The sequence below is a fragment of the Somniosus microcephalus genome, chromosome 3 (genome assembly GCF_052327205.1).
Source record: "Somniosus microcephalus isolate GS21.2 chromosome 3, FLI_Smic_1.0, whole genome shotgun sequence".
NCBI classification, from domain to species: Eukaryota; Metazoa; Chordata; class Chondrichthyes; order Squaliformes; family Somniosidae; genus Somniosus; species Somniosus microcephalus.
In genome coordinates this window covers 374,991,325-375,063,413 of record NC_140989.1, presented here as the reverse complement: position 1 = coordinate 375,063,413, position 72,089 = coordinate 374,991,325, and positions in this window count along the sequence as shown.

Below are 72,089 nucleotides of genomic sequence, written 5' to 3'. Positions count from 1 at the left end.
TCATTGAGAGAAGATATATGGGTCAATGAGGGAAGATTGATGGGTCATTGAGAGAAGATTGATGGGTCATTGAGAGAAGATTGATGGGTCATTGAGAGAAGATTGATGGGTCATTGAGAGAAGATTGATGGGTCATTGAGAGAAGATTGATGGGTCATTGAGGGAAGATTGATGGGTCATTGAGAGAAGATTGATCGGTCATTGAGAGAAGATTGATTGGTCATTGAGAGAAGATTGATGGGTCATTGAGAGAAGATTGATGGGTCATTGAGAGAAGATTGATGGGTCATTGAGAGAAGATTGATGTGTCATTGAGAGAAGATTGATGGATCACTGAGAGAAGATTGATGGGTCATTGAGAGAAGATTGATGGGTCATTGAGAGAAGATTGATGGGTCATTGAGAGAAGATTGATGGGTATTTGAGAGAAGGTTGATGGGTCATTGAGAGAAGATCGATGGGTCATTGAGGGAAGATTGATGGGTCATTGGGAGAAGATTGATGGGTCACTGAGAGAAGATTGATGGGTCATTGAGAGAAGATTGATGGGTCATTGAGAGAAGATGGATGGGTCATTGAGAAAAGGTTGCTGGGTCATTGCGAGAAGATCGATGGGTCATTGAGAGAAGATTGATGGGACATTGAGAGTAGGTTGATGGGTCATTGAGAGAAGATTGATGGGTCATTGAGGGAAGATTGATGGGTCATTGAGAGAAGATTGATGGGTCATTGAGAGAAGATTGATGGGTCATTGAGAGAAGATTGATTGGTCATTGAGAGAAGATTGATGGGTCATTGAGAGAAGATTGATGGGTCATTGAGAGAAGACTGGTGGGTCATTGAGAAAAGATTGATGGGTCATTGAGAGAAGATTAATGGTCATTGAGAAAAGATTGATGGGTCATTGAGAGAAGATTGATGTGTCATTGAGAGAAGATTGATGGGTCATTGAGAGAAGATTGATGGGTCATTGAGAGAAGATTGATGGGTCACTGAGAGAAGATTGATGGGTCATTGAGAGAAGATTGATGGGTCATTGAGAGAAGATTGATGGGTCATTGAGAGAAGGTTGATGGGTGATTGAGAGAAGATCGATGGGTCATTGAGAGAAGATTGATGGGTCATTGAGAGAAGATTGATGGGTCATTGAGAGAAGATTGATGGGTCATTGAGGGAAGATTGATGGGTCATTGAGAGAAGATCGATGGGTCATTGAGAGAAGATTGATGGGTCATTGAGAGAAGATAGATGGGTCATTGAGAGAAGATTGATGTGTCACTGAGAGAAGATTGATGGGTCACTGAGAGAAGATTGATGGGTCATTGAGAGAAGATTGATGGGTCACTGAGAGAAGATTGATTGGTCATTGAGAGAAGATTGATGGGTCATTGAGGGAAGATTGATGGGTCATTGAGAGAAGATTGATGGGTCATTGAGAGAAGATTGATGGGTCATTGAGAGAAGATTGATGGGTCATTGAGAGAAGATTGATGGGTCATAGAGATGATTGATGGGTCATTGAGAGAAGATTGATGGGTCATTGAGAGAAGACTGGTGGGTCATTGAGAGAAGATTGATGGGTCATTGAGAGAAGATTGATGGGTCATTGAGAGAAGATTGATGGGTCATTGAGAGAAGATTGATGGGTCATTGAGAGAAGATTGATGGGTCATTGAGAGAAGATTGATGGGTCATTGAGAGAAGATTGATGGGTCATTGAAAGAAGATTGATGGGTCATTGAGAGAAGATTGATGGGTCATTGAGAGAAGATTGATGGGTCATTGAGAGAAGATTGATGGGTATTTGAGAGAAGGTTGATGGGTCATTGAGAGAAGATCGATGGGTCATTGAGGGAAGATTGATGGGTCATTGTGAGAAGATTGATGGGTCACTGAGAGAAGATTGATGGGTCATTGAGAGAAGATTGATGGGTCATTGAGAGAAGATGGATGGGTCATTGAGAAAAGGTTGATGGGTCATTGCGAGAAGATCGATGGGTCATTAAGAGAAGATTGATGGGACATTGAGAATAGGTTGAAGGGTCATTGAGAGAAGATTGATGGGTTATTGAGGGAAGATTGATGGGTCATTGAGAGAAGATTGATGGGTCATTGAGAGAAGATTGATGGGTCATTGAGAGAAGATTGAGGGGTCATTGAGAGAAGATTGATGGGTCATTGAGAGAAGATTGATGGGTCATTGAGGGAAGACTGGTGGGTCATTTAGAAACGATCGATGGGTCATTGAGAGAAGATTAATGGTCATTGAGAAAAGATTGATGGGTCATTGAGAGAAGATTGATGGGTCATTGAGAGAAGATTGATGGGTCATTGAGAGAAGATTGATGGGTCATTGAGAGAAGATTGATGGGTCACTGAGAGAAGATTGATGGGTCATTGAGAGAAGATTGATGGGTCATTGAGAGAAGTTTGATGGGTCATTGAGAGAAGGTTGATGGGTCATATAGAGAAGATCGATGGGTCATTGAGAGAAGATTGATGGGTCATTGAGAGAAGATTGATGGGTCATTGAGAGAAGATTGATGGGTCATTGAGGGAAGATTGATGGGTCATTGAGAGAAGATCGATGGGTCATTGAGAGAAGATTGATGGGTCATTGAGAGAAGATTGATGGGTCATTGAGAGAAGATTGATGGGTCACTGAGAGAAGATTGATGGGTCAATTAGAGAAGATTGATGGGTCATTGAGAGAAGATTGATAGGTCACTGAGAGAAGATTGATTGGTCATTGAGAGAAGATTGATGGGTCATTGAGAGAAGATTGATGGGGCATTGAGAGAAGATTGATGGGTCATTGAGAGAAGATTGATGGGTCATTGAGAGAAGATTGATGGGTCATTGAGGGAAGATTGATGGGTCATTGAGAGAAGATTGATGGGTCATTGAGAGAAGGTTGATGGGTCATTGAGAGAAGATTGATGGGTCATTGAGAGAAGATTGATGGGTCATTGAGAGAAGATTGATGGGTCATTGAGAGAAGATTGATGGGTCATTGAGAGAAGACTGGTGGGTCATTGAGAGAAGATTGATGGGCCATTGAGAGAAGATTGATGGGTCATTGAGAGAAGATTGATGGGTCATTGAGAGAAGATTTATGGGTCATTGAGAGAAGATTGAGGGGTCATTGAGAGAAGATTGATGGGTCATTGAGAAAAGATTGATGGGTCACTGAGAGAAGATTGATGGGTCATTGAGAGAAGATTGATGGGTCATTGAGAGAAGATTGATGGGTCATTGAGAGAAGGTTGATGGGTCATTGAGAGAAGATCGATGGGTCATTGAGAGAAGATTGATGGGTCATTGAGAGAAGATTGATAGGTCATTGAGAGAAGATTGATGGGTCATTGAGGGAAGATTGATGGGTCATTGAGAGAAGATCGATGGGTCATTGAGAGAAGATTGATGGGTCATTGAGAGAAGATTGATGGGTCATTGAGAGAAGATTGATGGGTCATTGAGAGAAGATTGATGGGTCATTGAGACAAGATTGATGGGTCACTGAGAGAAGATTGATGGGTCATTGAGAGAAGATTGATGGGTCACTGAGAGAAGATTGATTGGTCATTGAGAGAAGATTGATGGGTCATTGAGAGAAGATTGATGGTTCATTGAGAGAAGATTGATGGGTCATTGAGGGAAGATTGATGGGTCATTGAGAGAAGATTGATGGGTCATTGAGAGAAGATTGATGGTTCATTGAGAGAAGATTGATGGGTCATTGAGAGAAGATTGATGGGTCACTGAGAGTAGATTGATGGGTCATTGAGAGAAGATTGATGGGTCACTGAGAGGCGATTGATGGGTCATTGAGGGAAGATTGATGGGCCATTGAGAGAAGATTGATGGGTCACTGAGAGAAGATTGATGGGCCATTGAGGGAATATTGATGGGTCATTGAGAGAAGATTGATGGGTCATTGAGAGAAGATTGATGGGTCATTGAGAGAAGATTGATGGGTCATTGAGAGAAGATTGATGGGTCATTGAGAGAAGATTGATGGCTCATTGAGTGAGGATTGATGCGTCATTGAGAGAAGATTGATGGGTTATTGAGAGAAGATTGATGGGTCATTGAGAGAAGATTGATGGGTCATTGAGAGAAGATTGATGGGTCATTGGGAGAAGATTGATACATAGATACATAGAAGATAGGAGCAGGAGTAGGCCATTCGGCCCTTCGTGCCTGCTCCGCCATTTAATGAGATCATGGCTGATCCTTTAATTCAGTATCCCGTCCCCGCCTTCTCTCCGTAACCCTTAACCCCTTTTGCCCGTAGAAATATATCTAATTCCCTCTTAAATATATTTAATGAGCTGGCGTACACTGCCCTCTGTGGCAATGAGTTCCACAGGTTCACCACTCTCTGAGTGAAGAAATTCCCCCTCATCTCTGTCCTAAATGGTTTAGCCCTTATCCTTAAATTATGTCCTCTAGTTCTGTTCTCACCCGCCAAGGGAAACATTCCTTCTGCATCCAGTCTGTCTAGACCTGTCAGAATTTTATACACTTCTATGAGGTCCCCTCTCAATCTTCTAAACTCCAGTGTGTACATCCCTAAACTACATAGTCTCTCCTCATAGGTCATTCCCGCCATTCCTGGTATCAGCCTGGTGAATCGCCGCTGCACCCCCTCCATGGCAAGAACATCCTTCCTCAGATGAGGCGACCAAAACTGTACACAGTACTCGAGGTGTGGTCTCACCAGTGCCCTGTACAGCTGCAGCAAGGTATCCCTGTTCCTGTATTCTAACCCTTTTGCTATGAAGGCCAGCATACCGTTTGCCTTCTTGACCGCCTGTTGCACCTGCATGCTCGCCTTCAGTGACTGGTGTACAAGAACACCCAGGTCTCTCTGTACTTCCCCCTCTCCCAATCTATTGCCATTTAAATAATAATTTGCCCTCCCGTTCCTGCACCCAAGGTGGATAACTTCGCACTTGTCCACATTATAGTGCATCTGCCATTTATCCGCCCAATCGCCCAGTCTGTCCAAATCGCTCTGGAGCTTCCTGGTCTCTTCCTCTGAGCCCACCCCACCTCCTAGTTTAGTGTCGTCTGCAAATTTGGAAATGCTGCATCCGACTCCCTGATCCAGGTCATTAATGTAAATTGTGAACAGCTGGGGGCCCAGGACAGATCCCTGTGGTACCCCACTTGTTACTGCCTGCCATTCAGAAAATGAGCCGTTTATTCCAACTCTCTGTTTTCTATCTGACAGCCAGTTCCCTATCCACGCCAAAACTTTCCCCTTTATCTCATTGAGAGAAGATTGATGGGTCATTGAGAGAAGATTGATGGGTCATTGAAAGAAGATTGATGGGTCATTGAGAGAAGATTGATGGGTCATTGGGAGAAGATTGATGGGTCATTGAGAGAAGATTGATGGGTCATTGAGGGAAGATTGATGAATCATTGAGAGAAGATTGATGGGTCATTGAGAGAAGATTGATGGGTCATTGAGAGAAGATTGATGGGTCATTGAGAGAAGATTGATGGGTCACTGAGAGAAGATTGATGGGTCATTGAGAGAAGATTGATGGGTCACTGAGAGACGATTGATGGGTCATTGAGGGACGATTGATGGGCCATTGAGAGAAGATTGATGGGTCACTGAGAGAAGATTGATGGGCCATTGAGGGAATATTGATGGGTCATTGAGAGAAGATTGATGGGTCATTGAGAGAAGATTGATGGGTCATTGAGAGAAGATTGATGGGTCATTGAGAGAAGATTGATGGGTCATTGAGAGAAGATTGATGGCTCATTGAGCGAAGATTGATGGGTCATTGAGAGAAGATTGATGGGTCATTGAGAGAAGATTGATGGGTCATTGAGAGAAGATTGATGGGTCATTGAGAGAAGATTGCTGGGTCATTGGGAGAAGATTGATGGGTCATTGAGAGAAGATTGATGGGTCATTGAAAGAAGATTGATGGGTCATTGAGAGAAGATTGATGGGTCATTGGGAGAAGATTGAAGGGTCATTGAGAGAAGATTGATGGGTCATTAAGAGAAGATTGATGGGTCATTGAGAGAAGATTGATGGGTCATTGAGAGAAGATATATGGGTCATTGAGGGAAGATTGATGGGTCATTGAGAGAAGATTGATGGGTCATTGAGAGAAGATTGATGGGTCATTGAGAGAAGATTGATGGGTCATTGAGAGAAGATTGATGGGTCATTGAGAGAAGATTGATGGGTCATTGAGGGAAGATTGATGGGTCATTGAGAGAAGATTGATCGGTCATTGAGAGAAGATTGATTGGTCATTGAGAGAAGATTGATGGGTCATTGAGAGAAGATTGATGGGTCATTGAGAGAAGATTGATGGGTCATTGAGAGAAGATTGATGTGTCATTGAGAGAAGATTGATGGATCACTGAGAGAAGATTGATGGGTCATTGAGAGAAGATTGATGGGTCATTGAGAGAAGATTGATGGGTCATTGAGAGAAGATTGATGGGTATTTGAGAGAAGGTTGATGGGTCATTGAGAGAAGATCGATGGGTCATTGAGGGAAGATTGATGGGTCATTGGGAGAAGATTGATGGGTCACTGAGAGAAGATTGATGGGTCATTGAGAGAAGATTGATGGGTCATTGAGAGAAGATGGATGGGTCATTGAGAAAAGGTTGCTGGGTCATTGCGAGAAGATCGATGGGTCATTGAGAGAAGATTGATGGGACATTGAGAGTAGGTTGATGGGTCATTGAGAGAAGATTGATGGGTCATTGAGGGAAGATTGATGGGTCATTGAGAGAAGATTGATGGGTCATTGAGAGAAGATTGATGGGTCATTGAGAGAAGATTGATTGGTCATTGAGAGAAGATTGATGGGTCATTGAGAGAAGATTGATGGGTCATTGAGAGAAGACTGGTGGGTCATTGAGAAAAGATTGATGGGTCATTGAGAGAAGATTAATGGTCATTGAGAAAAGATTGATGGGTCATTGAGAGAAGATTGATGTGTCATTGAGAGAAGATTGATGGGTCATTGAGAGAAGATTGATGGGTCATTGAGAGAAGATTGATGGGTCACTGAGAGAAGATTGATGGGTCATTGAGAGAAGATTGATGGGTCATTGAGAGAAGATTGATGGGTCATTGAGAGAAGGTTGATGGGTGATTGAGAGAAGATCGATGGGTCATTGAGAGAAGATTGATGGGTCATTGAGAGAAGATTGATGGGTCATTGAGAGAAGATTGATGGGTCATTGAGGGAAGATTGATGGGTCATTGAGAGAAGATCGATGCGTCATTGAGAGAAGATTGATGGGTCATTGAGAGAAGATAGATGGGTCATTGAGAGAAGATTGATGTGTCACTGAGAGAAGATTGATGGGTCACTGAGAGAAGATTGATGGGTCATTGAGAGAAGATTGATGGGTCACTGAGAGAAGATTGATTGGTCATTGAGAGAAGATTGATGGGTCATTGAGGGAAGATTGATGGGTCATTGAGAGAAGATTGATGGGTCATTGAGAGAAGATTGATGGGTCATTGAGAGAAGATTGATGGGTCATTGAGAGAAGATTGATGGGTCATAGAGATGATTGATGGGTCATTGAGAGAAGATTGATGGGTCATTGAGAGAAGACTGGTGGGTCATTGAGAGAAGATTGATGGGTCATTGAGAGAAGATTGATGGGTCATTGATAGAAGATTGATGGGTCATTGAGAGAAGATTAATGGGTCATTGAGAGAAGATTGATGGGTCATTGAGAGAAGATTGATGGGTCATTAAGAGAAGATTGATGGGTCACTGAGAGAGAAGATCGATGGGTCATTGAGAGAAGATTGATGGGTCATTGAGAGAAGATTGATGGGTCATTGAGAGAAGATTGATGGGTCATTGAGGGAAGATTGATGGGTCATGGAGAGAAGATCGATGGGTCATTGAGAGAAGATTGATGGGTCATTGAGAGAAGATTGATGGGTCATTGAGAGAAGATTGATGGGCCATTGAGATAAGATTGATGGGTCACTGAGAGAAGATTGATGGGTCATTGAGAGAAGATTGATGGGTCACTGAGAGAAGATTGATTGGTCATTGAGAGAAGATTGATGGGTCATTGAGAGAAGATTGATGGTTCATTGAGAGAAGATTGATGGGTCATTGAGAGAAGATTGATGGGTCATTGAGAGAAGATTGATGGGTCATTGAGGGAAGATTGATGGGTCATTGAGAGAAGATTGATGGGTCATTGAGAGAAGATTGATGGGTCATTGAGAGAAGATTGATGGGTCATTGAGAGAAGATTGATGGGTCACTGAGAGAAGATTGATGGGTGATTGAGAGAAGATTGATGGGTCACTGAGAGACGATTGATGGGTCATTGAGGGAAGATTGATGGGCCATTGAGAGAAGATTGATGGGTCACTGAGAGAAGATTGATGGGCCATTGAGGGAATATTGATGGGTCATTGAGAGAAGATTGATGGGTCATTGAGAGAAGATTGATGGGTCATTGAGAGAAGATTGATGGGTCATTGAGAGAAGATTGATGGGTCATTGAGAGAAGATTGATGGCTCATTGAGTGAGGATTGACGCGTCATTGAGAGAAGATTGATGGGTCATTGAGAGAAGATTGATCGGTCATTGAGAGAAGATTGATGGGTCATTGAGAGAAGATTGATGGGTCATTGGGAGAAGATTGATGGGTCATTGAGAGAAGATTGATGGGTCATTGAACTAAGATTGATGGGTCATTGAGAGAAGATTGATGGGTCATTGGGAGAAGATTGATGGGTCATTGAGAGAAGATTGATGGGTCATTGAGAGAAGATTGATGGGTCATTGAGAGAAGATTGATGGGTCATTGAGAGAAGATATATGGGTCATTGAGGGAAGATTGATGGGTCATTGAGAGAAGATTGATGGGTCATTGAGAGAAGATTGATGGGGCATTGAGAGAAGATTGATGGGTCATTGAGAGAAGATTGATGGGTCATTGAGAGAAGATTGATGGGTCATTGAAAGAAGATTGATGGGTCATTGAGAGAAGATTGATCGGTCATGGAGAGAAGATTGATTGGTCATTGATAGAAGATTGATGGGTCATTGAGAGAAGATTGATGGGTCATTGAGAGAAGATTGATGGGTCATTGAGAGAAGTTTGAAGGGTCATTGAGAGAAGATTGATGGGTCATTGAGGGAAGATTGATGGGTCATTGAGAAAAGATTGATGGGTCATTAAGAGAAGATTGATGGGTCATTGAGTGAAGATTGATGGGGCATTGAGAGAAGATTGATGGGTCATTGAGAGAAGATTGATGGGTCATTGAGAGAAGATTGATGGGTCACTGAGAGAAGATTGATGGGTCATTGAGAGAAGATTAATGGGTCATTGAGAGAAGATTGATGGGTCTTTGAGAGAAGGTTGATGGGCCATTGAGAGAAGATCGATGGGTCATTGAGAGAAGATTGATGGGTCATTGAGAGAAGATCGATAGGTCATTGAGAGAAGATTGACAGGTCATTGAGAGAAGATTGATGGGTCACTGAGAGACGATTGATGGGTCATTGAGAGAAGATTGATGGGACATTGAGAGAAGATTGAGGGGTCACTGAGAGAAGATTGATGGGTCATTGAGAGAAGATTAATGGGTCATTGAGAGAAGATTCATGGGTCATTGAGAGAAGGTTGATGGGTCATTGAGAGAAGATTGATGGGTCATTGAGAGAAGATCGATAGGTCATTGAGAGAAGATTGATGGGTCATTGAGGGAAGATTGATGGGTCATTGAGAGAAGATTGATGGGTCATTGAGACAAGATTGATGGGTCATTGAGAGAAGATTGATGGGTCATTGAGAGAAGATTGATGGGTCACTGAGAGAAGATTGATTGGTCATTGAGAGAAGATTGATGGGTCATTGAGAGAAGATTGATGGTTCATTGAGAGAAGATTGATGGGTCATTGAGGGAAGATTGATGGGTCATTGAGAGAAGATTGATGGGTCATTGAGAGAAGATTGATGGGTCATTGAGAGAAGATTGATGGGTCATTGAGAGAAGATTGATGGGTCATTGAGAGAAGATTGATGGGTCATTGAGAGAAGATTGATGGGTCACTGAGAGGCGATTGATGGGTCATTGAGGGAAGATTGATGGGCCATTGAGAGAAGATTGATGGGTCACTGAGAGAAGATTGATGGGCCATTGAGGGAATATTGATGGGTCATTGAGAGAAGATTGATGGGTCATTGAGAGAAGATTGATGGGTCATTGAGAGAAGATTGATGGGTCATTGAGAGAAGATTGATGGGTCATTGAGAGAAGATTGATGGCTCATTGAGTGAGGATTGATGCGTCATTGAGAGAAGATTGATGGGTTATTGAGAGAAGATTGATGGGTCATTGAGAGAAGATTGATGGGTCATTGAGAGAAGATTGATGGGTCATTGGGAGAAGATTGATGGGTCATTGAGAGAAGATTGATGGGTCATTGAAAGAAGATTGATGGGTCATTGAGAGAAGATTGATGGGTCATTGGGAGAAGATTGATGGGTCATTGAGAGAAGATTGATGGGTCATTGAGGGAAGATTGATGAATCATTGAGAGAAGATTGATGGGTCATTGAGAGAAGATTGATGGGTCATTGAGAGAAGATTGATGGGTCATTGAGAGAAGATTGATGGGTCACTGAGAGAAGATTGATGGGTCATTGAGAGAAGATTGATGGGTCACTGAGAGACGATTGATGGGTCATTGAGGGAAGATTGATGGGCCATTGAGAGAAGATTGATGGGTCACTGAGAGAAGATTGATGGGCCATTGAGGGAATATTGATGGGTCATTGAGAGAAGATTGATGGTTCATTGAGAGAAGATTGATGGGACTTTGAGAGAAGATTGATGGGTCATTGAGAGAAGATTGATGGGTCATTGAGAGAAGATTGATGGCTCATTGAGCGAAGATTGATGGGTCATTGAGAGAAGATTGATGGGTCATTGAGAGAAGATTGATGGGTCATTGAGAGAAGATTGATGGGTCATTGAGAGAAGATTGCTGGGTCATTGGGAGAAGATTGATGGGTCATTGAGAGAAGATTGATGGGTCATTGAAAGAAGATTGATGGGTCATTGAGAGAAGATTGATGGGTCATTGGGAGAAGATTGAAGGGTCATTGAGAGAAGATTGATGGGTCATTAAGAGAAGATTGATGGGTCATTGAGAGAAGATTGATGGGTCATTGAGAGAAGATATATGGGTCATTGAGGGAAGATTGATGGGTCATTGAGAGAAGATTGATGGGTCATTGAGAGAAGATTGATGGGTCATTGAGAGAAGATTGATGGGTCATTGAGAGAAGATTGATGGGTCATTGAGAGAAGATTGATGGGTCATTGAGGGAAGATTGATGGGTCATTGAGAGAAGATTGATCGGTCATTGAGAGAAGATTGATTGGTCATTGAGAGAAGATTGATGGGTCATTGAGAGAAGATTGATGGGTCATTGAGAGAAGATTGATGGGTCATTGAGAGAAGATTGATGGTTCATTGAGAGAAGATTGATGGGTCATTGAGGGAAGATTGATGGGTCATTGAGAGAAGATTGATGGGTTATTGAGAGAAGATTGATGGGTCATTCAGAGAAGATTGATGGGTCATTGAGAGAAGATTGATGGGTCATTGAGAGAAGATTCATGGATCAATGAGAAAAAATCGATGGGTCATTGAGAGAAGATTGATGGGACATTGAGAGAAGATCGATGGGTCATTGAAAGAAGATTGATGGGTCATTGAGAGAAGATTGATGGGTCATTGAGAGACGATTGATGGGTCATTGAGAGAAGATTGATGGGTCACTGAGAGACGATTGATGGGTCATTGAGAGAAGATTGATATGTCATTGAGAGAAGATTGATGGATCACTGAGAGAAGATTGATGGGTCATTGAGAGAAGATTAATGGGTCATTGAGAGAAGATTGATGGGTCATTGAGAGAAGGTTGATGGGTCATTGAGAGAAGATCGATGGGTCATTGAGAGAAGATTGATGGGTCATTGAGAGAAGATCGATAGGTCATTGAGAGAAGATTGATAGGTCATTGAGGGAAGATTGATGGGTCATTCAGAGAAGATTGATGGGTCATTGAGAGAAGATTGATGGGTCATTGAGAGAACATTGATGGGTCATTGAGAGAAGGTTGATGGGTCATTGAGAGAAGATTGATGGGTCATTGAAAGAAGATTGATGGGTCATTGAGAGAAGATTGATGGGTCATTGAGAGAAGATTGATGGGTCATTGAGAGAAGATTGATGGGTATTTGAGAGAAGGTTGATGGGTCATTGAGAGAAGATCGATGGGACATTGAGGGAAGATTGATGGGTCATTGGGAGAAGATTGATGGGTCACTGAGAGAAGATTGATGGGTCATTGAGAGAAGATTGATGGGTCATTGAGAGAAGATGGATGGGTCATTGAGAAAAGGTTGCTGGGTCATTGCGAGAAGATCGATGGGTCATTGAGAGAAGATTGATGGGACATTGAGAGTAGGTTGATGGGTCATTGAGAGAAGATTGATGGGTCATTGAGGGAAGATTGATGGGTCATTGAGAGAAGATTGATGGGTCATTGAGAGAAGATTGATGGGTCATTGAGAGAAGATTGATGGGTCATTGAGAGAAGATTGATGGGTCATTGAGAGAAGATTGATGGGTCATTGAGAGAAGACTGGTGGGTCATTGAGAAAAGATTGATGGGTCATTGAGAGAAGATTAATGGTCATTGAGAAAAGATTGATGGGTCATTGAGAGAAGATTGATGTGTCATTGAGAGAAGATTGATGGGTCATTGAGAGAAGATTGATGGGTCATTGAGATAAGATTGATGGGTCACTGAGAGAAGATTGATGGGTCATTGAGAGAAGATTGATGGGTCATTGAGAGAAGATTGATGGGTCATTGAGAGAAGGTTGATGGGTCATTGAGAGAAGATCGATGGGTCATTGAGAGAAGATTGATGGGTCATTGAGAGAAGATTGATGGGTCATTGAGAGAAGATTGATGGGTCATTGAGGGAAGATTGATGGGTCATTGAGAGAAGTTCGATGGGTCATTGAGAGAAGATTGATGGGTCATTGAGAGAAGATAGATGGGTCATTGAGAGAAGATTGATGTGTCACTGAGAGAAGATTGATGGGTCACTGAGAGAAGATTGATGGGTCATTGAGAGAAGATTGATGGGTCACTGAGAGAAGATTGATTGGTCATTGAGAGAAGATTCATGGGTCATTGAGGGAAGATTGATGGGTCATTGAGAGAAGATTGATGGGTCATTGAGAGAAGATTGATGGGTCATTGAGAGAAGATTGATGGGTCATTGAGAGAAGATTGATGGGTCATTGAGAGAAGATTGATGGGTCATTGAGAGAAGATTGATGGGTCATTGAGAGAAGACTGCTGGGTCATTGAGAGAAGATTGATGGGTCATTGAGAGAAGATTGATGGGTCATTGAGAGAAGATTGATGGGTCATTGAGAGAAGATTAATGGGTCATTGAGAGAAGATTGATGGGTCATTGAGAGAAGATTGATGGGTCATTAAGAGAAGATTGATGGGTCACTGAGAGAGAAGATCGATGGGTCATTGAGAGAAGATTGATGGGTCATTGAGAGAAGATTGATGGGTCATTGAGAGAAGATTGATGGCTCATTGAGTGAGGATTGACGCGTCATTGAGAGAAGATTGATGTGTCATTGAGAGAAGATTGATGGGTCATTGAGAGAAGATTGATGGGTCATTGAGAGAAGATTGATGGGTCATTGAGAGAAGATATATAGGTCATTGAGGGAAGATTGATGGGTCATTGGGAGAAGATTGATGGGTCATTGAGAGAAGATTGATGGGTCATTGAAAGAAGATTGATGGGTCATTGAGAGAAGATTGATGGGTCATTGGGAGAAGATTGATGGGTCATTGAGAGAAGATTGATGGGTCATTGAAAGAAGATTGATGGGTCATTGAAAGAAGATTGATGGGTCATTGGGAGAAGATTGATGGGTCATTGAGAGAAGATTGATGGGTCATTGAAAGAAGATTGATGGGTCATTGAGAGAAGATTGATGGGTCATTGAGAGAAGATTGATGGGTCATTGAGAGAAGATTGATGGGTCATTGAGAGAAGATTGATGGGTCATTGAGAGAAGATTGATGGGTCATTGAGAGAAGACTGCTGGGTCATTGAGAGAAGATTGATGGGTCATTGAGAGAAGATTGATGGGTCATTGAGAGAAGATTGATGGGTCATTGAGAGAAGATTAATGGGTCATTGAGAGAAGATTGATGGGTCATTGAGAGAAGATTGATGGGTCATTAAGAGAAGATTGATGGGTCACTGAGAGAGAAGATCGATGGGTCATTGAGAGAAGATTGATGGGTCATTGAGAGAAGATTGATGGGTCATTGAGAGAAGATTGATGGCTCATTGAGTGAGGATTGACGCGTCATTGAGAGAAGATTGATGTGTCATTGAGAGAAGATTGATGGGTCATTGAGAGAAGATTGATGGGTCATTGAGAGAAGATTGATGGGTCATTGAGAGAAGATATATAGGTCATTGAGGGAAGATTGATGGGTCATTGGGAGAAGATTGATGGGTCATTGAGAGAAGATTGATGGGTCATTGAAAGAAGATTGATGGGTCATTGAGAGAAGATTGATGGGTCATTGGGAGAAGATTGATGGGTCATTGAGAGAAGATTGATGGGTCATTGAAAGAAGATTGATGGGTCATTGAGAGAAGATTGATGGGTCATTGGGAGAAGATTGATGGGTCATTGAGAGAAGATTGATGGGTCATTGAAAGAAGATTGATGGGTCATTGAGAGAAGATTGATGGGTCATTGGGAGAAGATTGATGGGTCATTGAGAGAAGATTGATGGGTCATTGAGAGAAGATTGATGGGTCATTGAGAGAAGATTGATGGGTCATTGAGAGAAGATATATGGGTCATTGAGGGAAGATTGATGGGTCATTGAGAGAAGATTGATGGGTCATTGAGAGAAGATTGATGGGGCATTGAGAGAAGATTGATGGGTCATTGAGAGAAGATTGATGGGTCATTGAGAGAAGATTGATGGGTCATTGAAAGAAGATTGATGGGTCATTGAGAGAAGATTGATCGGTCATGGAGAGAAGATTGATTGGTCATTGAGAGAAGATTGATGGGTCATTGAGAGAAGATTGATGGGTCATTGAGAGAAGATTGATGGGTCATTGAGAGAAGATTGAAGGGTCATTGAGAGAAGATTGATGGGTCATTGAGGGAAGATTGATGGGTCATTGAGGGAAGATTGATGGGTCATTGAGAAAAGATTGATGGGTCATTAAGAGAAGATTGATGGGTCATTGAGTGAAGATTGATGGGGCATTGAGAGAAGATTGATGGGTCATTGAGAGAAGATTGATGGGTCATTGAGAGAAGATTGATGGGTCACTGAGAGGAGATTGATGGGTCATTGAGAGAAGATTAATGGGTCATTGAGAGAAGATTGATGGGTCTTTGAGAGAAGGTTGATGGGTCATTGAGAGAAGATCGATGGGTCATTGAGAGAAGATTGATGGGTCATTGAGAGAAGATCGATAGGTCATTGAGAGAAGATTGACAGGTCATTGAGAGAAGATTGATGGGTCACTGAGAGACGAATGATGGGTCATTGAGAGAAGATTGATGGGTCATTGAGAGAAGATTGATGGGTCACTGAGAGAAGATTGATGGGTCATTGAGAGAAGATTAATGGGTCATTGAGAGAAGATTCATGGGTCATTGAGAGAAGGTTGATGGGTCATTGAGAGAAGATTGATGGGTCATTGAGTGAAGATTGATGGGTCATTGAGAGAAGATCGATAGGTCATTGAGAGAAGATTGATGGGTCATTGAGGGAAGATTGATGGGTCATTGAGAGAAGATTGATGGGTCATTGAGACAAGATTGATGGGTCATTGAGAAAAGATTGATGGGTCATTGAGAGAAGATTGATGGGTCATTGAGAGAAGATTGATGGGTCTTTGAGAGAAGATTGATGGGTCATTGAGAGAAGATTGATGGGTCATTGAGAGAAGACTGGTGGGTCATTGAGAGAAGATTGATGGGTCATTGAGAGAAGATTGATGGGTCATTGAGAGAAGATTGATGGGTCATTGAGAGAAGATTAATGGGTCATTGAGAGAAGATTGATGGGTCATTGAGAGAAGATTGATGGGTCATTAAGAGAAGATTGATGGGTCACTGAGAGAGAAGATCGATGGGTCATTGAGAGAAGATTGATGGGTCATTGAGAGAAGATTGATGGGTCATTGAGAGAAGATTGATGGGTCATTGAGGGAAGATTGATGGGTCATGGAGAGAAGATCGATGGGTCATTGAGAGAAGATTGATGGGTCATTGAGAGAAGATTGATGGGTCATTGAGAGAAGATTGATGGGTCATTGAGATAAGATTGATGGGTCACTGAGAGAAGATTGATGGGTCATTGAGAGAAGATTGATGGGTCACTGAGAGAAGATTGATTGGTCATTGAGAGAAGATTGATGGGTCATTGAGAGAAGATTGATGGTTCATTGAGAGAAGATTGATGGGTCATTGAGAGAAGATTGATGGGTCATTGAGAGAAGATTGATGGGTCATTGAGGGAAGATTGATGGGTCATTGAGAGAAGATTGATGGGTCATTGAGAGAAGATTGATGGGTCATTGAGAGAAGATTGATGGGTCATTGAGAGAAGATTGATGGGTCACTGAGAGAAGATTGATGGGTGATTGAGAGAAGATTGATGGGTCACTGAGAGACGATTGATGGGTCATTGAGGGAAGATTGATGGGCCATTGAGAGAAGATTGATGGGTCACTGAGAGAAGATTGATGGGCCATTGAGGGAATATTGATGGGTCATTGAGAGAAGATTGATGGGTCATTGAGAGAAGATTGATGGGTCATTGAGAGAAGATTGATGGGTCATTGAGAGAAGATTGATGGGTCATTGAGAGAAGATTGATGGCTCATTGAGTGAGGATTGACGCGTCATTGAGAGAAGATTGATGGGTCATTGAGAGAAGATTGATGGGTCATTGAGAGAAGATTGATGGGTCATTGAGAGAAGATTGATGGGTCATTGGGAGAAGATTGATGGGTCATTGAGAGAAGATTGATGGGTCATTGAAAGAAGATTGATGGGTCATTGAGAGAAGATTGATGGGTCATTGGGAGAAGATTGATGGGTCATTGAGAGAAGATTGATGGGTCATTGAGAGAAGATTGATGGGTCATTGAGAGAAGATTGATGGGTCATTGAGAGAAGATATATGGGTCATTGAGAGAAGATTGATGGGTCATTGAGAGAAGATTGATGGGTCATTGAAAGAAGATTGATGGGTCATTGAGAGAAGATTGATCAGTCATGGAGAGAAGATTGATTGGTCATTGAGAGAAGATTGATGGGTCATTGAGAGAAGATTGATGGGTCATTGAGAGAAGATTGATGGGTCATTGAGAGAAGATTGAAGGGTCATTGAGAGAAGATTGATGGGTCATTGAGGGAAGATTGATGGGTCATTGAGAAAAGATTGATGGGTCATTAAGAGAAGATTGATGGGTCATTGAGTGAAGATTGATGGGGCATTGAGAGAAGATTGATGGGTCATTGAGAGAAGATTGATGGGTCATTGAGAGAAGATTGATGGGTCACTGAGAGAAGATTGATGGGTCATTGAGAGAAGATTAATGGGTCATTGAGAGAAGATTGATGGGTCTTTGAGAGAAGGTTGATGGGTCATTGAGAGAAGATCGATGGGTCATTGAGAGAAGATTGATGGGTCATTGAGAGAAGATCGATAGGTCATTGAGAGAAGATTGACAGGTCATTGAGAGAAGATTGATGGGTCACTGAGAGACGATTGATGGGTCATTGAGAGAAGATTGATGGGTCATTGAGAGAAGATTGATGGGTCACTGAGAGAAGATTGATGGGTCATTGAGAGAAGATCGATAGGTCATTGAGAGAAGATTGATGGGTCATTGAGGGAAGATTGATGGGTCATTGAGAGAAGATTGATGGGTCATTGAGACAAGATTGATGGGTCATTGAGAAAAGATTGATGGGTCATTGAGAGAAGATTGATGGGTCATTGAGAGAAGATTGATGGGTCTTTGAGAGAAGATTGATGGGTCATTGAGAGAAGATTGATGGGTCATTGAGAGAAGATTGATGGGTCATTGAGAGAAGATTGATGGGTCATTGAGAGAAGATTGATGGGTCATTGAGAGAAGATTGATGGGTCATTGAGAGAAGATTGATCGGTCATTGAGAGAAGATTGATGGGTCATTGAGAGAAGATTGATGGGTCATTGAGAGAAGATTGAGGGGTCATTGCGAGAAGATTGATGGGTCATTGAGAGAAGATTGATGGGGCATTGAGAGAAGATTGATGGGTCACTGAGAGACGATTGATGGGTCATTGAGAGAAGATTGATGGTTCATTGAGGGAAGGTTCATTGGTCATTGAGAGAAGATCGATGGGTCATTGAGAGAAGATTGATGGGTCATTGAGAGAAGATTGATGGGTTATTGAGAGAAGATTGAAGGGTCATTGAGGGAAGATTGATGGATCATTGAGAGAAGATCGATGGGTCATTGAGAGAAGATCGATGGGTCATTGAGAGAAGATTGATGGGTCATTGAGAGAAGATTGATGGATCATTGAGAGAAGATTGATGGGTCATTGAGAGAAGATTGATGGGTCATTGAGAGAAGATTGTTCGGTCATTGAGAGAAGATTGATGGGTCATTGAGGGAAGATTGATGGGTCACTGTGAGACGATTGATGGGTCACTGAGAGACGATTGATGGGTCATTGAGAGAAGATTGATGGGTCATTGAGGGAATATTGATGGGTCATTGAGAGAAGATTGATGGGTCATTGAGAGAAGATTGGTGGGTCATTGAGAGAAAATTGATGGGTCATTGAGAGAAGATTGATAGGTCATTGAGAGAAGATTGATGGCTCATTGAGAGAAGATAGATGTGTCATTCAGGGAAGAATGATGGGTCATTCAGGGAAGATTGATGGGTCATTGAGAGAAGATTGATGGGTCATTGAGAGAAGATTGATGGGTCATTGAGGGAAGATTGATGGGGCATTGAGAGAAGATTGATGAGTCATTGAGAGAAGATTGATGGGCCATTGAGAGAAGATTGATGGGTCACTGAGAGAAGATTCATGGCTCATTCAGAGAAGATTGATGGGTCACTGAGAGAAGATTGATGGGTCACTGAGAGAAGATTGATGGGTCATTGAGAGAAGATTGATGGGTCATTGAGAGAAGATTGATGAGTCATTGAGAGAAGATTGATGGGTCATTGAGAGAAGATTGATGGGTCATTGAGAGAAGATTGATGGGTCATTGAGAGAAGATTGATGGTTTACTGAGAGAAGATTGATGGGTCATTGAGATAAGTTTGATGGGTCATTGAGAGAAGATTGATGGGTCATTGACAGAAGATTGACAGGTCATTGAGAGAAGATTGATGGGTCATTGAGAGAAGATATATGGGTCATTGAGGGAAGATTGATGGGTCATTGAGAGAAGATTGATGGGTCATTGAGAGAAGATTGATGGGGCATTGAGAGAAGATTGATGGGTCATTGAGAGAAGATTGATGGGTCATTGAGAGAAGATTGATGGGTCATTGAGAGAAGATTGATCGGTCATGGAGAGAAGATTGATTGGTCATTGAGAGAAGATTGATGGGTCATTGAGAGAAGATTGATGGGTCATTGAGAGAAGATTGATGGGTCATTGAGAGAAGATTGAAGGGTCATTGAGAGAAGATTGATGGGTCATTGAGGGAAGATTGATGGGTCATTGAGAAAAGATTGATGGGTCATTAAGAGAAGATTGATGGGTCATTGAGTGAAGATTGATGGGGCATTGAGAGAAGATTGATGGGTCATTGAGAGAAGATTGATGGGTCATTGAGAGAAGATTGATGGGTCACTGAGAGAAGATTGATGGGTCATTGAGAGAAGATTAATGGGTCATTGAGAGAAGATTGATGGGTCTTTGAGAGAAGGTTGATGGGTCATTGAGAGAAGATCGATGGGTCATTGAGAGAAGATTGATGGGTCATTGAGAGAAGATCGATAGGTCATTGAGAGAAGATTGACAGGTCATTGAGAGAAGATTGATGGGTCACTGAGAGAAGATTGATGGGTCATTGAGAGAAGATTAATGGGTCATTGAGAGAAGATTGATGGGTCATTGAGAGAAGATTGGTGGGTCATTGAGAGAAGATTGATGGGTCATTGAGAGAAGATTGATGGGTCATTGAGAGAAGATTGATGGGTCATTGGGAGAAGATTGATGGGTCATTGAGAGAAGATTGATGGGTCATTGAGAGAAGATTGATGGGTCATTGAGAGAAGATTGATGGGTCATTGAGAGAAGATTGATGGGTCATTGGGAGAAGATTGATTGGTCATTGAGAGAAGATTGATGGGTCATTGAAAGAAGATTGATGGGTCATTGAGAGAAGATTGATGGGTCATTGGGAGAAGATTGATGGGTCATTGAGAGAGGATTGATGGGTCATTGAGAGAAGATTGATGGGTCATTGAGAGAAGATTGATGGGTCATTGAGAGAAGATATATGGGTCATTGAGGGAAGATTGATGGGTCATTGAGAGAAGATTGATGGGTCATTGAGAGAAGATTGATGGGGCATTGAGAGAAGATTGATGGGTCATTGAGAGAAGATTGATGGGTCATTGAGAGAAGATTGATGGGTCATTGAAAGAAGATTGATGGGTCATTGAGAGAAGATTGATGGGTCATTGAGAGAAGATTGATCGGTCATGGAGAGAAGATTGATTGGTCATTGAGAGAAGATTGATGGGTCATTGAGAGAAGATTGATGGGTCATTGAGAGAAGATTGATGGGTCATTGAGAGAAGATTGAAGGGTCATTGAGAGAAGATTGATGGGTCATTGAGGGAAGATTGATGGGTCATTGAGAAAAGATTGATGGGTCATTAAGAGAAGATTGATGGGTCATTGAGTGAAGATTGATGGGGCATTGAGAGAAGATTGATGGGTCATTGAGAGAAGATTGATGGGTCATTGAGAGAAGATTGATGGGTCACTGAGAGAAGATTGATGGGTCATTGAGAGAAGATTAATGGGTCATTGAGAGAAGATTGATGGGTCTTTGAGAGAAGGTTGATGGGTCATTGAGAGAAGATCGATGGGTCATTGAGAGAAGATTGATGGGTCATTGAGAGAAGATCGATAGGTCATTGAGAGAAGATTGACAGGTCATTGAGAGAAGATTGATGGGTCACTGAGAGAAGATTGATGGGTCATTGAGAGAAGATTAATGGGTCATTGAGAGAAGATTCATGGGTCATTGAGAGAAGGTTGATGGGTCATTGAGAGAAGATTGATGGGTCATTGAGAGAAGATCGATAGGTCATTGAGAGAAGATTGATGGGTCATTGAGGGAAGATTGATGGGTCATTGAGAGAAGATTGATGGGTCATTGAGACAAGATTGATGGGTCATTGAGAGAAGATTGATGGGTCATTGAGAGAAGATTGATGGGTCACTGAGATAAGACTGATTGGTCATTGAGAGAAGATTGATGGGTCATTGAGAGAAGATTGATGGTTCATTGAGAGAAGATTGATGGGTCATTGAGGGAAGATTGATGGGCCATTGAGAGAAGATTGATGGGTCATTGAGAGAAGATTGATGGGTCATTGAGAGAAGATTGATGGGTCATTGAGAGAAGATTGATGGGTCACTGAGAGAAGATTGATGGGTCATTGAGAGAAGATTGATGGGTCACTGAGAGGCGATTGATGGGTCATTGAGGGAAGATTGATGGGCCATTGAGAGAAGATTGATGGGTCACTGAGAGAAGATTGATGGGCCATTGAGGGAATATTGATGGGTCATTGAGAGAAGATTGATGGGTCATTGAGAGAAGATTGATGGGTCATTGAGAGAAGATTGATGGGTCATTGAGAGAAGATTGATGGGTCATTGAGAGAAGATTGATGGCTCATTGAGTGAGGATTGATGCGTCATTGAGAGAAGATTGATGGGTTATTGAGAGACGATTGATGGGTCATTGAGAGAAGATTGATGGGTCATTGAGAGAAGATTGATGGGTCATTGGGAGAAGATTGATGGGTCATTGAGAGAAGATTGATGGGTCATTGAAAGAAGATTGATGGGTCATTGAGAGAAGATTGATGGGTCATTGGGAGAAGATTGATGGGTCATTGAGAGAAGATTGATGGGTCATTGAGGGAAGATTGATGAATCATTGAGAGAAGATTGATGGGTCATTGAGAGAAGATTGATGGGTCATTGAGAGAAGATTGATGGGTCATTGAGAGAAGATTGATGGGTCACTGAGAGAAGATTGATGGGTCATTGAGAGAAGATTGATGGGTCACTGAGAGACGATTGATGGGTCATTGAGGGAAGATTGATGGGCCATTGAGAGAAGATTGATGGGTCACTGAGAGAAGATTGATGGGCCATTGAGGGAATATTGATGGGTCATTGAGAGAAGATTGATGGGTCATTGAGAGAAGATTGATGGGTCATTGAGAGAAGATTGATGGGTCATTGAGAGAAGATTGATGGGTCATTGAGAGAAGATTGATGGCTCATTGAGCGAAGATTGATGGGTCATTGAGAGAAGATTGATGGGTCATTGAGAGAAGATTGATGGGTCATTGAGAGAAGATTGATGGGTCATTGAGCGAAGATTGCTGGGTCATTGGGAGAAGATTGATGGGTCATTGAGAGAAGATTGATGGGTCATTGAAAGAAGATTGATGGGTCATTGAGAGAAGATTGATGGGTCATTGGGAGAAGATTGAAGGGTCATTGAGAGAAGATTGATGGGTCATTAAGAGAAGATTGATGGGTCATTGAGAGAAGATTGATGGGTCATTGAGAGAAGATATATGGGTCATTGAGGGAAGATTGATGGGTCATTGAGAGAAGATTGATGGGTCATTGAGAGAAGATTGATGGGTCATTGAGAGAAGATTGATGGGTCATTGAAAGAAGATTGATGGGTCATTGAGAGAAGATTGATGGGTCATTGAGGGAAGATTGACGGGTCATTGAGAGAAGATTGATCGGTCATTGAGAGAAGATTGATTGGTCATTGAGAGAAGATTGATGGGTCATTGAGAGAAGATTGATGGGTCATTGAGAGAAGATTGATGGGTCATTGAGAGAAGATTGATGGTTCATTGAGAGAAGATTGATGGGTCATTGAGGGAAGATTGATGGGTCATTGAGAGAAGATTGATGGGTTATTGAGAGAAGATTGATGGGTCATTCAGAGAAGATTGATGGGTCATTGAGAGAAGATTGATGGGTCATTGAGAGAAGATTGATGGGTCAATGAGAAAAGATCGATGGGTCATTGAGAGAAGATTGATGGGACATTGAGAGAAGATCGATGGGTCATTGAGAGAAGATTGATGGGTCATTGAGAGAAGATTGATGGGTCATTGAGAGACGATTGATGGGTCATTGAGAGAAGATTGATGGGTCACTGAGAGACGATTGATGGGTCATTGAGAGAAGATTGATATGTCATTGAGAGAAGATTGATGGATCACTGAGAGAAGATTGATGGGTCATTGAGAGAAGATTAATGGGTCATTGAGAGAAGATTGATGGGTCATTGAGAGAAGGTTGATGGGTCATTGAGAGAAGATCGATGGGTCATTGAGAGAAGATTGATGGGTCATTGAGAGAAGATCGATAGGTCATTGAGAGAAGATTGATAGGTCATTGAGGGAAGATTGATGGGTCATTCAGAGAAGATTGATGGGTCATTGAGAGAAGATTGATGGGTCATTGAGAGAACATTGATGGGTCATTGAGAGAAGATTGATGGGTCATTGAGAGAAGATTGATGGGTCATTGAAAGAAGATTGATGGGTCATTGAGAGAAGATTGATGTGTCATTGAGAGAAGATTGATGGGTCATTGAGAGAAGATTGATGGGTATTTGAGAGAAGGTTGATGGGTCATTGAGAGAAGATCGATGGGACATTGAGGGAAGATTGATGGGTCATTGGGAGAAGATTGATGGGTCACTGAGAGAAGATTGATGGGTCATTGAGAGAAGATTGATGGGTCATTGAGAGAAGATGGATGGGTCATTGAGAAAAGGTTGCTGGGTCATTGCGAGAAGATCGATGGGTCATTGAGAGAAGATTGATGGGACATTGAGAGTAGGTTGATGGGTCATTGAGAGAAGATTGATGGGTCATTGAGGGAAGATTGATGGGTCATTGAGAGAAGATTGATGGGTCATTGAGAGAAGATTGATGGGTCATTGAGAGAAGATTGATGGGTCATTGAGAGAAGATTGATGGGTCATTGAGAGAAGATTGATGGGTCATTGAGAGAAGACTGGTGGGTCATTGAGAAAAGATTGATGGGTCATTGAGAGAAGATTAATGGTCATTGAGAAAAGATTGATGGGTCATTGAGAGAAGATTGATGGGTCATTGAGAGAAGATTGATGGGTCATTGAGAGAAGATTGATGGGTCACTGAGAGAAGATTGATGGGTCATTGAGAGAAGATTGATGGGTCATTGAGAGAAGATTGATGGGTCATTGAGAGAAGGTTGATGGGTCATTGAGAGAAGATCGATGGGTCATTGAGAGAAGATTGATGGGTCATTGAGAGAAGATTGATGGGTCATTGAGAGAAGATTGATGGGTCATTGAGGGAAGATTGATGGGTCATTGAGAGAAGATCGATGGGTCATTGAGAGAAGATTGATGGGTCATTGAGAGAAGATAGATGGGTCATTGAGAGAAGATTGATGTGTCACTGAGAGAAGATTGATGGGTCACTGAGAGAAGATTGATGGGTCATTGAGAGAAGATTGATGGGTCACTGAGAGAAGATTGATTGGTCATTGAGAGAAGATTGATGGGTCATTGAGGGAAGATTGATGGGTCATTGAGAGAAGATTGATGGGTCATTGAGAGAAGATTGATGGGTCATTGAGAGAAGATTGATGGGTCATTGAGAGAAGATTGATGGGTTATTGGGAGAAGATTGAAGGGTCATTGAGAGAAGATTGATGGGTCATTAAGAGAAGATTGATGGGTCATTGAGAGAAGATTGATGGGTCATTGAGAGAAGATATATGGGTCATTGAGGGAAGATTGATGGGTCATTGAGAGAAGATTGATGGGTCATTGAGAGAAGATTGATGGGTCATTGAGAGAAGATTGATGGGTCATTGAGAGAAGATTGATGGCTCATTGAGCGAAGATTGATGGGTCATTGAGAGAAGATTGATGGGTCATTGAGAGAAGATTGATGGGTCATTGAGAGAAGATTGATGGGTCATTGAGCGAAGATTGCTGGGTCATTGGGAGAAGATTGATGGGTCATTGAGAGAAGATTGATGGGTCATTGAAAGAAGATTGATGGGTCATTGAGAGAAGATTGATGGGTCATTGGGAGAAGATTGAAGGGTCATTGAGAGAAGATTGATGGGTCATTAAGAGAAGATTGATGGGTCATTGAGAGAAGATTGATGGGTCATTGAGAGAAGATATATGGGTCATTGAGGGAAGATTGATGGGTCATTGAGAGAAGATTGATGGGTCATTGAGAGAAGATTGATGGGTCATTGAGAGAAGATTGATGGGTCATTGAAAGAAGATTGATGGGTCATTGAGAGAAGATTGATGGGTCATTGAGGGAAGATTGACGGGTCATTGAGAGAAGATTGATCGGTCATTGAGAGAAGATTGATGGGTCATTGAGAGAAGATTGATGGGCCATTGAGAGAAGATTGATGGGTCACTGAGAGAAGATTGATGGGCCATTGAGGGAATATTGATGGGTCATTGAGAGAAGATTGATGGGTCATTGAGAGAAGATTGATGGGTCATTGAGAGAAGATTGATGGGTCATTGAGAGAAGATTGATGGGTCACTGAGAGAAGATTGATGGCTCATTGAGTGAGGATTGACGCGTCATTGAGAGAAGATTGATGGGTCATTGAGAGAAGATTGATGTGTCATTGAGAGAAGATTGATGGGTCATTGAGAGAAGATTGATGGGTCATTGGGAGAAGATTGATGGGTCATTGAGAGAAGATTGATGGGTCATTGAAAGAAGATTGATGGGTCATTGAGAGAAGATTGATGGGTCATTGGGAGAAGATTGATGGGTCATTGAGAGAAGATTGATGGGTCATTGAGAGAAGATTGATGGGTCATTGAGAGAAGATTGATGGGTCATTGAGAGAAGATATATGGGTCATTGAGGGAAGATTGATGGGTCATTGAGAGAAGATTGATGGGTCATTGAGAGAAGATTGATGGGGCATTGAGAGAAGATTGATGGGTCATTGAGAGAAGATTGATGGGTCATTGAGAGAAGATTGATGGGTCATTGAGAGAAGATTGATGGGTCACTGAGAGAAGATTGATGGCTCATTGAGTGAGGATTGACGCGTCATTGAGAGAAGATTGATGGGTCATTGAGAGAAGATTGATGTGTCATTGAGAGAAGATTGATGGGTCATTGAGAGAAGATTGATGGGTCATTGGGAGAAGATTGATGGGTCATTGAGAGAAGATTGATGGGTCATTGAAAGAAGATTGATGGGTCATTGAGAGAAGATTGATGGGTCATTGGGAGAAGATTGATGGGTCATTGAGAGAAGATTGATGGGTCATTGAGAGAAGATTGATGGGTCATTGAGAGAAGATTGATGGGTCATTGAGAGAAGATATATGGGTCATTGAGGGAAGATTGATGGGTCATTGAGAGAAGATTGATGGGTCATTGAGAGAAGATTGATGGGGCATTGAGAGAAGATTGATGGGTCATTGAGAGAAGATTGATGGGTCATTGAGAGAAGATTGATGGGTCATTGAAAGAAGATTGATGGGTCATTGAGAGAAGATTGATCGGTCATGGAGAGAAGATTGATTGGTCATTGAGAGAAGATTGATGGGTCATTGAGAGAAGATTGATGGGTCATTGAGAGAAGATTGATGGGTCATTGAGAGAAGATTGAAGGGTCATTGAGAGAAGATTGATGGGTCATTGAGGGAAGATTGATGGGTCATTGAGAAAAGATTGATGGGTCATTAAGAGAAGATTGAAGGGTCATTGAGGGAAGATTGATGGATCATTGAGAGAAGATCGATGGGTCATTGAGAGAAGATCGATGGGTCATTGAGAGAAGATTGATGGGTCATTGAGAGAAGATTGATGGATCATTGAGAGAAGATTGATGGGTCATTGAGAGAAGATTGATGGGTCATTGAGAGAAGATTGTTGGGTCATTGAGAGAAGATTGATGGGTCATTGAGGGAAGATTGATGGGTCACTGAGAGACGATTGATGGGTCACTGAGAGACGATTGATGGGTCATTGAGAGAAGATTGATGGGTCATTGAGGGAATATTGATGGGTCATTGAGAGAAGATTGATGGGTCATTGAGAGAAGATTGGTGGGTCATTGAGAGAAAATTGATGGGTCATTGAGAGAAGATTGATAGGTCATTGAGAGAAGATTGATGGCTCATTGAGAGAAGATAGATGTGTCATTCATGGAAGAATGATGGGTCATTCAGGGAAGATTGATGGGTCATTGAGAGAAGATTGATGGGTCATTGAGAGAAGATTGATGGGTCATTGAGGGAAGATTGATGGGGCATTGAGAGAAGATTGATGGGTCATTGAGAGAAGATTGATGGGCCATTGAGAGAAGATTGATGGGTCACTGAGAGAAGATTCATGGCTCATTCAGAGAAGATTGATGGGTCATTGAGAGAAGATTGATGGGTCATTGAGGGAAGATTGATGGGTCACTGAGAGACGATTGATGGGTCACTGAGAGACGATTGATGGGTCATTGAGAGAAGATTGATGGGTCATTGAGAGAAGATTGATGGGTCATTGAGAGAAGATTGATGGGTCATTGAGGGAAGATTGATGGGGCATTGAGAGAAGATTGATGGGTCATTGAGAGAAGATTGATGGGCCATTGAGAGAAGATTGATGGGTCACTGAGAGAAGATTCATGGCTCATTCAGAGAAGATTGATGGGTCATTGAGAGAAGATTGATGGGTCATTGAGGGAAGATTGATGGGTCACTGAGAGAAGATTGATGGGTCATTGAGAGAAGATTGATGGGTCATTGAGAGAAGATTGATGGGTCATTGAGAGAAGATTGATGGGTCATTGAGAGAAGATTGATGGGTCATTGAGAGAAGACTGGTGGGTCATTGAGAAAAGATTGATGGGTCATTGAGAGAAGATTAATGGTCATTGAGAAAAGATTGATGGGTCATTGAGAGAAGATTGATGTGTCATTGAGAGAAGATTGATGGGTCATTGAGAGAAGATTGATGGGTCATTGAGAGAAGATTGATGGGTCACTGAGAGAAGATTGATGGGTCATTGAGAGAAGATTGATGGGTCATTGAGAGAAGACTGGTGGGTCATTGAGAGAAGATTGATGTGTCATTGAGAGAAGATTGATGGGTCATTGAGAGAAGATTGATGGGTCATTGAGAGAAGATTAATGGGTCATTGAGAGAAGATTGATGGGTCATTGAGAGAAGATTGATGGGTCATTAAGAGAAGATTGATGGGTCACTGAGAGAGAAGATCGATGGGTCATTGAGAGAAGATTGATGGGTCATTGAGAGAAGATTGATGGGTCATTGAGAGAAGATTGATGGGTCATTGAGGGAAGATTGATGGGTCATGGAGAGAAGATCGATGGGTCATTGAGAGAAGATTGATGGGTCATTGAGAGAAGATTGATGGGTCATTGAGAGAAGATTGATGGGTCATTGAGATAAGATTGATGGGTCACTGAGAGAAGATTGATGGGTCATTGAGAGAAGATTGATGGGTCACTGAGAGAAGATTGATTGGTCATTGAGAGAAGATTGATGGGTCATTGAGAGAAGATTGATGGTTCATTGAGAGAAGATTGATGGGTCATTGAGAGAAGATTGATGGGTCATTGAGAGAAGATTGATGGGTCATTGAGGGAAGATTGATGGGTCATTGAGAGAAGATTGATGGGTCATTGAGAGAAGATTGATGGGTCATTGAGAGAAGATTGATGGGTCATTGAGAGAAGATTGATGGGTCACTGAGAGAAGATTGATGGGTGATTGAGAGAAGATTGATGGGTCACTGAGAGACGATTGATGGGTCATTGAGGGAAGATTGATGGGCCATTGAGAGAAGATTGATGGGTCACTGAGAGAAGATTGATGGGCCATTGAGGGAATATTGATGGGTCATTGAGAGAAGATTGATGGGTCATTGAGAGAAGATTGATGGGTCATTGAGAGAAGATTGATGGGTCATTGAGAGAAGATTGATGGGTCACTGAGAGAAGATTGATGGCTCATTGAGTGAGGATTGACGCGTCATTGAGAGAAGATTGATGGGTCATTGAGAGAAGATTGATGTGTCATTGAGAGAAGATTGATGGGTCATTGAGAGAAGATTGATGGGTCATTGGGAGAAGATTGATGGGTCATTGAGAGAAGATTGATGGGTCATTGAAAGAAGATTGATGGGTCATTGAGAGAAGATTGATGGGTCATTGGGAGAAGATTGATGGGTCATTGAGAGAAGATTGATGGGTCATTGAGAGAAGATTGATGGGTCATTGAGAGAAGATTGATGGGTCATTGAGAGAAGATATATGGGTCATTGAGGGAAGATTGATGGGTCATTGAGAGAAGATTGATGGGTCATTGAGAGAAGATTGATGGGGCATTGAGAGAAGATTGATGGGTCATTGAGAGAAGATTGATGGGTCATTGAGAGAAGATTGATGGGTCATTGAAAGAAGATTGATGGGTCATTGAGAGAAGATTGATCGGTCATGGAGAGAAGATTGATTGGTCATTGAGAGAAGATTGATGGGTCATTGAGAGAAGATTGATGGGTCATTGAGAGAAGATTGATGGGTCATTGAGAGAAGATTGAAGGGTCATTGAGAGAAGATTGATGGGTCATTGAGGGAAGATTGATGGGTCATTGAGAAAAGATTGATGGGTCATTAAGAGAAGATTGATGGGTCATTGAGTGAAGATTGATGGGGCATTGAGAGAAGATTGATGGGTCATTGAGAGAAGATTGATGGGTCATTGAGAGAAGATTGATGGGTCACTGAGAGAAGATTGATGGGTCATTGAGAGAAGATTAATGGGTCATTGAGAGAAGATTGATGGGTCTTTGAGAGAAGGTTGATGGGTCATTGAGAGAAGATCGATGGGTCATTGAGAGAAGATTGATGGGTCATTGAGAGAAGATCGATAGGTCATTGAGAGAAGATTGACAGGTCATTGAGAGAAGATTGATGGGTCACTGAGAGACGATTGATGGGTCATTGAGAGAAGATTGATGGGTCATTGAGAGAAGATTGATGGGTCACTGAGAGAAGATTGATGGGTCATTGAGAGAAGATTAATGGGTCATTGAGAGAAGATTCATGGGTCATTGAGAGAAGGTTGATGGGTCATTGAGAGAAAATTGATGGGTCATTGAGAGAAGATTGATGGGTCATTGAGAGAAGATCGATAGGTCATTGAGAGAAGATTGATGGGTCATTGAGGGAAGATTGATGGGTCATTGAGAGAAGATTGATGGGTCATTGAGACAAGATTGATGGGTCATTGAGAAAAGATTGATGGGTCATTGAGAGAAGATTGATGGGTCATTGAGAGAAGATTGATGGGTCTTTGAGAGAAGATTGATGGGTCATTGAGAGAAGATTGATGGGTCATTGAGAGAAGATTGATGGGTCATTGAGAGAAGATTGATGGGTCATTGAGAGAAGATTGATGGGTCATTGAGAGAAGATTGATGGGTCATTGAGAGAAGATTGATCGGTCATTGAGAGAAGATTGATGGGTCATTGAGAGAAGATTGATGGGTCATTGAGAGAAGATTGAGGGGTCATTGAGAGAAGATTGATGGGTCATTGAGAGAAGATTGATGGGGCATTGAGAGAAGATTGATGGGTCACTGAGAGACGATTGATGGGTCATTGAGAGAAGATTGATGGTTCATTGAGGGAAGGTTCATTGGTCATTGAGAGAAGATCGATGGGTCATTGAGAGAAGATTGATGGGTCATTGAGAGAAGATTGATGGGTTATTGAGAGAAGATTGAAGGGTCATTGAGGGAAGATTGATGGATCATTGAGAGAAGATCGATGGGTCATTGAGAGAAGATCGATGGGTCATTGAGAGAAGATTGATGGGTCATTGAGAGAAGATTGATGGATCATTGAGAGAAGATTGATGGGTCATTGAGAGAAGATTGATGGGTCATTGAGAGAAGATTGTTGGGTCATTGAGAGAAGATTGATGGGTCATTGAGGGAAGATTGATGGGTCACTGAGAGACGATTGATGGGTCACTGAGAGACGATTGATGGGTCATTGAGAGAAGATTGATGGGTCATTGAGGGAATATTGATGGGTCATTGAGAGAAGATTGATGGGTCATTGAGAGAAGATTGGTGGGTCATTGAGAGAAAATTGATGGGTCATTGAGAGAAGATTGATAGGTCATTGAGAGAAGATTGATGGCTCATTGAGAGAAGATAGATGTGTCATTCATGGAAGAATGATGGGTCATTCAGGGAAGATTGATGGGTCATTGAGAGAAGATTGATGGGTCATTGAGAGAAGATTGATGGGTCATTGAGGGAAGATTGATGGGGCATTGAGAGAAGATTGATGGGTCATTGAGAGAAGATTGATGGGCCATTGAGAGAAGATTGATGGGTCACTGAGAGAAGATTCATGGCTCATTCAGAGAAGATTGATGGGTCACTGAGAGAAGATTGATGGGTCACTGAGAGAAGATTGATGGGTCATTGAGAGAAGATTGATGGGTCATTGAGAGAAGATTGATGAGTCATTGAGAGAAGATTGATGGGTCATTGAGAGAAGATTGATGGGTCATTGAGAGAAGATTGATGGGTCATTGAGAGAAGATTGATGGTTTACTGAGAGAAGATTGATGGGTCATTAAGATAAGTTTGATGGGTCATTGAGAGAAGATTGATGGGTCATTGACTGAAGATTGACAGGTCATTGAGAGAAGATTGATGGGTCATTGAGAGAAGATTGATGGGTCATTGAGAGAAGATTGATGGGTCATTGAGAGAAGATTGGTGGGTCATTGAGAGAAGATTGATGGGTCATTGAGAAAAGATTGATGGGCCATTGAGAGAAGATTGATGGGTCATTGGGAGAAGATTGATGGGTCATTGAGAGAAGATTGATGGGTCATTGAGAGAAGATTGATGGGTCATTGAGTGAAGATTGATGGGTCATTGAGAGAAGATTGATGGGTTATTGAGAGAAGATTGAATGCTCGTTGAGGGAAGATTGATGGGTCATTGAGGGAAGATTGATGGGTCATTGAGAGAAGATTGATGGGTAATTGAGAGAAGATTGATGGGTCATTGAGAGAAGATTGATGGGTCATTGAGGGAAGATTGATGGGTCATTGAGAGAAGGTCGATGGGTCATTGAGAGAAGATTGATGGATCATTGAGAGAAGATTGATGGGTCATTGAGAGAAGATTGATGGGTCATTGAGAGAAGATTGATGGGTCATTGAGAGAAGATTGATGGGTCCCTGAGAGAAGATGGATGGATCATTGAGAGAAGATAGATGGGTCACTGAGAGAAAATTGATTGGTCATTGAGAGAAGATTGATGGGTCATTGAGAGAAGATTGACGGGTCATTGAGAGAAGATTGATGGGTCACTGAGAGAAGATTGATGGGTCATTGAGAGAAGATTGATGGGTCACTGAGAGACGATTGATGGGTCATTGAGGGAAGATTGATGGGTCATTGAGAGAAGATTGATGGGTCACTGAGAGAAGATTGATGGGTCATTGACGGAAGATTGATGGGTCATTGAGAGAAGATTGATGGGTCATTGAGGGAATATTGATGGGACATTGAGAGAAGATTGATCGGTCATTGAGAGAAAATTGATGGGTCATTGAGAGAAGATTGATGGCTCATTGAGTGAAGATTGATGGGTCATTGAGAGAAGATTGATGGGTCATTGAGAGAAGATTGATGGGTCATTGAGAGAAGATTGATGGGTCATTGAGAGACGATTGATGGCTCATTGAGAGAAGATTGATGGGTCATTGAGAGACGATTGATGGCTCATTGAGAGAAGATTGATGGGTCACTGAGAGACGATTGATGGGTCATTGAGAGAAGATTGATGGGTCATTGAGAGAAGATTGATGGGTCACTGAGAGAAGATTGATGGTCATTGAGAGAAGATTAATGGGTCATTGAGAGAAGATTGATGGGTCATTGAGAGAAGGTTGATGGGTCATTGAGAGAAAATCGTTGGGTCATTGACAGAAGATTGATGGGTTATTGAGAGAAGATCGAAAGGTCATTGAGAGAAGATTGTTAGGTCATTGAGGGAAGATTGATGGGTCATTGAGAGAAGATTGATGGGTCATTGAGAGAAGATTGATGGGTCATTGAGAGAAGTTTGATGGGTCATTGAGAGAAGATTGATGGGTTATTGAGAGAAGATTGATGGGTCATTGAGAGAAGATTGATGGGTCATTGAGAGAAGATTGATGGGTCATTGAGAGAAGATCGAAGGGTCATTGAGAGAAGATTGATGGGTCATTGAGAGAAGATTGATGGGTCATTGAGAGACGATTGATTAGTGATTGAGAGAAGATTGATGGGTCACTGAGAGACGATTGATGGGTCATTGAGAGAGGATTGATGGGTCATTGAGAGAAGATTGATGGGTCACTGAGAGAAGATTGATGGGTCATTGAGAGAAGATTAATGGGTCATTGAGAGAAGATTGATGGGTCATTGAGAGAAGGTTGATGGGTCATTGAGAGAAGATTGATGGGTCATTGAGAGAAGATCGATAGGTCATTGAGAGAAGATTGATGGGTCATTGAGGGAAGATTGATGGGTCATTGAGAGAAGATTGATGGGTCATTGAGAGAAGATTGATGGGTCATTGAGAGAAGATTGATGGGTCATTGAGAGAAGAATGATGGGTCAATGAGAGAAGATTGATGGGTCATTGAGAAAAGATTGATGGGTCATTGAGAGAAGATTGATGTGTCATTGAGAGAAGATTGATGGGTCATTGAGAGAAGATTGATGGGTCACTGAGAGACGATTGACGGGTCATTGAGAGAAGATTGATGGGTCATTGAGAGAAGATTGATGGGTCACTGAGAGAAGATTGATGGGTCATTGAGAGAAGATTAATGGGTCATTGAGAGAAGATTGATGGGTCATTGAGAGAAGGTTGATTGGTCATTGAGAGAAGATCGATGGGTCATTGAGAGAAGATTGATGGGTCATTGAGAGAAGATTGATGGGTTATTGAGAGAAGATTGAACGGTCATTGAGGGAAGATTGATGGGTCATTGAGAGAAGATCGATGGGTCATTGAGAGAAGATTGATGGGTCATTGAGCGAAGATTGATGGGTCAGTGGGAGAAGATTGATGGGTCATTGAGAGAAGATTGATGGGTCATTGCGAGAAGGTTGATGGGTCATTGAGAGAAGATTGATGGGTCATTGAAAGAAGATTGATGGGTCATTGAGTGAAGATTGATGGGTCACTGAGAGACGATTGATTGGTCATTGAGAGAAGATTGATGGGTCATTGAGGGAATATTGAGGGGTCATTGAGAGAAGATTGATGGGTCATTGAGAGAAGATTGATGGGTCATTGAGAGAAAATTGATGGGTCATTGAGAGTAGATTGATGGATCATTGAGAGAAGATTGATGGCTCATTGAGTGAAGATTGATGGGTCATTGAGAGAAGATTGATGGGTCATTGAGAGAAGATTGATGGGTCATTGAGAGAAGATTGATGGGTCACTGAGAGAAGATTGATGGTCATTGAGAGAAGATTAATGGGTCATTGAGAGAAGATTGATGGGTCATTGAGAGAAGGTTGATGGGTCATTGAGAGAAAATCGTTGGGTCATTGAGAGAAGATTGATGGGTTATTGAGAGAAGATCGAAAGGTCATTGAGAGAAGATTGTTAGGTCATTGAGGGAAGATTGATGGGTCATTGAGAGAAGATTGATGGGTCATTGAGAGAAGATTGATGGGTCATTGAGAGAAGATTGATGGGTCATTGAGAGAAGATTGATGGGTTATTGAGAGAAGATTGATGGGTCATTGAGAGAAGATTGATGGGTCATTGAGAGAAGATTGATGGGTCATTGAGAGAAGATCGAAGGGTCATTGAGAGAAGATTGATGGGTCATTGAGAGAAGATTGATGGGTCATTGAGAGACGATTGATTAGTGATTGAGAGAAGATTGATGGGTCACTGAGAGACGATTGATGGGTCATTGAGAGAGGATTGATGGGTCATTGAGAGAAGATTGATGGGTCACTGAGAGAAGATTGATGGGTCATTGAGAGAAGATTAATGGGTCATTGAGAGAAGATTGATGGGTCATTGAGAGAAGGTTGATGGGTCATTGAGAGAAGATTGATGGGTCATTGAGAGAAGATCGATAGGTCATTGAGAGAAGATTGATGGGTCATTGAGGGAAGATTGATGGGTCATTGAGAGAAGATTGATGGGTCATTGAGAGAAGATTGATGGGTCATTGAGAGAAGATTGATGGGTCATTGAGAGAAGAATGATGGGTCAATGAGAGAAGATTGATGGGTCATTGAGAAAAGATTGATGGGTCATTGAGAGAAGATTGATGTGTCATTGAGAGAAGATTGATGGGTCATTGAGAGAAGATTGATGGGTCACTGAGAGACGATTGACGGGTCATTGAGAGAAGATTGATGGGTCATTGAGAGAAGATTGATGGGTCACTGAGAGAAGATTGATGGGTCATTGAGAGAAGATTAATGGGTCATTGAGAGAAGATTGATGGGTCATTGAGAGAAGGTTGATTGGTCATTGAGAGAAGATCGATGGGTCATTGAGAGAAGATTGATGGGTCATTGAGAGAAGATTGATGGGTTATTGAGAGAAGATTGAAGGGTCATTGAGGGAAGATTGATGGGTCATTGAGAGAAGATCGATGGGTCATTGAGAGAAGATTGATGGGTCATTGAGCGAAGATTGATGGGTCATTGGAGAAGATTGATGGGTCATTGAGAGAAGATTGATGGGTCATTGCGAGAAGGTTGATGGGTCATTGAGAGAAGATTGATGGGTCATTGAAAGAAGATTGATGGGTCATTGAGTGAAGATTGATGGGTCACTGAGAGACGATTGATTGGTCATTGAGAGAAGATTGATGGGTCATTGAGGGAATATTGAGGGGTCATTGAGAGAAGATTGATGGGTCATTGAGAGAAGATTGATGGGTCATTGAGAGAAAATTGATGGGTCATTGAGAGTAGATTGATGGATCATTGAGAGAAGATTGATGGCTCATTGAGTGAAGATTGATGGGTCATTGAGAGAAGATTGAAGGGTCATTGAGAGAAGATAGATGGGTCATTCAGGGATGATTGATGGGTCATTCATGGAAGATTGATGGGTCACTTAAAGAAGATTGATGGGTCATTGAGAGAAGATTGATGGGTCATTGAGGGAAGATTGATGGGGCATTGAGAGAAGATTGATGGGTCATTGAGAGAAGATTGATGGACCATTGAGAGAAGATTGATGGGTCATTGAGTGAAGATTGATGGGCCATTGAGAGAAGATTGATGGGTCACTGAGAGAAGATTCATGGGTCATTCAGAGAAGATTGATGGGTCATTGAGAGAAGATCGATGGGTCATTGAGAGAAGATTGATGGGTCATTGAGAGAAGATTGATGGGTCATTGAGAGAAGATATATGGGTCATTGAGGGAAGATTGATGGGTCATTGAGAGAAGATTGATGGGTCATTGAGACAAGATTAATGGTTCATTGAGAGAAGATTGATGGGTCATTGAGAGAAGATTGATCGGTCATTGAGAGAAGATTGATGGGTCATTGACGGAAGATTGATGGGTCATTGAGAGAAGATTGATGGGTTATTGAGAGAAGATTGATGGGTCATTGAGGGAAGATTGATGGGTCATTTAGAGAAGATTGATGGGCCATTGAGAGAAGATTGATGGGTCATTGAGAGAAGATTGATGGGTCATTGAGAGAAGATTGCTGGGTCATTGAGAGAAGATGGATGGGTCATTGAGAAAAGGTTGCTGGGTCATTGCGAGAAGATCGATGGGACATTGAGAGAAGATTGATGGGACATTGAGAATAGGTTGATGGGTCATTGAGAGAAGATTGATGGGTCATTGAGGGAAGATTGATGGGTCATTGAGAGAAGATTGATGGGTCATTGAGAGAAGATTGATGGGTCATTGAGAGAAGATTGATGGATCATTGAGAGAAGATTGATGGGTCATTGAGAGAAGATTGATGGGTCATTGAGAGAAGATTGATGGGTCATTGAGAGAAGATTGATGGGTCATTGAGAGAAGATTGATGGATCATTGAGAGAAGATTGATGGGTCATTGAGAGAAGATTGATGAGTCATTGAGAGAAGACTGATGGGTCATTGAGAGAAGATTGATGGGTCACTGAGAGACGATTGATGGGTCATTGAGAGAAGATTGATGGGTCATTGAGAGAAGATTGATGGGTCACTGAGTGAAGATTGATGGGTCATTGAGACAAGATTAATGGGTCATTGAGAGAAGATTGATGAGTCATTGAGAGAAGGTTGATGGGTCATTGAGAGAAGATCGATGGGTCATTGAGAGTACATTGATGGGTCATTGAGAGAAGATTGATGGGTCATTGAGAGAAGATTGATGGGTCATTGAGGGAAGATTGATGGGTCATTGAGAGAAGATCGATGGGTCATTGAGAGAAGATTGATGGGTCATTGAGAGAAGATTGATGGGTCATTGAGAGAAGATTGATGGGTCATTGAGAGAAGATTGATGGGTCATTGAGAGAAGATTGATGGGTCACTGAGAGAAGATTGATTGGTCATTGAGAGAAGATTGATGGGTCATTGAGAGAAGCTTGATGGGTCATTGAGAAAAGATTGATGGGTCATTGAGAGAAGATTGATGGGTCATTGAGAGAAGATTGATGGGACATTGAGGGAAGATTGATGGGTCATTGAGAGAAGATTGATGGGTCATTGAGAGAAGATTGATGGGTCACTGAGAGAAGATTGATGGATCATTGAGAGAAGACTGATGGGTCACTGAGAGAAGATTGATGGGTCATTGAGAGAAGATTGATGGGTGATTGAGGGAAGATTGATGGGGCATTGAGAGAAGATTGATGGGTCATTGAGAGAAGATTGATGGGTCATTGAGAGAAGTTTGATGCGTCACTGAGAGAAGATTGATGGGTCATTGAGAGAAGATTGATGGGTCACTGAGAGAAGATTGATTGGTCACTGAGAGAAGATTGATGGGTGATTGGGAGAAGATTGATGGTTCATTGAGAGAAGATTGATGGGTCATTGAGAGAAGATTGATGAGTCATTGAGAGAAGATTGATGGGTCATTGAGAGAAGATTGATGGGTCATTGAGAGAAGATTGATGGGTCATTGAGAGATGATTGATGGGTCATTGAGAGAAGATTGATGGGTCATTGGGACAAGATTGATGGGTCATTGAGAGAAGATTGATGGTTCATTGAGAGATGATTGATGGGTCATTGAGAGAAGATTGATGGGTCATTGAGAGAAGATTGTTGGGTTGTTGAGAGAAGATTGATGGGTCGTTGAGGGAAGATTGATGGGTCATTGAGGGAAGTTTGATGGGTCATTGAGAGAAGATTGATGTGTCGTTGAGAGAAGATCGATGGGTCATTGAGAGAGGATTGATGGGTCATTGAGAGAAGATTGATGGGTCATTGAGAGAAGATTGATGGGTCATTGAGAGAAGATTGATGGGTCATTGAGAGAAGATTGATGGGTCATTGAGAGATGATCGATGGGTCATTGAGAGAAGATTGATGGGTTATTGAGAGAAGATTGATGGGTCATTGAGAGAAGATTGATGGGTCATTGAGAGAAGATTGATGGGTCATTGAGAGAAGATTGATGGGTCATTGAGAGAAGATTGATGGGTCATTGAGAGAAGATTGATGGGTCATTGAGGGAAGATTGATGGGTGATTGAGAGAAGATTGATGGGTCATTGAGAGAAGATTGATAGGTCATTGAGAGAAGATTGATGGGTCATTGAGAGAACATTGATGGGTCATTGAGAGAAGATTGATGGGTCACTGAGAGAAGATTGATGGGTCACTGAGAGAAGATTGATGGGTCATTGAGAGAAGATTGATGGGTCACTGAGTGACGATTGATGGGTAATTGAGGGAAGATTGATGGGTCATTGAGAGAAGATTGATGGGTCACTGAGAGAAGATTGATGCGTCATTGAGAGAAGATTGATGGGTTATTGAGGGAATATTGATGGGTCATTGAGAGAAGATTGATGGGTCATTGAGAGAAGATTGATGGGTCATTGAGAGAAGATTGATGGGTCATTGAGAGAAGATTGATGGATCGTTGAGTGAAGATTGATGGGTCATTGAGAGAAAATTGATGGGTCATTGAGAGAAGATTGATGGGTCATTGAGACAAGATAGATGGGTCATTGAGAGAAGATTGATGGGTCACTGAGAGAAGATTGATGGGTCATTAAGAGAAGATTGATGGGTCACTGAGAGAAGATTGATGGGTCACTGAGAGAAGATTAATGGGTCATTGAGAGAAGATTGATGGGTCATTGAGAGAAGATTGATGCGTCATTGAGAGAAGATTGATGCGTCATTGAGAGAAGGTTGATCGGTCATTGATAGAAGATTGATGGGTCATTGAGAGAAGATTGACGGGTCATTGAGAGAAGATTGATGGGTCATTGAGGGAAGATTGATGGGTCATTGAGAGAAGATTGATGGGTCATTGAGAGAAGATTGATGGGTCATTGAGAGAAGATTGATGGGTCACTGTGAGACGATTGATGGGTCATTGAGGGAAGATTGATGGGTCATTGAGAGAAGATTGATGGGTCACTGAGAGATGATTGATGGGTCATTGAGGGAGGATTGATGGGTCATTGAGAGAAGATTGATGGGTCATTGAGGTAATATTGATGGGTCATTGAGAGAAGATTGATGGGTCATTGAGAGAAGATTGATGCGTCATTGAGAGAAGATTGATGGGTCATTGAGAGAAGATTGATGGGTCATTGAGAGAAGATTGATGGGTCATTGAGTGAAGATTGATGGGTCATTGAGAGAAGATTGATGGGTCATTGAGAGAAGATTGATGGGTCATTGAGGGAAGATGGATGGGTTATTGAGGGAAGATTGATGGGTCATTGAGAGAAGATTGATGGGTCATTGAGAGAAGATTGATGGGTCATTGAGGGAAGATTGATGGGTCATTGAGAGAAGATTGATGGGTCATTGAGAGAAGATTGATGGGCCACTGAAAGAAGATTAATGGGTCACTGAGAGAAGATTGATGGGTCACTGAGAGAAGATTGATGGGTCATTGAGAGAAGGTTGATGGGTCATTGAGAGAAGATTGATGGGTCATTGAGAGAACATTGATGGGTCAATGTGAGAAGATCGATGGATCATTGAGAGAGGATTGTTGGGTCATTGAGAGTAGTTTGATATTTCATTGAGAGAAGATTGATGGGTCATTGAGAGAAGATTGATGGGTCATTGAGAGAAGATTGATGGGCCATTCAGAGAAGATTGATGGGTCATTGAGAGAAGATTGATGGGACATTGAGAGAAGGTTGATGGCTCATTGAGAGAAGGTTGATTGGTCATTGAAAGAAGATTGATGTGTCATTGAGGGAAGATTGATGGCTCACTGGGAGAAGATTGATGGGTCATTGAGAGAAGATTGATTGGTCTTTGAAAGAAGATTGATGGGTCATTGAGGGAAGATTGATGGGTCATTGAGAGAAGATTGATGGCTCATATAGAGAAGATTGATGGGCCTTTGAGAGAAGATTGATGGGTCATTGAGAGAAGATTGATGGGTCATTGAGAAAAGATTGATGGGTCATTGAGAGAAGATTGATGGGTCATTGAGAGAAGAATGATGGGTCATTGAGAGAAGATTGATGGGTCATTGAGAGAAGATTGATGGGTCACTGAGAGAAGATTGATGGGTCATTGAGCGAAGATTGATGGGTCATTGAGAGAAGATTGATGGGTCATTGAGAGAAGATTGATAGATCATTGTGAGAAGATTGATGGGTCATTGAGAGAAGATTGATGGGTCATTGAGAGAAGACTGATGGGTCATTAAGACAAGATTGATGGGTCACTGAGAGACGATTGATGGGTCATTGAGAGAAGATTGATGGTTCATTGAGAGAAGATTGATGGGTCAATGAGAGAAGATTGATGGGTCATTGAGAGAAGATTAATGGGTCATTGAGAGAAGATTGATGGGTCATTGAGAGAAGGTTGATGGGTCATTGAGAGAAGATCGATGGGTCATTGAGAGAACATTGATGGGTCATTGAGAGAAGATTGATGGGTCATTGAGAGAAGATTGATGGGTCATTGAGGGAAGATTGATGGGTCATTGAGGGAAGATCGATGGGTCATTGAGAGAAGATTGTTGGTTCATTCAGAGAAGATTGATGCGTCATTGAGAGAAGATTGATGGGTCATTGAGAGAAGATTGATGGGTCATTGAGAGAAGATCGATGGGTCACTGAGAGAAGATTGATGGGTCATTGAGAGAAGATTGATGGGTCACTGAGAGAAGATTGATTGGTCATTGAGAGAAGATTGATGGGTCATTGAGAGAAGATTGATGGGTCATTGAGAGAAGATTGATGGGTCATTGAGAGAAGATTGATGGGTCATTGAGAGAAGATTGATGGGTCATTGAGAGAAGATTGATGGGACATTGAGGGAAGATTGATGGGTCATTGAGAGAAGATTGATGGGTCATTGAGAGAAGATTGATGGGTCATTGAGAGTAGATTGATGGGTCATTGAGAGAACACTGATGGGTCACTGAGAGAAGATTGATGGGTCATTGAGAGAAGATTGATGGGTCACTGAGAGACAGTTGATGGGTCATTGAGAGAAGATTGATGGGTCATTGAGGGAATATTGATGGGTCATTGAGAGAAGATTGATGGGTCAGTGAGAGAAGATTGATGGGTCATTGAGAGAAGATTGATGGGTCATTGAGAGAATATTGATGGTTCATTGAGAGAAGATTGATGGCTCATTGAATGAAGATTGATGGGTCATTGAGAGGAGATTGATGGGTCATTCATAGAAGATTGATGTGTCATTGAGTGATGATTGATGGGTCATTCAGGGAAGATTGATGGGTCATTGAGAGAAGATTGATGGGTCATTGAGAGAAGATTGATGGGTCATTGAGGGAAGATTGATGGGGCATTGAGAGAAGATTGATGGGTCATTGAGAGAAGATTGATGGGTCATTCATTGAGAGAAGATTGATGGGTCACTGAGAGATGATTGATGGGTCATTGAGAGAAGATTGATGGGACACTGAGAGAAGATTGATGGGTCACTGAGAGAAGATTGATGGGTCATTGAGAGAAGACTGATGGGTCACTGAGAGAAGATTGATGGGTCATTGAGAGAAGATTGATGGGTCACGGAGAGACAGTTGATGGGTCATTGAGAGAAGATTGATGGGTCATTGAGGGAATATTGATGGGTCATTGAGAGAAGATTGATGGGTCATTGAGAGAAGATTGATGGGTCATTGAGAGAAGATTGATGGGTCATTGAGAGAAGATTGATGGGTCATTGAGAGAAGATTGATGGGTCATTGAGAGAAGATTGATGGGTCATTGAGAGAAGATTGATGGATCACTGAGAGAAGATTGATGGGTCATTGAGATAAGATTGATGGGTGATTGAGAGAAGATTGATGGGTCATTGAGAGAAGATTGATAGGTCATTGAGAGAAGATTGATGGGTCATTGAGAGAAGATTGATGGGTCATTGAGAGCAGATTGATGGGTCAAGAGAGAAGATTGATGGGTCATTGAGAGAAGATTGATGGGTCATTGAGAGAAGATTGATGGGTCATTGGGAGAAGATTGATGGGTCATTGAGAGAAGATTGATGGTTTATTGAGAGAAGATTGATAGGTCATTGAGAGAAGATTGATGGGTCATTGAGAGAAGATTGTTGGGTTTTTGATAGAAGATTGATGGGTCGTTGAGGGAAGATTGATTGGTCATTGAGGGAAGATTGATGGGTCATTGAGAGAAGATTGATGGTTCGTTGAGAGAAGATCGATGGGTCATTGAGAGAGGATTGATGGGTCATTGAGAGAAGATTGATGGGTCATTGAGAGAAGATTGATGGGTCATTGAGAGAAGATTGATGTGTCATTGAGAGATGATTGATGGGTCATTGAGAGATGATCGATGGGTCATTGAGAGAAGATTGATAGGTCATTGAGAGAAGATTGATGGGTCATTGAGAGAAGATTGATAGGTCATTGAGAGAAGATTGATGGCTCATTGAGTGCTGATTGATGGGTCATTGAGTGAAGATTGATGGGTCATTGAGTGAAGATTGATGGGTCATTGAGGGAAGATTGATGGGTCATTGAGGGAAGATTGATGGGTCATTGAGAGAAGATTGATGGGTCATTGAGAGAAGGTTGATGGGTCATTGAGGGAAGATTGATGGGTCATTGAGAGAAGATTGATGGGTCATTGAGAGAAGATTGATGGGTCATTGAGAGAAGATTGATGGGTCACTGAGAGAAGATTGATAGGTGACTGAGAGAAGATTGATGGGTCACTGAGAGAAGTTTGATGGGTCACTGAGAGAAGATTGATGGGTCATTGAGAGAAGATTGATGGGTCATTGAGAGAAGATTGATGGGTCATTGAGAGAAGGTTGATGGGTCATTGAGAGAAGATCGATGGATCATTGAGAGAAGATTGATGGGTCATTGAGAGAAGATTGATGGGTCATTGAGAGAAGATTGATGGGTCATTGAGGGAAGATTGATGGGTCATTGAGAGAAGATTGATGGGTCATTGAGAAAAGATTGATGGGTCATTGAGAGAAGATTGATGGGTCACTGAGAGACGATTGATGGGTCATTGAGGGAAGATTGATGGGTCATTGAGAGAAGATTGATGGGTCACTGAGAGAAGATTGATCGGTCATTGAGGGAGGATTGATGGGTCATTGAGAGAAGATTGATGGGTCATTGAGGGAATATTGATGTGTCATTGAGAGAAGATTGATGGGTCATTGAGAGAAGATTGATGGGTCATTGAGAGAAGATTGATGGGTCATTGAGAGAAGATTGATGGGTCATTGAGAGAAGATTGATGGCTCATTGAGTGAAGATTGATGGGTCATTGAGAGAAGATTGATGGGTCATTGAGAGAAGATTGATGGGTCATTGAGGGAAGATTGATGGGTCATTGAAGGAAGATTGATGGGTCATTGAGAGAAGATTGATGGGTCATTGAGAGAAGATTGATGGGTCATTGAGGGAAGATTGATGGGTCATTGAGAGAAGATTGATGGGTCATTGAGAGAAGATTGATGGGTCATTGAGAGAAGATTGATGGGCCACTGAAAGAAGATTGATGGGTCACTGAGAGAAGATTGATGGGTCACTGAGAGAAGATTGATGGGTCACTGAGAGAAGATTGATGGGTCATTGAGAGAAGATTGATGGGTCATTGAGAGGAGATTGATGGGTCATTGAGAGAAGATTGATGGGTCATTGAGAGAAGATTGATGGGTCATTGAGAGAAGATTGATGGGTCATTGAGAGAAGATTGATGGGTCACTGAGAGAAGATTGATGGGTCATTGAGAGAAGCTTGATGGGTCATTGAGAGAAGATTGATGGGTCATTGAGAGAAGATTGATGGGTCACTGAGAGAAGATTGATGGGTCATTGAGAGAAGATTGATGGGCCATTGAGAGAAGATTGATGGGTCATTGAGAGAAGATTGATGGGTCATTGAGAGAAGATTGTTGGGTCATTGAGTGAAGGTTGATGGGTCATTGAGAGAAGATTGATGGGTCATTGAGAGAAGATTGATGGGTCATTGAGAGAAGATTGATGGGTCATTGAGAGAAGATTGATGGGTCATTGAGAGAAGATTGATGGGTCATTGAGAGAAGATTGATGGGTCATTGAGAGAAGATTGATGGGTCATTGAGAGAAGATTGATGGGTCATTGAGGGAAGATTGATGGGTGATTGAGAGAAGATTGATGGGTCATTGAGAGAAGATTGATAGGTCATTGAGAGAAGATTGATGGGTCATTGAGAGAACATTGATGGGTCATTGAGAGAAGATTGATGGGTCACTGAGAGAAGATTGATGGGTCACTGAGAGAAGATTGATGGGTCATTGAGAGAAGATTGATGGGTCACTGAGTGACGATTGATGGGTAATTGAGGGAAGATTGATGGGTCATTGAGAGAAGATTGATGGGTCACTGAGAGAAGATTGATGCGTCATTGAGAGAAGATTGATGGGTTATTGAGGGAATATTGATGGGTCATTGAGAGAAGATTGATGGGTCATTGAGAGAAGATTGATGGGTCATTGAGAGAAGATTGATGGGTCATTGAGAGAAGATTGATGGATCGTTGAGTGAAGATTGATGGGTCATTGAGAGAAAATTGATGGGTCATTGAGAGAAGATTGATGGGTCATTGAGACAAGATAGATGGGTCATTGAGAGAAGATTGATGGGTCACTGAGAGAAGATTGATGGGTCATTAAGAGAAGATTGATGGGTCACTGAGAGAAGATTGATGGGTCACTGAGAGAAGATTAATGGGTCATTGAGAGAAGATTGATGGGTCATTGAGAGAAGATTGATGCGTCATTGAGAGAAGATTGATGCGTCATTGAGAGAAGGTTGATCGGTCATTGATAGAAGATTGATGGGTCATTGAGAGAAGATTGACGGGTCATTGAGAGAAGATTGATGGGTCATTGAGGGAAGATTGATGGGTCATTGAGAGAAGATTGATGGGTCATTGAGAGAAGATTGATGGGTCATTGAGAGAAGATTGATGGGTCACTGTGAGACGATTGATGGGTCATTGAGGGAAGATTGATGGGTCATTGAGAGAAGATTGATGGGTCACTGAGAGATGATTGATGGGTCATTGAGGGAGGATTGATGGGTCATTGAGAGAAGATTGATGGGTCATTGAGGTAATATTGATGGGTCATTGAGAGAAGATTGATGGGTCATTGAGAGAAGATTGATGCGTCATTGAGAGAAGATTGATGGGTCATTGAGAGAAGATTGATGGGTCATTGAGAGAAGATTGATGGGTCATTGAGTGAAGATTGATGGGTCATTGAGAGAAGATTGATGGGTCATTGAGAGAAGATTGATGGGTCATTGAGGGAAGATGGATGGGTTATTGAGGGAAGATTGATGGGTCATTGAGAGAAGATTGATGGGTCATTGAGAGAAGATTGATGGGTCATTGAGGGAAGATTGATGGGTCATTGAGAGAAGATTGATGGGTCATTGAGAGAAGATTGATGGGCCACTGAAAGAAGATTAATGGGTCACTGAGAGAAGATTGATGGGTCACTGAGAGAAGATTGATGGGTCATTGAGAGAAGGTTGATGGGTCATTGAGAGAAGATTGATGGGTCATTGAGAGAACATTGATGGGTCAATGTGAGAAGATCGATGGATCATTGAGAGAGGATTGTTGGGTCATTGAGAGTAGTTTGATATTTCATTGAGAGAAGATTGATGGGTCATTGAGAGAAGATTGATGGGTCATTGAGAGAAGATTGATGGGCCATTCAGAGAAGATTGATGGGTCATTGAGAGAAGATTGATGGGACATTGAGAGAAGGTTGATGGCTCATTGAGAGAAGGTTGATTGGTCATTGAAAGAAGATTGATGTGTCATTGAGGGAAGATTGATGGCTCACTGGGAGAAGATTGATGGGTCATTGAGAGAAGATTGATTGGTCTTTGAAAGAAGATTGATGGGTCATTGAGGGAAGATTGATGGGTCATTGAGAGAAGATTGATGGCTCATATAGAGAAGATTGATGGGCCTTTGAGAGAAGATTGATGGGTCATTGAGAGAAGATTGATGGGTCATTGAGAAAAGATTGATGGGTCATTGAGAGAAGATTGATGGGTCATTGAGAGAAGAATGATGGGTCATTGAGAGAAGATTGATGGGTCATTGAGAGAAGATTGATGGGTCACTGAGAGAAGATTGATGGGTCATTGAGCGAAGATTGATGGGTCATTGAGAGAAGATTGATGGGTCATTGAGAGAAGATTGATAGATCATTGTGAGAAGATTGATGGGTCATTGAGAGAAGATTGATGGGTCATTGAGAGAAGACTGATGGGTCATTAAGACAAGATTGATGGGTCACTGAGAGACGATTGATGGGTCATTGAGAGAAGATTGATGGTTCATTGAGAGAAGATTGATGGGTCAATGAGAGAAGATTGATGGGTCATTGAGAGAAGATTAATGGGTCATTGAGAGAAGATTGATGGGTCATTGAGAGAAGGTTGATGGGTCATTGAGAGAAGATCGATGGGTCATTGAGAGAACATTGATGGGTCATTGAGAGAAGATTGATGGGTCATTGAGAGAAGATTGATGGGTCATTGAGGGAAGATTGATGGGTCATTGAGGGAAGATCGATGGGTCATTGAGAGAAGATTGTTGGTTCATTCAGAGAAGATTGATGCGTCATTGAGAGAAGATTGATGGGTCATTGAGAGAAGATTGATGGGTCATTGAGAGAAGATCGATGGGTCACTGAGAGAAGATTGATGGGTCATTGAGAGAAGATTGATGGGTCACTGAGAGAAGATTGATTGGTCATTGAGAGAAGATTGATGGGTCATTGAGAGAAGATTGATGGGTCATTGAGAGAAGATTGATGGGTCATTGAGAGAAGATTGATGGGTCATTGAGAGAAGATTGATGGGTCATTGAGAGAAGATTGATGGGACATTGAGGGAAGATTGATGGGTCATTGAGAGAAGATTGATGGGTCATTGAGAGAAGATTGATGGGTCATTGAGAGTAGATTGATGGGTCATTGAGAGAACACTGATGGGTCACTGAGAGAAGATTGATGGGTCATTGAGAGAAGATTGATGGGTCACTGAGAGACAGTTGATGGGTCATTGAGAGAAGATTGATGGGTCATTGAGGGAATATTGATGGGTCATTGAGAGAAGATTGATGGGTCAGTGAGAGAAGATTGATGGGTCATTGAGAGAAGATTGATGGGTCATTGAGAGAATATTGATGGTTCATTGAGAGAAGATTGATGGCTCATTGAATGAAGATTGATGGGTCATTGAGAGGAGATTGATGGGTCATTCATAGAAGATTGATGTGTCATTGAGTGATGATTGATGGGTCATTCAGGGAAGATTGATGGGTCATTGAGAGAAGATTGATGGGTCATTGAGAGAAGATTGATGGGTCATTGAGGGAAGATTGATGGGGCATTGAGAGAAGATTGATGGGTCATTGAGAGAAGATTGATGGGTCATTCATTGAGAGAAGATTGATGGGTCACTGAGAGATGATTGATGGGTCATTGAGAGAAGATTGATGGGACACTGAGAGAAGATTGATGGGTCACTGAGAGAAGATTGATGGGTCATTGAGAGAAGACTGATGGGTCACTGAGAGAAGATTGATGGGTCATTGAGAGAAGATTGATGGGTCACGGAGAGACAGTTGATGGGTCATTGAGAGAAGATTGATGGGTCATTGAGGGAATATTGATGGGTCATTGAGAGAAGATTGATGGGTCATTGAGAGAAGATTGATGGGTCATTGAGAGAAGATTGATGGGTCATTGAGAGAAGATTGATGGGTCATTGAGAGAAGATTGATGGGTCATTGAGAGAAGATTGATGGGTCATTGAGAGAAGATTGATGGATCACTGAGAGAAGATTGATGGGTCATTGAGATAAGATTGATGGGTGATTGAGAGAAGATTGATGGGTCATTGAGAGAAGATTGATAGGTCATTGAGAGAAGATTGATGGGTCATTGAGAGAAGATTGATGGGTCATTGAGAGCAGATTGATGGGTCAAGAGAGAAGATTGATGGGTCATTGAGAGAAGATTGATGGGTCATTGAGAGAAGATTGATGGGTCATTGGGAGAAGATTGATGGGTCATTGAGAGAAGATTGATGGTTTATTGAGAGAAGATTGATAGGTCATTGAGAGAAGATTGATGGGTCATTGAGAGAAGATTGTTGGGTTTTTGATAGAAGATTGATGGGTCGTTGAGGGAAGATTGATTGGTCATTGAGGGAAGATTGATGGGTCATTGAGAGAAGATTGATGGTTCGTTGAGAGAAGATCGATGGGTCATTGAGAGAGGATTGATGGGTCATTGAGAGAAGATTGATGGGTCATTGAGAGAAGATTGATGGGTCATTGAGAGAAGATTGATGTGTCATTGAGAGATGATTGATGGGTCATTGAGAGATGATCGATGGGTCATTGAGAGAAGATTGATAGGTCATTGAGAGAAGATTGATGGGTCATTGAGAGAAGATTGATAGGTCATTGAGAGAAGATTGATGGCTCATTGAGTGCTGATTGATGGGTCATTGAGTGAAGATTGATGGGTCATTGAGTGAAGATTGATGGGTCATTGAGGGAAGATTGATGGGTCATTGAGGGAAGATTGATGGGTCATTGAGAGAAGATTGATGGGTCATTGAGAGAAGGTTGATGGGTCATTGAGGGAAGATTGATGGGTCATTGAGAGAAGATTGATGGGTCATTGAGAGAAGATTGATGGGTCATTGAGAGAAGATTGATGGGTCACTGAGAGAAGATTGATAGGTGACTGAGAGAAGATTGATGGGTCACTGAGAGAAGTTTGATGGGTCACTGAGAGAAGATTGATGGGTCATTGAGAGAAGATTGATGGGTCATTGAGAGAAGATTGATGGGTCATTGAGAGAAGGTTGATGGGTCATTGAGAGAAGATCGATGGATCATTGAGAGAAGATTGATGGGTCATTGAGAGAAGATTGATGGGTCATTGAGAGAAGATTGATGGGTCATTGAGGGAAGATTGATGGGTCATTGAGAGAAGATTGATGGGTCATTGAGAAAAGATTGATGGGTCATTGAGAGAAGATTGATGGGTCACTGAGAGACGATTGATGGGTCATTGAGGGAAGATTGATGGGTCATTGAGAGAAGATTGATGGGTCACTGAGAGAAGATTGATCGGTCATTGAGGGAGGATTGATGGGTCATTGAGAGAAGATTGATGGGTCATTGAGGGAATATTGATGTGTCATTGAGAGAAGATTGATGGGTCATTGAGAGAAGATTGATGGGTCATTGAGAGAAGATTGATGGGTCATTGAGAGAAGATTGATGGGTCATTGAGAGAAGATTGATGGCTCATTGAGTGAAGATTGATGGGTCATTGAGAGAAGATTGATGGGTCATTGAGAGAAGATTGATGGGTCATTGAGGGAAGATTGATGGGTCATTGAAGGAAGATTGATGGGTCATTGAGAGAAGATTGATGGGTCATTGAGAGAAGATTGATGGGTCATTGAGGGAAGATTGATGGGTCATTGAGAGAAGATTGATGGGTCATTGAGAGAAGATTGATGGGTCATTGAGAGAAGATTGATGGGCCACTGAAAGAAGATTGATGGGTCACTGAGAGAAGATTGATGGGTCACTGAGAGAAGATTGATGGGTCACTGAGAGAAGATTGATGGGTCATTGAGAGAAGATTGATGGGTCATTGAGAGGAGATTGATGGGTCATTGAGAGAAGATTGATGGGTCATTGAGAGAAGATTGATGGGTCATTGAGAGAAGATTGATGGGTCATTGAGAGAAGATTGATGGGTCACTGAGAGAAGATTGATGGGTCATTGAGAGAAGCTTGATGGGTCATTGAGAGAAGATTGATGGGTCATTGAGAGAAGATTGATGGGTCACTGAGAGAAGATTGATGGGTCATTGAGAGAAGATTGATGGGCCATTGAGAGAAGATTGATGGGTCATTGAGAGAAGATTGATGGGTCATTGAGAGAAGATTGTTGGGTCATTGAGTGAAGGTTGATGGGTCATTGAGAGAAGATTGATGGGTCATTGAGAGAAGATTGATGGGTCATTGAGAGAAGATTGATGGGTCATTGAGAGAAGATTGATGGGTCATTGAGAGAAGATTGATGGGTCACGGAGAGACAGTTGATGGGTCATTGAGAGAAGATTGATGGGTCATTGACGGAATATTGATGGGTCATTGAGAGAAGATTGATGGGTCATTGAGAGAAGATTGATGGGTCATTGAGAGAAGATTGATGGGTCATTGAGAGAAGATTGATGGGTCATTGAGAGAAGATTGATGGGTCATTGAGAGAAGATTGATGGGTCATTGAGAGAAGATTGATGGATCACTGAGAGAAGATTGATGGGTCATTGAGATAAGATTGATGGGTGATTGAGAGAAGTTTGATGGGTCATTGAGAGAAGATTGATAGGTCATTGAGAGAAGATTGATGGGTCATTGAGAGAAGATTGATGGGTCATTGAGAGCAGATTGATGGGTCAAGAGAGAAGATTGATGGGTCATTGAGAGAAGATTGATGGGTCATTGAGAGAAGATTGATGGGTCATTGGGAGAAGATTGATGGGTCATTGAGAGAAGATTGATGGTTTATTGAGAGAAGATTGATAGGTCATTGAGAGAAGATTGATGGGTCATTGAGAGAAGATTGTTGGGTTTTTGATAGAAGATTGATGGGTCGTTGAGGGAAGATTGATTGGTCATTGAGGGAAGATTGATGGGTCATTGAGAGAAGATTGATGGTTCGTTGAGAGAAGATCGATGGGTCATTGAGAGAGGATTGATGGGTCATTGAGAGAAGATTGATGGGTCATTGAGAGAAGATTGATGGGTCATTGAGAGAAGATTGATGTGTCATTGAGAGATGATTGATGGGTCATTGAGAGATGATCGATGGGTCATTGAGAGAAGATTGATGGGTCATTGAGAGAAGATTGATGGGTCATTGAGAGAAGATTGATAGGTCATTGAGAGAAGATTGATGGCTCATTGAGTGCTGATTGATGGGTCATTGAGTGAAGATTGATGGGTCATTGAGTGAAGATTGATGGGTCATTGAGTGAAGATTGATGGGTCATTGAGGGAAGATTGATGGGTCATTGAGAGAAGATTGATGGGTCATTGAGAGAAGGTTGATGGGTCATTGAGGGAAGATTGATGGGTCATTGAGAGAAGATTGATGGGTCATTGAGAGAAGATTGATGGGTCATTGAGAGAAGATTGATGGGTCACTGAGAGAAGATTGATAGGTCACTGAGAGAAGATTGATGGGTCACTGAGAGAAGTTTGATGGGTCACTGAGAGAAGATTGATGGGTCATTGAGAGAAGATTGATGGGTCATTGAGAGAAGATTGATGGGCCGTTGAGAGAAGGTTGATGGGTGATTGAGAGAAGTTTGATGGGTCATTGAGAGAAGATTGATAGGTCATTGAGAGAAGATTGATGGGTCATTGAGAGAAGATTGATGGGTCATTGAGAGCAGATTGATGGGTCAAGAGAGAAGATTGATGGGTCATTGAGAGAAGATTGATGGGTCATTGAGAGAAGATTGATGGGTCATTGGGAGAAGATTGATGGGTCATTGAGAGAAGATTGATGGTTTATTGAGAGAAGATTGATAGGTCATTGAGAGAAGATTGATGGGTCATTGAGAGAAGATTGTTGGGTTTTTGATAGAAGATTGATGGGTCGTTGAGGGAAGATTGATTGGTCATTGAGGGAAGATTGATGGGTCATTGAGAGAAGATTGATGGTTCGTTGAGAGAAGATCGATGGGTCATTGAGAGAGGATTGATGGGTCATTGAGAGAAGATTGATGGGTCATTGAGAGAAGATTGATGGGTCATTGAGAGAAGATTGATGTGTCATTGAGAGATGATTGATGGGTCATTGAGAGATGATCGATGGGTCATTGAGAGAAGATTGATGGGTCATTGAGAGAAGATTGATGGGTCATTGAGAGAAGATTGATAGGTCATTGAGAGAAGATTGATGGCTCATTGAGTGCTGATTGATGGGTCATTGAGTGAAGATTGATGGGTCATTGAGTGAAGATTGATGGGTCATTGAGTGAAGATTGATGGGTCATTGAGGGAAGATTGATGGGTCATTGAGAGAAGATTGATGGGTCATTGAGAGAAGGTTGATGGGTCATTGAGGGAAGATTGATGGGTCATTGAGAGAAGATTGATGGGTCATTGAGAGAAGATTGATGGGTCATTGAGAGAAGATTGATGGGTCACTGAGAGAAGATTGATAGGTCACTGAGAGAAGATTGATGGGTCACTGAGAGAAGTTTGATGGGTCACTGAGAGAAGATTGATGGGTCATTGAGAGAAGATTGATGGGTCATTGAGAGAAGATTGATGGGTCATTGAGAGAAGGTTGATGGGTCATTGAGAGAAGATCGATGGATCATTGAGAGAAGATTGATGGGTCATTGAGAGAAGATTGATGGGTCATTGAGAGAAGATTGATGGGTCATTGAGGGAAGATTGATGGGTCATTGAGAGAAGATTGATGGGTCATTGAGAAAAGATTGATGGGTCATTGAGAGAAGATTGATGGGTCACTGAGAGACGATTGATGGGTCATTGAGGGAAGATTGATGGGTCATTGAGAGAAGATTGATGGGTCACTGAGAGAAGATTGATCGGTCATTGAGGGAGGATTGATGGGTCATTGAGAGAAGATTGATGGGTCATTGAGGGAATATTGATGGGTCATTGAGAGAAGATTGATGGGTCATTGAGAGAAGATTGATGGGTCATTGAGAGAAGATTGATGGGTCATTGAGAGAAGATTGATGGGTCATTGAGAGAAGATTGATGGCTCATTGAGTGAAGATTGATGGGTCATTGAGAGAAGATTGATGGGTCATTGAGAGAAGATTGATGGGTCATTGAGGGAAGATTGATGGGTCATTGAAGGAAGATTGATGGGTCATTGAGCGAAGATTGATGGGTCATTGAGAGAAGATTGATGGGTCATTGAGGGAAGATTGATGGGTCATTGAGAGAAGATTGATGGGTCATTGAGAGAAGATTGATGGGTCATTGAGAGAAGATTGATGGGCCACTGAAAGAAGATTGATGGGTCACTGAGAGAAGATTGATGGGTCACTGAGAGAAGATTGATGGGTCACTGAGAGAAGATTGATGGGTCATTGAGAGAAGATTGATGGGTCATTGAGAGGAGATTGATGGGTCATTGAGAGAAGATTGATGGGTCATTGAGAGAAGATTGATGGGTCATTGAGAGAAGATTGATGGGTCATTGAGAGAAGATTGATGGGTCACTGAGAGAAGATTGATGGGTCATTGAGAGAAGCTTGATGGGTCATTGAGAGAAGATTGATGGGTCATTGAGAGAAGATTGATGGGTCACTGAGAGAAGATTGATGGGTCATTGAGAGAAGATTGATGGGCCATTGAGAGAAGATTGATGGGTCATTGAGAGAAGATTGATGGGTCATTGAGAGAAGATTGTTGGGTCATTGAGTGAAGGTTGATGGGTCATTGAGAGAAGATTGATGGGTCATTGAGAGAAGATTGATGGGTCATTGAGAGAAGATTGATGGGTCATTGAGAGAAGATTGATGGGTCATTGAGAGAAGATTGATGGGTCATTGAGAGGAGATTGATGGGTCATTGATAGAAGATTGATGGGTCATTGAGAGAAGATTGATGGGTCATTGAGAGAAGATTGATGTGTCATTGAGAGACGATTGATGGGTTGTTGAGAGACCCAAGAAACTCAGTACTGAGGGAGTGCTGCTATGTCGGAGAGGCAGTACGGATGTATAGCTGCACTGTCAGATGGGCAGTACTGAGGGAACGCTTCAATATCGGAGGGGCAGCACTGAGGGAGTGCTGCACTTTCGGAGGGGCTGCACTGAGTGAGTGTGCCACTGTCGGAGAGGCAGTACGGAGGGGTTGCTGCACTGTCGGAGGGGCAGTACTGAGGGAGCCCTGCACTTGTCGGAGGGGCAATACTGAGGGAGCGCTGCACTATCGGATTGGCAGTGCTGAGGGAGTGCTGCACTGCTGGAGGAGCAGTACTGAGGGAGTGCTGCACTGTCGGAGGGGCAGTACTGAGGGAGCGCTGCACTGTCGGAGGGTCAGTACTGATGGAGTGCTGCACTGTCAGAGGGGCAGTACTGAGTGAGCACTGCACTGTCGGAGGGGCATTACTGAGGTTGTGCCGCACTGTCGGAGTGGCAGTACTGAGGGTGTGCTGCACTCTCGGAGGGGCAGTACTGAGGGTGTGCTGCACTGTTGGAGGGGCAGTAATGAGGTAGTGCTGCACTGTTGGACACGCAGTACTGAGGGAGCGCTGCACCGTCGGAGGTGCATTACTGAGGGAGCGCTGCACTGCCGTAAGGGCGGTACTGAGGGAGCACGCACTGTCAGATTGGCAGTACTGAGGGAGTGCTGCACTATTGGAGGTTCAGTACTGAGGGAGCGCCGAACTATCGGAGGGGCATTACTGATGGAGCACTGCACTGTCGGAGGGGCAGTACTGAGTGAGCGCTGCACTGTTAGAGTGGCAGTACTGAGGGTGTGCTGCACTGTCGGAGGGGCAATACTGTGGGTGTGCTGCACTGTCGGAGGGGCAGTACTGAGGCAGTGCTGCTCTGTCTGACGGGCAGTACTGAGGGAGCGCTACACTGTCGGATGTGCATTACTGAGGGAGCACTGCACTGCCGTAGGGGGGGTACTGAGGGAGCGCTGCACTGTCAGATGGGCAGTACTGAGGGCGCGCTGCAGTGTCGAATGGGCTGTACTGAGGGAGTGCTGCACTGTCGGACGGGCAGTACTGAGGGAGTGCTGCACTGTTGGAGGGGCAGAACTGAGGGAGAACATAAGAACATAAGAACATAAGAAATAGGAGCAGGAGTAGGCCAATCGGCCCCTCGAGCCTGCTCCGCCATTCAATAAGATCATGGCTGATCTGATCCTAACCGCCAATCCACTATCACAGAACCATCTCCTGAATCTAACAGAATTAGACACACGAAATAGGAGCAGGATCAGGCTATACGGCCCCTGGGCCCGCTCCGCTACCCAAATGGCCATGACCGATCCGAACCTAGACTCATGTCCAAATTCCTGCCCGCTCCCCGTAACCCTTAATTCCCTTTACTTCTAGGAAACTGTCTATTTCTGTTTTAAATTTATGTAATGATGTAGCTTCTACAGCTTTTTGGGGCAGCACATACGATGGACCTACCACCCTCTGAGTGAAGTAGTTCCTCCTCATCTCAGTTTTGAAAGAGCAGCCCCTTATTCTAAGACTACGCCCCCTAGTTCTAGTTTCACCCATCATCGGGCACATCCTCCCCGCATCCACCCGATCCATCCCCTTCACAATCTTATATGTTTCAAGAACATCGCCTCTCATTCTTCTGAACTCCAATGAGTAGAGTCCCAATCAACTCAACCTCTCCTCATATGTCCATCCCCTCATCCCCGGGATTAACCGAGTGAACCTTCTTTGTACTGACTCGAGAGCAAGTATGTCCTTTCTTAAGTATGGACACCAAAACTGTACGCAGTATTCCAGGTGCGGTCTCACCAATACCTTGTACAACTGAAGCAATACCTCCCTATTTTTATATTCTATCCCCCTAGCAATGAAAGCCAACATTCCATTGGCCTTCTTAATCACTTGCTGCACCTGCATACTAACCTTTTGAGTTTCGTACACTAGGACCCCCAGATCCCTTTGTACTTCAGTACTTTCCAGTTTCTTGCCATTAAGATAATAACTTGCTCTACAATTTTTCCTGCCAAAGTGCATCACCTCACACTTTCCAGTATTGTATTCCATCTGCCAAATCTCTGCCCACTTACTTAGCCTGTCTATGTCCCCTTGCAGGTTTTTTATGTCCTCCTCACTCACTACTTTCCCTCCCATCTTAGTATCATCTGCAAACTTTGATATGTTACACTCGGTCCCCTCCTCCAAATCGTTAATATAGATTGTAAAGAGTTGGGGACCCAGCACTGACCCCTGCGGAACACCACTAGTTACTGATTGCCAGTCTGAGAATGAACCATTTATCCCAACTCTCTGCCTTCTGTTAGATAGCCAATCCTCTATCCATGCCAGAATATTACCCCCAATCCCGTGATTTTTTATCTTAAGCAATAATCTTTTGTGTGGCACCTTGTCAAATGCCTTTTGGAAGTCTAAATACACTACGTCCACTGGTTCCCCTTTATCCACCCTATATGTTACTTCCTCAAAGAACTCCAGCAAATTTGTCAAACATGACTTCCCCTTCATAAAACCATGCTGACTTTGTCCTATTAAATTAGGATTATCCAAATGTCCTGTTACTGTCTCCTTAATAATGGACTACAAAATTTTACCTACCACCCATGTTAGGCTAACCGGTCTATAGTTTCCAGCCTTCTGTCTACTGCCCTTTTTAAATAAGGGTGTTACATTAGCAGTTTTCCAGTCTGCTGGGACCTTTGCCGAGGCCAGGGAGTTTTGGAAAATTATTACCAATGCATCCACAATCCCTACCGCCACTTCCCTCAAGACCCTAGGATGTAAGCCATCAGGTCCAGGTGATTTATCCGCCTTAAGTCCCATTATTTTACCGAGTACCACTTCCTTAGTGATTTTGATCGTGTTTAGCTCCTCCCCGCCTTTAGCCCCCTGTTTGTCCAGTGTTGGGATATTCTTAGTGTCTTCTACTGTAAAGACTGATATAAAATATTCATTCAGTGTTTTTGCCATCTCCATATTTCCCACCAATAATTTCCCGGTCTCATCCTCTAAGGGACCAACATTTACTTTAGCCACCCTTTTTCTTTTTATATAGCTATAAAAACTCTTACTATCTGTTTTTATATTTTTTGCTAATTTACTTTCATAATCTATCTTCCCTTTCTTAATCAATCTTTTTGTTATTTTTTGCTGTCTTTTAAAGTTTTCCCAATCCTCTATCCTCCCACTAGATTTGGCTACCTTATATGCCCTAGTTTTTAGTCGAATACTATCCTTAATTTCTTTACTTAGCCACGGATGGCTGTCTTTTCTTTGACACCCTTTTCTTCTCAGTGGAATATATATTTTTTGGAAGTTGTAAAATAACTCCTTAAATGTACACCACTGATCATGTATCGTCTTACCCTTTAATCTATTTTCCCAATTCACTCTACTCAATTCCGCTCTCATAGCTTCATAGTCTCCTTTATTCAAGCTTAGCACGCTTGTTTGAGATCCAACCTTCTCACCCTCTAATTGAATATGGAATTCAACCATGTTATGGTCACTCATTCCAAGGGGATCCTTTACTAGGACATTTGTAATTAATCCTGTCTCGTTACACAGGACCAGATCTAAGGTTGCTTGCCGCCTGGTCGGTTCAGTTACATACTGCTCAAGAAACCCATCCCTAATACACTCAATGAGCTCATCCTCAAGACAGCCCTGCCCAATTTGATTTGTCCAATTAATATGATGGTTAAAATCCCCCATAATTACAGAGTTGCCACTGTTCGGAGGCCTATAGACTACGTCCACTAGTGTTTTTTTCCCCTTATTATTCCTTACCTCCACCCAAACTGGTTCATTATCCTGATCTTTTGACCCAATATCATTTCTCTGTATTATAGTGATTCCTTCCTTTATTAACATAGCCACCCCACCTCCCCTTCCTTCCTGCCTGTCCTTCCTGATCGTTAAATAACCTGGTATGTTTAATTCCCAGGCATTGTCACCCTGCAGCCATGTTTCTGTAATGGCCACAAGATCATACCCATATGCAGTTATTTGTGCCATTAACTCGTCTATTTTGTTACGAATGCTACGTGCATTCAGATAGAGAACTTTCAAAGATGTTTTGTGACACTTAGTTCCTGCTTTTGCCCTTTTTATTACTTTACCTTTTACTCCATACCTTCTGCCCCTTCCTGACACGCTCTGGTTTATAATTTCCCCACTGCTACCTAAGTCTATGACCTTCTCTGTTGTCATTTTTATTATTTGCTCTCTAGGAACCTCCCCCCCACTAGTTAGTTTAAAGCCCTCTCTACAGCCCTAGTTATATGATCCGCCAGGACTCTAGTTCCAGCACTGGCCAAGTGAAGCCCGTCCCAACGGAACAGCTCCCTCCTGCCCCAGTACTGGTGCCAGTGTCCCAGGAAGCAAAACCCATTTCTCCCACACCAGTCTTTGAGCCACGCATTTAACTCTCTTATTTTATTTGTCCTAGCCAAATTCGCTCGTAGCTCAGGTAATAATCCAGAGATTATTACCCTTGTGGTTCTGCTTTTTAATTTGGCCCCTAACTGCTCAAACTCCCTCAGCAGAACCTCCTTCCTTGTCCTATCTATGTCGTTGGTACCAACATGGACCACGACAACTGGATCCTCCCCCTCCCACTCCAAGTTTCTCTCCAGTCCAGAGGAGATGTCCTTAACCCTGGCACCGGGCAGGCAACACAGCCTTCGGGACTCTTGCTCTCAGCTGCAAAGAACTCTATCTATCCCCCTTACGATACTATCCCCTACCACTACAACATTTCTTTTAACTCCCCCCACTTGAATGGCCCCCCGCTCCACGGTGCTGTGGCCAGGTTGCTCATCCTCCCCGCAATCCCTGTTCCCATCCTCACAGGGAGTAAGAGCCTCGAACCTGTTGGACAAGTGCAAGGGCTGCGGCTCCTCCAACACTACCTCCTGGATCCCCGTACCTGCCTCACTTCTAGTCATACCATCCTGACCCTGGCCACGGACTACATCTGAATTAATTAATCTAATTGGTGTGAATACCTCGTGAAACACAGAGTCCAGGTAACTCTCCCCCTCCCTGATATGTCTCAGTGTTTGAAGCTCGGACTCCAGCTCTTCAACACGGAGCCGGAATTCCTCGAGCAGCCAACACTTACTGCAAATGTGATCACCGTGAGCATCAATGGTGTTCACCAGCTCCCACATATTGCAGCAGCAACACATCACCTGATCTCCCATTCTATGTAATTAATTAAATTTATTAATATTATTCTTAAATACCCTCTGCCCCGATTGTAGATGGTGAATATCACACCTTAGAAACTATAAACCAAAGAGATTTAAGCTTAAAAAGGGAGAAATACTTACCAACCAATCACTTACCCGCTTTCTGGTGACGTCACACTTGGATTACTTTTTACCTCTCTCCTTCCCTCCGAGTTCCGAGTTCGGAGACTGGTACGCCTTACCTGGGCTCTGGGGCCTTTTATAGCCCCGCTCTGCTGCTTGAGATTCCCACCGACGCTGTGAGGCCTTACCTGGTCTCTGAGGAAGCACTGCACTGTCGGAAGGGTACTACTGAGGGACCGCTGCACTGTTGGAGGGGCAGTACTGAGGGAGGGCTGCACTGTCGGCGGTGCCATCTTTTGGATGAGACATTAAACCAAGACACCATCTGCCCTCTCAGGTGAATGTAAAAGATCCCACGGCCACTATTCAAAGAAAAGCAGGGGAGTTCTCCTCCGTGTCCTGGGGCCAATATTTCTCCCACAACCAACATCAGTAAAACAGATTTTCTGGTCATTTATCTTATTGCAGTTTGTGGGAGCTTGCTGTGCACAAATTGGCCGCCGTGTTTCCTACATTACAACAGTGACTACACTTCAAAAGTACTTCATTGGCTGTAAAGCACTTTGGGATGTCCTGAGGTGGTGAAAGGCGCTATAGAAATGCAAGTCCTTTCTTTCTACCAACCCTGGAATTAAACTCCTGAATCCACATAAAGTCCTGTGATCCTCACAACACAGCTCCCCTAATCCCGGGCTCAATCCCAGTCATTCCAATAGATTCTGACACTTGTGGCTCATTAGCTCCATTCTGGAATCACAGCACAGAAGGAGGCCATTCGGCCCATCGTGCCTGCTCCGGTGCTAGCTCTTCCACTGGGGCTGTCTGCTCGAAATCCTATTTCCCGCTCTGTCCCCACATCCTGTTCTATTTGCCCTTCTCATCAGAGCCTGAGAGCTGGAGAATCTCTCAACAGTTCACAGTCTTTGCCCCGCTGTCTCTCTCAGCTCTTCTCCCCTGACAAGGTTCCTGAAAGAACAGAGGCAGAGCTTTAGGGGAAGAATAAAGCTGGGATTGGCCTGTGCTGGAGTGCGAGAGCTCACAGTATGGACGGCAGTCATTGAGAGCTCGGTTACTCATCCTTCCTGGAATAAGACAATCGCCTCCTCCCACATTCCAGGCACTCTCAGCACTTTCCAAACTCATTCTTTAAAGCCTCCTCCTTCACTCTCCCTCCGATCACCCTCCACTTCTCTTTCATTCACATCTTCTTATGGCCTCGGAGAAACCCACCAGCTCCTTGTCCTCGCTGAATAAGGAGACACTTGTGAATGAAATGGATCCTTAGCCATTTTCTCTGAGGAACACTTGGCATTTCTGAGACTCGTTCAGTTAATAGATCTCGACTTCAAGTTCTGAGCGTGTCTCCCCCTCACGGAGCCTCCAGGTGCCACAAGTCAACCGTAGTTTATGTTTGTTCACAGAATCTCACAGCACAGGAGGAGGCCATTCAGCCCATCGTGCCTGTGCCGGCTCTTTGAAAGAGCTCTCCAATTAGTCCCACTCCCTGCTCTTTCCCCACAGCCCTGCTAATTCTTTCCTTTTCCAAGTATTGGCAAAAGAACCAGAGGGGAGATGAGGAGAATGTTTTTACAGCGAGTTGTTGTGATCTGGAATGCGATGCCTGAAAGGGCGGTGGAAGCAGATTCAATAGGAACTTTCAAAAGGGAATTGGAGAAATACTGGAAGGGGAAACATTTACAGGGCTGTGGGGAAAGAGCAGGGAGTGGGACTAATTGGAGAAATCTTTCAAAGAGCCGGCACAGGCACGATGGGCCGAATGGCCTCCTCCTGTGCTGTATCATTCTATCATTCTATGATTCTATTAAATGTACAAAGTCACCTCATCTTCCTTAATGTCCTTCCTGTTCTGATCGATTTAGAGACACATTACATCTTTACTGTCTGTGTTGTTACCAGGGCGATCTTCCAGACTGGAATAAACCAATCAACAGCACGATAATCCATTAATTCCTCTGGCCCAGACATCACAACACCTCAATATTACATTCAAGTCCCAGATTCCTGTAGCAGCTGCTCTGTGTGTAGGTCGAGGGCGACAGATCGTTACAGATAAGCTGTTGTACTGGAGACAGCGGCTTTAGTGAAGTCTGATCGAAGGTTTCCCATCTCTGAAACCCCCTCCCACCCTACACCCCTCCCCATCACTGTAACCCCCTCCCACCCAACACCCCTCCCCATCTCTGTAACCCCCTCCCGCCCTACACCCCTCCCCATCTCTGTAACCCCCTCCCACCCTACACCCCTCCCCATCTCTGTAACCCCCTCCCGCCCTACACCCCTCCCCATCTCTGTAACCCCCTCCCACCCTAAACCCCTCCCCATCGCTGTAACCCCCTCCCGCCCTACACCCCTCCCCATCTCTGTAACCCCCTCCCACCCTACACGCCTCCCCATCTCTGTAACCCCCTCCCACCCTACACCCCTCCCCATCACTGTAACCCCCTCCCACCCTACACCCCTCCCCATCACTCTAACCCCCTCCCACCCTACACCCCTCCCCATCTCTGTAACCCCCTCCCACCCTACACCCCTCCCCATCTCTGTAACCCCCTCCCACCCTACACCCCTCCCCATCTCTGCAACCCCCTCCCACCCTACACCCCTCCCCATCACTGTAACCCCCTCCCACCCTACACCCCTCCCCATCTCTGTAACCCCCTCCCACCCTACAGCCCTCCCCATCTCTGTAACCCCCTCCCACCCTACACCCCTCCCCATCCCTGTAACCCCCTCCCGCCCTACACCCCTCCCCATCTCTGTAAACCCCTCCCACCCTCCACCCTTCCCCATCACTGTAACTCCCTCCCACCCTATGCCCCTCCCCATCTCTGTAACCCCCTTCCACCCTACACCCCTCCCCATCTCTGTAACCCCCTCCCACCCTACACCCCTCCCCATCTCTGTCACCCCCTCCCACCCTGCACCCCTCTCCATCTCTGTAACCCCCTCCCGCCCTACACCCCTCCCCATCGCTGTAAACCCCTCCCAACCTACACCCCTCCCCATCTCTGTAACATCCTCCGACCCTACACCCCTCCCCATCTCTGTAACCCCCTCCCACCCTACACCCCTCCCCATCTCTGTAACCCCCTCCCACCCTACACCCCTCCCCATCTCTGTCACCCCCTCCCACCCTACACCCCTCTCCATCTCTGTAACCCCCTCCCGCCCTACACCCCTCCCCATCGCTGTAAACCCCTCCCAACCTACACCCCTCCCCATCTCTGTAACATCCTCCGACCCTACACCCCTCCCCATCTCTGTAACCCCCTCCCACCCTACACCCCTCCCCATCTCTGTTATCCCCTCCCACCCTACACCACTCCCCATCTCTGTAACCCCCTCCCACCCTACACCCCTCCCCATCACTGTAAACCCCTCCCATCCTACACCCCTCCCCATCACTGTAACCCCCTCCCACATTACACCCCTCCCCATCACTGTAACCCCCTCCCACCCTACACCCCTCCCCATCACTGTAACCCCCTCCCGCCCTACATCCCTCCCCATCACTGTAACCCCCTCCCGCCCTACACCCCTCCCCATCTCTGTAACCCCCTCCCACCCTACACCCCTCCCCATCTCTGTAACCCCCTCCCACCCTACACCCCTCCCCATCTCTGTTACCCCCTCCCACCCTACACCTCTCTCCATCTCTGTAACCCCTCCCACCCTACACCCCTCCCCATCTCTGTAACCCCCTCCCGCCCTACACCCCTCCCCATCTCTGTAACCCCCTCCCGCCCTACACCCATCCCCATCTCTGTAACCCCCTCCCGCCCTACACCCCTCCCCATCTCTGTAACCCCCTCCCACCCTACACCCCTCCCCTTCTCTGTAACCCCCTCCCGCCCTACACCCCTCCCTATCACAGTAACCCCCTCCCGCCCTACACCCCTCCCCATCACTGTAACCCCCTCCCGCCCTACACCCCTCCCCACCTCTGTAACCCCCTCCCGCCCTGCACCCCTCCCCATCTCTGTAACCCCCTACCATCCTACACCCCTCCCCATCTCTGTAACCCCCTCCCACCCTACACCCCTCCCTATCTCTGTAACCCTCTCCCACCCTACACCCCTCCCCATCACTGTAACCCCCTCCCACCCTACACCCCTCCCTATCACTGTAACCCTCTCCTACCCTACAACCCTCCCCGTCACTGTAACCCCCTCCCACCCTACACCCCTCCCCATCACTGTAACCCCCTCCCACCCTATACCCCTCCCCATCTCTGTAACCCCCTCCCACCCTGCACCCCTCCCCATCTCCGTAACCCCCTCCCACCCTACACCCCTCCCCATCTCTGTAACCCCCACCCACCTTACACCCCTCCCTATCATTGTAACCCCCTCCCACCCTACACCCCTCCCTATCACTGTAACCCCCTCCCACCCTACACCCCTCCCTATCTCTGTAACCCCCTCCCACCATACACCCCTCCCTATCTCTGTAACCCCCTCCCACCCTACACCCCTCCCTATCTCTGTAACCCCCTCCCACCCTACACCCCTCCCCATCACTGTAACCCCCACCCACCCTACACCCCTCCCCATCTATGTATCCCCCTCCTGCCCTACACCCCTCCCTAACTCTGTAACCCCCACCCGCCCTACACACCTCCCCATCTCTGTAACCCCCACCCACCCTACACCCCTCCCCATCTCTGTATCCCCCTCCTGCCCTACACCCCTCCCTAACTCTGTAACCCCCACCCGCCCTACACACCTCCCCATCTCTGTATCCCCCTCCTGCCCTACACCCCTCCCTAACTCTGTAACCCCCACCCGCCCTACACACCTCCCCATCTCTGTAACCCCCACCCGCCCTACACCCCTCCCCATCACTGTAACCCACTCCCACCCTACACCCCTCCCCATCTCTGTAACCCCCTCCCACCCTACACCCCTCCCTATCACTGTAACCCCCTCCCACCCTACACCCCTCCCCATCTCTGTAACCCCCTCCCACCCTACACCCCTCCCCATCTCTGTAACCCCCTCCCACCCTACACCCCTCCCTATCACTGTAGCCCCATCCCACTCTACACCCCTCCCTATCTCTGTAACCCTCTCCCACCCTACACCCCTCCCTATCACTGTAACCCCCTCCCAACCTACACCCCTCCCTATCTCTGTAAACCCCTCCCACCCTACACCCCTCCCCATCACTGTAACCCCCTCCCACCCTACACCCCTCCCTATCCCTGTAACCCCCTCCCACCCTACACCCCTCCCTATCACTGTAACCCCCCCAACCCTACACCCCTCCCCATCACTGTAAACCCTTCCCACCCTACACCCCTACCTATCACTGTAACCCCCTCCCACCCTACACCCCTCCCCATCACTGTAACCCCCTCCCATCCTACACCCCTCCCTATCTCTGTAACCTCCTCCCACCCTACACCCCTCCCTATCCCTGTAACCCCTTCCGCCCTAAACCCCTCCCTATCGCAGAGGTGTGGAAGTCCAGTGGGGGAAGGAGACATTGGTGCAGGGGTCCATCTTATAAGAGTCACTGGGGCAGCAAAGTAATTCATTTGGGAGTAACCTCCAGGTCACGCTGGGTCAGTTCCAATGCCCAGTGGCTCAGTCGAGCCGATGATACTAGCGTGTCCCCTGGTCGCAGCAGCAGGTTGAGTGGTGTGTGTGGGCTGTGTAGTATTACATGATTGAAACCTGTTATTGTTGTGTCTCAAGGGGTTTTATACCTTTACCTATATAACAATCAAGAAGGACTCCGTGGTGGAGAGTTTATTTAACGGCCATTTTATTTACAATGTTCTTCCTCACTCAATGCACTACATTTCCCATAGTGCATTGCAAATCACCACTACGGTATCCCATGTGGGACAATTCTAATACACATTCAAAATACACAACATATTTCCTCCCCCTTAAAATAGAATGTCCACAAAACAGAATAACTGAAAATGACTCTTCCAAAGTTATAGAGAGTAGACTGCCTCTACATTCCACTAACCCTGGGGATTATTCTGCCCCATGCAAACAGGTTAGCACTAACTGTAACTAAGGCGCTCTGGAGGCTGCCTTTCTCTTTGGGGGTAACGCCTAGTCTCAGGAGCAGGCTCTGGCTGGCTCTCCCGTGACCCTGCAGGCGTGGCTTCCTCCCTCGATGGCACAAGAGTGGATGGTGCCACCGTCTCAGGGTCAGACGACCAGTCCCTGCTGGAGCCCCCAGCTGGTCCTTGATCCTCTGTTTCTTGGGTTACCTGTGGTGACTGTCTTGGCAGTAACTGGTCTACATGCCATCTCCATGTTCGGTCGTCTCTGGTGCGGACTCGGTATGAAACGGGGCCCGTCTTTTGAATGACCGTAGCCAGGACCCACTGCTCCGGGGTGGTGTAGTTATGCATGAGGACTTTGCCCCCCACCACAAAGTGTCGTTCTTTGGACCTCTGAGCTCATCTGCTGACTTGATCCTGCTGGTTGGCGTGCACCACTGCTTCTGTGGATGTTGGCCTCAGCAGGTCAAGGCGTGTCCGTAGCTGCCTTCCCATGAGTAGGTAAGCAGGAGATGCTCCAGTCGTAGCAGGAGGTGTGTTTCGGTATTTCAGCAAGAAAGCATTCAGGCGCTGCTTTAGAGGAGCATCACTTCTTGCCGCTTTCAACGCGTGTTTCAGCGTTCTGACAAAACTCTCCGCCAATCCATTCGTGGATGGATGATAAGGCGCGGAGAACGTGTGCTGGATTCCATTGCTCTTGAGGAACTCCTCCATCTCTTGGGATGTGAACTGTGTTCCATTGTCGGTTACGATCTGCTCCAGCATACCAAATCACCCGAACATCTCTCTCAGAGTCTCGATGGTTTTCTCCGTAGTGGTAGTGGACATTACTGCAACCTCCGGCCATTTGTAATGGGAGTCCACCGCGACCAGGAACATCGCTCCTTCCACTGGTCCCACGAAGTCCAGATGGATCCGTTGCCACGGTGTCACCGGCCATTCCCATGGATGCAGTGGCGCTGCTCTTGGCGTATCCCTGGTTGTCTCGCATGATGGGCATGATTTCGCTTCAACTTCAATTTCATGATCCAGACCGGGCCACCCGAAGTAGCTTCGTGCCAGCTCCTTCATCCGGACAATACCACAATGTCCTGAGTGCAGCTCGTTGAGGACATGTTTCCGCAGCTTTGGTGGTATGATCACTCGCATGCCCCAAAGGAGGCATCCTGACATGACAGACAACTCCTTCCCTCTTGACAGGTAAGGTAGGAGCTCAGGTGGTGCGTCTGACACCCGTGATCCGTCTCCTCGCATCACCCGATCCAGCACCTTGGATAGCGTAGGGTCCACTCTGGTCTCTTTCTTGACCTGCCTGGCCGTGACAGGGGCATTGCTCACCATGTCAAAGTAGAAAATCTTCTGCTCACAGCCTTCAGAGGGCACAGACAGCGGAAGTCTTGACAATCCGTCCGCATTGCCATGTGCTGCTGACCTCCGGTATTTGATGTTGTAATTGTGAGCGCTTAACATCAGCGCCCAGCGCTGCATCCTGCACGCTGCCAGGGAGGGTATTCCTGTGTGTGGACCAAAGATCGATGTCAGAGGACGATGATCCATCAGCAAGGTGAATTTCCTTCCGAACAAGTAGTGATGGAACTTTTTGATTCCAAAGATGATGCCCACAGCCTCTTTTTCGATCTGCGGGTATTTCACCTCCGCCTTGCTCAGGGACCTTGACGTGAATGCAATCGGCTTCTCTTTGCCTGAGGGAAAGATGTGGGACACGACCGTGCTGACGCCATAAGGCGACAGGTCACAGGCCAGCTGAATCTGCAACGACGGGTCAAAGTGCGTCAACACTCTGGGGTCAGTCAAAGCTGCTTTGGCTTTCTTGAATGCAGCTTCGCACTCCTTCGTCCACGCCCAGGCCTTGCCCTGACACAGCAACTCATGTAATGGCTTCAACAGTGATGCCAGCTGTGGAATAAACTTTCCGTAATAGTTCAGGAGACCTAAGAATGACCGCAGCTGGCTGACATTTGTAGGTGCAGGAGCGTCGGCAATGGCTTTCACCTTCGACGGTGCTGTGTGTAGGCCGTCCGCGTCGATGACATGGCCTAGGTACTCCACTGATGGCTTGAAAAATTTGCATTTGTCCTTGCGAACGCGTAAGCCATATTCTTCAAGTCTTCCCAGTGTCTTCGTCAGGTTCTGCAGATGCTCGTTGTCGCCCTTTCCTGTGACAAGGATATAGTCAAGATAACATTGTACCCCTGGAATGCTGCTTAAGATCTGGTCCATAGCCCGCTGAAACAATGCTGGTGCTGACGTTATACCAAAGGGTAGGCGGCAGTACCTGTAGAGGCCCTTGTGGGTGGTGATGGTGAGATACTTCTGTGAGTCCTCTTCTACATGCATCTGCAAGTAGGCTTGGCATAGATCAATCTTGCTAAACTTCTGACCGCCTGCTAGACCCGTGAAAAGATCTTCAATGATGGGGAGGGGGTACTGTTCAGCTGAGAGCACAGGATTCACTGTTACTTTGAAATCTCCACATAAGCGAACTGCGCCATCACTCTTCATCACTGGTACCATGGGCGTGGCCCACTCACTGTGAGAAACCGGCACCAGGACCCCTATCTTGACCAGACGCTCCAGGTCAGCCTCCACCTTTGGTCTGAGGGCGTAGGGAACGTTCCTGGCCTTCAGGAATCGTGGCTGGCTGTCAGGCTTCACCTTGAGTTTGACTGTAATCCCCTTCATACTCCCCAATTCTCCGTCAAAGACAGCCGCATGCTTTGTCAACACTGCCGCTAGCCCCGCCTCTTCGACTGACACCGCATTCACTTTTTTCCAATCCAGATGAATTTTCTCCAACCATGGCCTGCCCATCAGGGATGGATAGTCACCCTTGACCACGTAAACTGGCAGCATCATGGTTTGTCCATTAAGCTCCACCTTGACCTCTGTCTTACCCAGCATTGGGACTGTTTCCCCAGTGTAGGTCTTTAAGATGAGCTTGGCCGGCGTCAGTGATAGGTGGTTCAGTTTTTCTTTGAATAGCTTCTCTGAAATCAAGGAGACAGCGGCCCCCGTATCCAGCTCCATTTTGACCGGTATTCCCTCTAGTAGTGGAGTGACTCCATAGCCTGATGAGTCTCAATTCACCGTTAACACATGGAGATTCAGCTCCCCATCAGAGTCTGTGTCACTGTCTTCCTGTTCTTCTTTCACCATGTGTAGGTTTTTCTTTTTAGAACGCCAGTTGGATGTGTTTCCTTGTTTGTTTTTTTGTGTCTCTGTGTAGGATTGTTTGTTTTGCCCTTTACACACACGTTCAATGTGTCCTTTCTTTTCACATTTCCGACAGGTCAGGTCTTTACACCAGCAGTCAGATGGCTGATGACCTGACCTTCCACATCTGTAACACTCTCTGGCGCCCCTTGCATGCTTATCCGGTGTAGCTGCTACCCTGTGCACTCTTGTTGCAGCCCCCAACAGCTGTGCATCTTTAGCTGCTAACTCCATAGACACAGCGAGCTCCACTGCTGATTTAAGCGTCAGTTTGTCAGTCGTGAGCAAGTGCTTCTGTGTTGCTTCACATCTTAATCCACACACAAACCTATCACGGACAGTGTCATTTAGAGTTTCACCAAGCTCACAATGCTCAGTTAGCTTCTTTAGCACTGCAACATATTCGGCTATGGACTCACCCTCCCCTTGGTTTCCTTTGTGAAACCTGAACCTCTCGGCAATCAGCAACGGCTTGGGTGCGAAATGTGTTTGCAAAACTTCCACAATCTGATCATATGTCTTAGCGCCGGGCTTACCCGGGTGCATCAAACTCCATAACAAGCCAAATGTTTTTGCTTCGATCACACTGAGGAACGTTGCCACTTTCACGTCATCTTTAATGCCATTTGCAGTCACGAAAAATCCGAAACGCTCTGTATAAGCACTCCATTGCTCCGCCGTTTCATCAAATGGTTCAAACACTCCAGTTAGCATAGCCATTTTGTTATCTTCTTTTTTTAACTTTACAGTCCTTTTCCTCCACTTTAAAAAAAAATTTTACAGTCCTTTTCCTCCACTTTTTAATTTATTTTTAGAGTCCTTTTCCTCCACTTCGTTTCACTGTATCATTACTCTCCCCCTTCTTATTTGTGTAACACATGTACCACCACCTTTACGAGGCGATTGCATCAGCACTAAGCTGCGGGCGCGCCATTAAGAAAAGACAGGAACGTCTTACTTTAAACATCGCCGATTCCAGTGCAACGTGATGCGCAAGTCCGTCGTCCTCATCGCCAGTTTTGTTGTGTCTCAAGGGGTTTTATACCCTTACCTATATAACAATTAAGAAGGGCTCCGGGGTGGAGAGTTTAGTTAACGGCCATTTTATTTACAATGTGCTTCTTCAATCAATGCACTACATTTCCCATAGTGCATTGCAAATCACCACTACGGTATCCCATGTGGGACAATTCTAATACACATTCAAATTACACAACAGTTATGTAGGTAAAGTGTTTGATGGCCCAAAAGGTGGCCAGCAGGTGTCTTTCACAGGCAGAGTAAGTCAGTTCAGCCCCCCTTAGGATTCTTGAAGCGTAGGCGATGGGTAACAGTCTGCCCTGGTTATTCTGACATAGGGCGGCCGCGAGGCTTTTCTCTGTGGTCCCTACCTCCATGTGGAAGGGCTCGCTGGGCTTGGGTGAAACCAGACACGTAGCCTGTGCGACAGCTTGCTTCAGCAGTGTTACTGCGCCCGTACAGTCCTCGGTCCAGCTGAGTCGGACTTGGTCGTCGTTTCCTTTAAGTAGTTGATAGAGCGATGCTGTTGTTTCTGCAAATCGAGAATGAAAGTCCACTGGTGTCCCACCAGCCCGAGAAAGGAACGCAGGGCGGTCTCTGAAGTGGGCAGGGGGAGGCGCTGAATGGTTTCGATTTTATGCTGATCCGGGCTGATGCCGGAAGCTCCAATTCGGACGCCTAAAAAGGTTACACTCTCCTGTACCAGCTGGGCTTTCCGTGGGTGAACCTTTAGCCCGGCTTTTAAAAGTAGCTGCAGTAATTCCTGAAGGAGTGTCAGATGCTCGGCGCGGTCTGTGGGAGCAAGCAAGATATCATCAACATACTGGAGCAAACAGGAGGGTCATGAAACGTTCTTCAGGGCCCCAGCCATACGCTTGTGGAAAATGGTGGGGGCGTTATGGAACCCTTGTGTCAGGCACGTCCAGGTATAACACTGATCCTCGAAGGTAAAAGCAAATTTAAACTGATCTTCCTGCCTTACAAGGATGCTCCAGAAACCATTAGAGATATCGAGGGTGGAGAAGACTTTGCTGCCATTGGGAATATGTCAGAGTAGGGTGGCTGTTTCTCGAACCACCGGAGCGCAAGCGGGGGTAACTGAATTGAGCTTACGATAGTCGAAAGTTACCCGCCAGCTGTCATTTGGCTTTTTGACTGGCCAGACAGGGGAGTTAGTTGTAAATGTGCCTTTGCGGACAACACCCTGCTTTAACAATGACTCGATGGTCGTTCGAATATATGGTATACTCCCGGCCGGGTATGAGTATTTTTTTACGGGAGTGTGGACCGGACCGTTAATCTCCTCGGGTTCGGTCATGCCCCCGCAATCCTGTTTGTGGGTCGCGAATATTCCCGGGACTGATTCTAAGATAGCCCGGACTTCCGGGTCTGCAGAGGTTCCACTTCTGACATCACTGTAAGATTAGGATCACAGGCTCACACA